Source organism: Solanum dulcamara, chromosome 7 (genome assembly GCF_947179165.1).
Source record: "Solanum dulcamara chromosome 7, daSolDulc1.2, whole genome shotgun sequence".
Classification (NCBI taxonomy): Eukaryota; Viridiplantae; Streptophyta; class Magnoliopsida; order Solanales; family Solanaceae; genus Solanum; species Solanum dulcamara.
The window spans coordinates 67,306,568-67,378,656 of record NC_077243.1 but is presented as its reverse complement, the minus strand read 5'-3'; the positions used below and the strand labels follow the sequence as shown (position 1 = coordinate 67,378,656).

Below are 72,089 nucleotides of genomic sequence, written 5' to 3'. Positions count from 1 at the left end.
ACATCTCCATACCAATCCTCGAGACAATACTCAGCCTTGGCTTGTAGACATGTGAGACCTATGAACTTGGAGCTCTGATACCATTTTATCATGACTCAAAACCGGGTATGAATAGTTAATAAATAAGAAAAAAATGTTTTATGAACAATTAAAATTTAGAAATTAAGGAAGAAGGTAATATTGCCTAATTCACTACCAAATTTCAAATTCTAATAGATACTATTCATCATCTCCGGTCTGTCAGAATGGCCTCATCGCCGTCGATGGAGCTCCCTAGGCCACCGGATCTCAAAATGAATATAGCTCATCAAACATCATCCTCTAATCCTACTAATAATACTTCGAATCTGCAAAAAGATACTTAAAATGCAGTAGCAATTTCAAGTGAAGCTGGATTGACTCAAGTACATTCGATCGGGCAAGACTCCATTATTACAATCGAAACTTCTCAAATGCTTGTCACTGCTGAGGAGCTGCGCATAGCTAAAGAAATAATTTCACTACAAAATTTTAGATTGATTCGTGTTAAACCAGCTATGGGAGATGAATCTCCATCGAAAGTGTCCCATATAGTCAAAAAATTAGACCAAATTACCCAGCCAATAGAGAGATCTCATCACGCGAAGTTCAGCAGAATCAACCATGAATCGCCGGAACAGCACCCTCAAAGTCGAGGGACTTCTGATGGGATTTGAGGTCCAACAACCACTGGTGTTTGTTCAACACCCAGAGGTGCACCTCATAGCCAAATTTCAAGCAATTATGCCAATGGCAAATTTTGAGGTGGCGGCGCCAGAGCTTTGATGAACCAAATAAAACAAGACCAATGCCAAAATGACCACAATAGGGAAGCACACCTTCCTAGTCATATAGGTTGTCTCGAATATTCTCCAATAAGTTCAAATATAAAATGTCATCAACCTGACTGTCAAGGTGAAAAACACAGTGACTTTGGAGTTGCTGCAGTGGTTCTTCCAATGTCTCAGGGACAATTTTAGCAAGATGGGACTGAAATTCAATGCCAAAGAATTTAAACAAATTCTAAAAATGTTTGAGACAATAATGCACACTTTGATCAGGAACTGACTGTAGGGCACAAAGGTAAAGGAATTGATCATAGCCTTCGAAAAATCAGTAATTCAGTCTAAGGATCACATGACACTATGATTCTTGCTTCTATTATGCAGCCTTGAGCTGGAGTCTAGTACTAGTGGTGATGAAAATAAATTGGGATTGATCAATGCTAAGACTAGTGATAATCCTAGTGTTCAGATTGGTCCAGGGAAGAATATTAATAGAAAATATAAGAATAAGATGCACGAGGGACAGAATCAGGCCAAGTTGTATGCCACTACAACTCACAACGATCAATAAACTCTCAAAGAGAATCATCAACCTAAGCAAACTCCTTATATCCCTAATAATCAACCTTTGAAGGTGTAGTAACTTTGATAATGTCAAAGCCAACAATGTAAGAAATGATCTCAATATATCCCAAGAGAGTAGAAACAACCATGTCCCCAACCAAACTAAATATCCTAACACCAACAATCCTACCCCTCTGAATCCTGTGATTCCTTATACTATGGTAACCAAATTGAGAGCTTAGAAGTCCATGAATAACACCATCATTGACATAAGTCCACCTAAGATCACTACTAAACAAGAATTTCCTGCAGTAGTTTTCAAAAAGGAGGATTTTATGGTGAAGCTGGCCACAAGGTGTAAGTATACTCTTATTGGGAAATTCACAAACACTATGCCTAAAATGGAAATTATCAGAAGAGAATTCATATTAAAAACTGAATTTAGAGGTGGAGTGAAGCTCACTCATTTTAACTCTAGATATCTATATATTGACTTGGACAATTATACGAACCTTTGTATGGGTCGTAGAACCTACTGCGGGTCATACATGGATGGTCATGGAAAAAAACTAAGGTGTCCTTCAGGGCTGTAGTTTACGGGGCCTTCTACCCGCCATAGAACCTCTTTCTCTTGCATGCCTTAGTTTTGAGTCTCTTAACATTTCCTACGAGCACCACCTATGGTCCATAGGAACTCCTATGGGCCGTAGAAGCCACTTGTAGAAAGTTGAGAGAAGACTTAAATATTTCTAAGTCTAGGAGTGATCTATGAGCCTTACCTACGACCCGTAGAAGCATCTACGATCTATAGGTACTGATCATGGTTCGCAGGGTTGAGGGGGTTTGCTCACTTTCTTCTAGGTTTGTTTGAAGGGTTCGAGCTAGGATACTTTGGGATGTTACATCTAGATTTCAGATCTTTCTTCCTTTCCCTAGTAGATCAGCAAAGGAATTAAATTCAGACCTTCCTGGTGTTTCTAATGCATTATTAGTTGTACAATCTACTAGATTATTTCCTTTTTTGTATACATGGTTTATTTGAACTTTACAATACTATGATGAGTATTATATATCTTGAACTATGATTGCTATATTCTAAGGTACTTTCCATACTTTTATAAGTACCTTTATGAACTCTAGAGATTCTATTTCCAAGAAAATCTGTGTTATCCCCATAATGACATTGTGAGCCAATGCTTTGTTTATAGCTATGGCTTCAACCTCGATGTCTTTTCCCTCATGTTTCTTGTCTCATTAAGAATATATTAGATTACCATCTTGATTTCTTTGACAAAAGCCATAAGAACACCTTCCAAAATTTCCCCGGGATGCTTCATCCATGTTGCAATTTACCATGGTTCCATCAGGTGGCTTCCACTTTTTAGGAATGTAATAGAGAGGTAGTATGTAGTCTTCCATGAATTCTACTATTTTAACCCATCCAATTGAATTTTTTTCAAATTAGGATATGTAATTCTCCCTAATTTCCAAATAGTCACCATTCACTTTGCAGAACAAACTATAGTAAGAGAATTGACCACCATGTTTCAAGCTATTTCTTCTTTTCCACAAATTCCATATGATAATGAATGGTACAACTCTCATAAGTGGTCTCAACTTTGTGCTACACCATGTGGTCCACCATTTTAAGATGACTTGTGAGAGTTGCATGCCTTCTCCCACCTAAATTTCTGCAAGATTAGTAAACTGTGTCTACAACTTTGTAGCTGTGGAGGATGTTACAAAAAAATGACACATAGTCTCTAATTTAGTTTGTGCACAACATCAGTACCTTAAAGACATATTTATACATATATGGTTCAAATCATCATCCACATACACCCTGAACTTTTAAGTTGTCCACAAGAAAAATAACATTTTGAAAGGAACCTTTTTCCCCATATGAATTAAAAAATGTCATATTTTCTTCCCTTTGTCATATGTAATTCTAGGAGCTTTTAATAGTGAAACTACCATTCTATTCTAACATCCATATTGCTTTGTCAATACATTTGTTGGGGGTTAGGAGGGGGAACATTCCTTAACATGTATTGAACATATTCTTTTGATAATTTATTTTCTAGTTTGTGCTAAATCCAACCTTTTTGAGTTAGAAAATTGACTCTCATCCTCTTCCTCTTCCTCTGCTTCTTACAATAAGTGATATATTGTACGTATAATTGTCCAATTATCATACCCAAAATTAGAGTTCCTTGTCTTAATCTACCATCCTATTTGATGTTCAATGAGTTCTCTAAGCTTGATTAATTTCTTCCATACTGGTAAAGCTCCCCTACTTTGGCAATAACAGGGTGTAGCTTTTTGTTATTTATATGAAATCTCCCCAAGGTAAGGGTGTAACTCTCAAATTCTACCACAACTTATAAACAAAGCAATAGAAACATCAAAGATATATCTAATACCTACTCTCCTTGTAAGACCCTGAAAGTCAGAAGGTTGAATCAAAAGGAAAACTCAAGAAAAGTTGATTTTCCTCAAGTCTACGACTCACTCTATATTTCATAGTCCTTCTTATGACTCATGGGAATGAATCATAAAGTCGACCTCTGAGTCTGAAATGAAGATGCCTCCGAAATGAACCTACGACTCATCAGGACGAGTTGTAGGCACAAGGATTAGTCATAATGTGGAGTCATATCATAACTTCAAAGACCAATATTTTTGCAGGTTTTCAAGACCTGTAGGATGAATGGGTCTACAATCCATAGAGACTTTGACGAGTTGTAATCATGACTCGTAGGAAAAGATCAGACCCTAAAATTAGGTTCTTCTCAGAACTGGAAGGATGACTCGTGACGACGGGTTGTAGGACTCATTACAATTCAAATAACCCTACTCGTACATCCAAAATTTGGAATTAATGAGGGGTAGTATGGGCTTTTCCCAAAGTTTGGTTTAATATATGTAGACACTTTTATGGTCAAGTTCAAAGCCTATAAACATCCATCCCTTCAAATTTCCCTCCTATTCTATTCATTCTTCAAAATTTACCCAAGGCAAGACTAAGCAAATCCTCTTAAGGTTCCACTACAATTTTAAGTTAGGGTTTCAAGTTCATCAAGTTTCTTCTTCAATTTCGGGGTAAATTCCCAAAGTATGTGGGGATTGATCCATGGGTTCCTTTCACCCATGGAGTCCAAAGGTTTCCTCAAAATATCTCTTGAATTTCAATTACTTTCTAACCCTAGTTTTGATGAATTACACTGGGCTGTTTCAATTTCATTTTTGATTGTTATCAATGATTATTACAAGCTTGATTCTACATTAATTGCATGATCTGAAGTTGAATTATGAATTCCCATGCAATAAACTATTTCAATCATGATTATGAAGTTCAAACATAAGTTTACATGAATTTTAATTATGAACTTCTATGATTTTCAAAGAAAAGCTTTTATGAATAAAGTTGACATTTATGATTTAGTGATGAAAATTATAATGATGATCAATGATGATCCAAAATGCTATTATGGTGTGATAAGGACAATTCTCACGTAAACCCTGTTAAAGATGGTGTTAAGGACAATTCTCTCTAAATTTATGGATTCTTATGAATCAACAAGTTAACGAGCTACTCTAATGATTATTTTTATGATGAAGTTAATGATGATGCTTCTATATTTTAATGAATTCCATTGGAATATTGACTAAGCACCGAGAGGACTTTAGAAGGGCTTCGATCCAGTAACGTAGTTAGTTACCTAAGAAAATCCTAGTAGCAACCTAAAGTCCCAAACTACATTTCCCCCATAGGTTGCCTTATGACTTAACTAGTGGTTCCACATATATCTCACTAAGTTAATGTTGTTCTCACGAAGTCTACCTTGGCAAGTAGTCTCTCTCTTCTCGATATGGGAGTTACATCGGATTCCATATTATAGCTTGCATGGTCTTAGATATCAGTTAAAGGTCTTATCCCACACAAGTTGTATGCAAGGATGTAAGTTGTACTATAAAGTTTTATTATGCATTGACCATAAGGTTTAATATATTTTAAAATGATTTTAAGCTTCCTGTTCATTATGATTGGTCATGCATCCTATGCCATATTATTGATGTACTATTACTTGTTCATGCCTAACTCAGATGTGATGGGGTTGCTGTTACACCCCAGAAAACATTTGTCTTACTATGGCTATAGATGGCTTAACCGTGAGCTGAGGTGGAGCCCACATAATGGAATTTTTATAAAAATAACATATGATAATTTATATAGATAATATATGTGGAGTTAAACACAACTCAAGGAGGACCCTTTAGCCAAATCCAAGTGTAAGCCCTCCAAAAAGATATTTTTAAGTTACATTTTTGGGCAATCTAACTTGGGGAGACCATAACGCTATAATGGTTTGGTAATTTAGGTAACCATATAAAATAAAAGTTGTAGATAATTGGATTATCTTTCCAATCATAGGTTGTGGGAATTTATTCGATAACAGTATCAAGAGATATGACTGTTTTACTGAATAAAAGTATTGGCTACGAATTTTTAATTCCGAATTTTAAAATGGCTCGACCTTTTTGCAAATTTCCATCAGTATAGAAATATTAGTCGAGAATAGGGATTAATTAACCATGGTTGGATTATTAACTGGGAATTTGAGATTAATTAAAATGAATTAAGCTAATAGTGGGATAAAAAGTGGCCACATTGCCACATGGCCAATTTTGATTGGCCTATGTGTTAGTAGGGGACAAGTAGGCTTATTGGGCAGCCACTTGGTCTCCTTGTGGATTAAAAAATCTGCAGCATATGTCTTCTTATTGACCAAAAGATCATCCAAAAATAACTTCCAATTCTAGAAGATTCAAGAAAGAGAGAAAAGCTCTCATCTTCTCCAAACTTCCTAAGCTTTTGAGAGAGAAAGAGGCTCGACCATGGAGGATCATGGAGAATCTCAAAGATTGGTAATTATTCAAGGCCATGGCAGCAAGGATGGAGTCCTAGGGCAGCAAGAAAGCCTAACGTTTCATCCCTCAAATTTCAGCAAATTAAGGAGCCAACTTGTCAAGGTAAGAGTGGATCATTTTCTATACGTTTTTGGGTGGGTTTGGACGTTTAGTGACTCTATAAATGTATAAAATTATATGTGTTGATGCTAAAGTGTTGGTGAAACGTTGGGGGCTATTTTGGTATGAAAATGATAAATTAATTTAATTTAGTATTTAATTATTATAGATATGAAGTAAGTGAAGAGAATAAAGGAAAGTAAATGGTTAAAGTTGAGGTTGAATTTGTTGTGGGCTATTTTGGGTGTGTTGTTGTTCTTGTTGATTGGAAGGATAAGGAGTTAAAATTTGTATTTTATTAATTGAAACTAATGGGCTGCCTTAATTCGAAAATGATGGAATTAGTTATAACTATTGTTGATGTTATTATTGTGGTTGATTATATAACGGAGATGGAAGAATTTGATATTTTGAGTTGGAGTAGTAATTGGTTGTGGGCTGTTGTAGGAGTTAAATTATGTTAATGTACTTTTCTTGTACATAAGAAGGTGATGTTGTTAACATGTAGCTGCTGCTATGGCTCACAAAAATTGGAAGAAAAGTTAATACGACATAAGGTATAAAATCGTATGTAGTCTCCTTGGTGTGTTCACAAGTCGTCGCAAGGTTTTGAGTCTCCTTATGTTGTTAATTAGGGGCTGTTTTGACATGTTATTGTTGTTCATGTTGATCTTGGAAGATTAATGATAATTAAGGTTTTATGTTGCATTATATGTTGGTTGAGCTGTTTTAGGATTGTTTCAATAAAACGTCAAGACTACGGATTATTAAGGATAATTGGAAGATGTAATAGTTGTATGTGGATTGGAATTGTTGTTGAGTGTTATGAATGTGGGATACCGTAACTTACCAATAATGCTATAATGAAGATATTAACTTGTGTTAAATGAAATTGGAAGCAAGAAAACCCCATGATTAGTGTTGGTATTAAAATGGATAGATTTGGAGTTGTTTGAATTAGATTGGGTTGATTGTCGTGTCGCTATTATTGTCATGAATTGTGTGTTAAAAGTGAAGGGATTGTATATGTTAATGTTTGGGACATATTGGGGCTATTCTAAACTAAAAATAATGGATGAACATCGAGTAATGTGGTGGTCGTTATTGTTGCTTATTACAAAACAAAAATGAAAGCATATGACATGTCAAGTTGAAGTTGTAATTCATTTAAGGGCGGCTTATAATGTGTGATTGCTTGTGTTAAATTGAAGTTATGATTATGCATTGCATGGTTGATTGTTGGGCTGTTATAGATAATTTTAATAAGGTGTGATGGCTGCAACTTATTAGAAGTAATTTGATGGCATAGTAGTCGTCATGTTGGTAATAAATGGAAGTTAAATGTTATGTGGGTTGTTTGGAGTATTTTTGAATATCGTCTTGGATTGCCTTGACATGGAATTTGAATGTGTGATTATTGATATTTTTTGGTGATTGTATGGCTGATTTGAGAAGTGGGGAAAGTGAGCAGTTTAAACGAGTTGCTGCCTAGAAATTTGTGTTTTGCAAACCCTTTTTTGGATGGGACTGCTGTTAGTAAGTTTAGCATAACTCCTTGTGTAAAGCTCCATTTTTAGTGATTAAAGATGTTTTGGAAACTTATTTCATAGATATAAAACTTTCATTTAGGCTCTAAAACCCAGTTTTGCTTTTATATACTCTAAAAATGCTGATGAAGTTCAGGGGAGGCGCTGTCCAAATTTTCAGAAATAACCTACTAACGACGAAGTACGTTGTATGCCTTTCCATAGCCTAATCATAGTTCTTAATGTATTAATATAGGTTGAGATCCTATGGGACAGCATATACATGTTGTGTGCATATAAATTCTAAAGGTATGTAAAGCCTATACCTTCTTTCTTTTGGCATGATCCATATGAAATCAACAGACGACGAATGTATAAATTCCAAAGAAACTCCTATTCTTAGAGACACTAGGATGGCTATTGTTCTTAATTTTAGAAATTATATCATTATGTTTTGATACATGTATATGATTTCAGCCGTCCTATTTTTGTATAATTCATATTTTGAGATAATTCATGCTTTGTATAATTCCTAATGGCAATCGAAGGTTACTTAAAAAAACTATTGTCTTGATTTTTAATTGATGGTTCATTTTAATTATTCTTTTGAGTCCCAAATGATGATTTAAATGCATATGGTTTCTCACTACTGTGCTCGTGCATGCCTTAATGTATTTTTCACTGAGTCTCGAGCCGAGTATGTATTCGTGCACAGTTTCACTGCATTATTCACCGAGTTCCTCACTAGAAAGTCGGGTACAGTATATACATATATGATGATATGATATGATGACATGGTGATATAATGATGGTGCCGAGACCCATGATGATTTGAATATGATATACATATATATGACAGTTTCACTGAGTCCATAATGGGCCGGATATGATATATGATATGATCATGCATGATTTTATTTCATAAGGCATAGGTACAGTGATTTCTTAATTATCGGTATTATACTTGTCTCCTGATTGCCTATTTCAAATGTGATCTCCTTTATGGTATTTTATGCTTTATATACTCAGTACATATATCGTACTGACCCCCTCTCTTCGGGGGGCTGCATTTCATTCCCGCAGGTACAAATATTAATTTCGAGAATCCGCCAGCTTAGGATTTCTACTCAGCTATTTTGGAAGTGATCCATTGTCCCAAAGCCTAGAATTTCGATATAGATATTTTAATGTATATATTTTTTTATCCATGGATATGACGGGGTTCTGTCCCGTTATATGTTACTATTGATATTCTTAGAGGTCTGTAGACATATATGTGGGTTGTATATAGATGTTTTCCAGTTGTACTAGTATGACTTATATTTTGGAACGTTCCTATTCAAAGTGGCAACCTTATCGGCTTGCATATATACATGTATATTTTGGAATGGGATGTGTAGTGGCAGCCTTGTCGGCTTATGTATTATGTTATCATTTGATGATTGTGACTTCCCAGGAGACAGGTGGTTTTCATATATATATATATATATATATATATGTATGACAGTTTTGAGGCGATGTTCTGCCCGTATAAGTACCCTATCAAGTTTAGTTGCTGATTGATTATAGATGACAGGTGTATGTATGAGTGTCCAGTTTGGGCACTAGTCACAGCCCACAGGGTTGGTCGTGATAGAAGTGGTATTAGAGCAGTTCATCCTCAGAGTGTCTACAGACCGTGTCTAGTAGAGTCTTGATTATCGGTGTGTTGTGCACCACATCTATAAACAGGAGGCTACATGACATTTAGGATGTTGCCTTTCTTTCATATCTAATATCGTGCGATAGAGCCCAATCATAGGACATGAAACTCATTTTCTAACCTTTGGTTTCAGCTGAAAGATGACATCGATAGAAGAAAGCGACTGATGATATTGGAAGCTATATAGTATACAGGTAAGTAATGATACGAAAGAGGCATGCTGGATAAGGTAAGAATATTGAAATATGATTGAAATGTAAAGTTGAAAATTGAAAGGACAAGTAGACATGAAAGTGTAACAGGTGATATTCGAGTTGGACATACGAGGTATGTCCATTATTTTATATTATTATTGATATTGGGCGCCCTGTGTGGCTGTGATATGATATAATATGAATATATATGTTGGCCCTGTAAGGTATTGTTGGTATTTCCTGCGTGCAGGTTTTGAGATAGTAAGAAATACAGAGGAAACTCTGCCCAAATTTTCCCAAAAATAAAAAAATAAAATAAAGAGAAAGTAGGATATAAGTTCATAATATGTCTTGGAAGTTGATACCAATAGGGTAAATTTATTATGTTGGGCTAAATCTTTAAGAGATACCGTCCATGTTATCCGTGAGGGGCACCATTTTTACTTGGAAAATGATATTTGAAAAGCCTATATGAGCCGCAAAGTTTAGAATTCATTTGAACGGACCAAGATACGTCCCAACCACAAATTTTCTTAGAAAAAGAACCTTATGTTGAAGGGCAAAAATGTCTGATAATTAAGTTTCACTTTTGTTGAAAATACAAAGCATGCAACAAGCAATTGATGAATTAGATATTTTTTTCATGACTCAGGAATAAACCTAGAGGTAAACCATGTAAATCAAGTACTAAGAAGTCTCATGGTGCTTATCGGATTCTAGTTTCCTTCAGGTGCTGGTTGGAAAATATCTTATTATAACAATTTATTAGTTCTTAACCAACTAATTAGAGATGGAACTTGTGAATGGAAAACATAAACTGGTGGGCTATTCAGGATCATGTATTTCATATGTTGATGATGCAATTCTAGGATGATTCGGAAAAGCTTGTAATACTAAGGGATGATTTAGAAAAAGGTTAAGTCTGCTTACTCCACCGAATATAATCAACCCATAGTAAAAACCATGAATAAGGTTAAAAAGTGTTACACTATGGGATTGAATAGGGACATGATATAATGCGAATATAATGAGAATCGTTATGAAAATAAGTAAAGTCTAGTGGGGAAGTGACTAAAGGATATGATGTAATTTGTGGGAAATAGAAAAGACAATAGAGAATGAATAAGAAAGACTTACAAAGATTTATAGGAAAAGTTCAGAATAAAAAGGCAAGTGGTAACGAAAGTGAAGGTGAGCTACAAGACAGAATGAATACCAGAAATTACTAGTATGATAAGAACAAAAAGAGGTGAACAGAATATGTTTTAAAAACGAGAAAGGGGATTATATAAAAATAGTGTTTTCCGAAGGATATAGGAGTAACATTCCTCGTGCACAAAAAAAAATAGACATAGACTGGAGAAATGAAAGAAATACTAAAGGAAGCACTCAAGATAGACGTAATTAATTAAGTATGAGTATGAGACAAAAAGGGATATAAATAGCTACGAACTGAAGGCGTAGTACGATAAAAAGGTGATAAGAAAAGACCGCTATTAAACTGAATTTGATATGATTTTGAGTAAGATTAGAAGTTAGCATTGGATACACGACAAGGGCGAAAGCACATGAAGCATAAATGAGTATTATATATATGACTTCACCTTAGAAAAATAGTGAGATTCTTAAAGAACAAAGATTGTAGATTTACGAAACAACTGATGCATTGTGAACCTATTAGAGTAACAAGTGATATCTGTTGGAATAAAGATAGTGTTATAAGAAAGCTTGAAACACTTATCACTAGAATATAAATGTTACCAAATGGAGAATTTGAAATGAGTATAAGCACTAGCTAATTATGGATTGGAATGAATGGAATGTGGTTTTGGATAAATTGCTATGTTAATTATATTACTCGAGTACCAATCATCAGACAAGATATGCATCGGGAGTTGTCATCACCTCGTGATTGTGTTAAGGTTTCATACATGGATAATCTAAATTGGTGATATAAAGAAAGACATGCATATGGTGTAGTGTACCAAATATATTAGAAAAGAATCATATGAATTTGAAATGAAAGCATAGAGTAGAATATAAACAGTTAATCATGTGGGTACACCCTAAAGGGGGGAAGCAAATGAGAAAAATACAAGCGAAAGATGAAATCAACTGACACTACAACACATTAATGTGAACACTTAAACTTCAAGTGAGATCCCATGATAGAATGAGTTATCAAGATCTAAAAGCCAGCAATAAACGGATAAAAGCCAAGATGATATCTAAGACAGTGCTGAGAATTATTGGTAAAGACCTTGAACAGTATGACATCAAAGGATATGTGCATATAAAAAGGGATTAATACGACAAGAGAATAGTAATGAGTAACTTAAAGATATTGTAATGGATAGCAAGGCTATACTGGATTAGAGGTTAAGATATTGGCAACCGAGTTATTTTCTAATGATATTGTGACATACAAGTAACAAAGGAGAAAGGATAGGAAATCTCTCCTATGGTAGAATATGAGAAAATTTAATGGTAAGTAAAAGAAGGGAAATAACTATGAAAAAATAGACACCAAGTGAGTGTTAGTACAATAAGAAATGTAGAGCTGAATAAGCCAAGAGAAGGAAAGACTATGATTAGAATTGAATGCAGTTTGAACAAATTCTACAAGAATGGTTATGCAACCTACGAGCATTGGTATGCTAAGGATGAGATCAAGTGATTACTTGCTAAAAAGAATAAGAATTCAGCAACAATAATATGGTTGCAATACTTCAGATACATCAAAGAAAAGTATAAGATGGTTTGAGACAAAACTACAAGAATATTGGAGTACAAAAATGTTACCCCCTATGAAATTTCGTTTTACTCGTAGAATCTGGAATGCGTTATAATGAACTAAAGTGAATATACAAATGGAGGAGGTATGTGAAGGGCATAATTAACTATGAGAACACTTGAGAAAATATTGGGAATTTAGAATTAATTTAATATTTGTGGACGAATGTTTCAAAGGGGGGAAGGATGTTACACCCCAGAAAATATTTGTCTTACTATGGCTATAGATGGCTTAACCGTGAGTTGAGGTAGAGCCCACATAATAGAATTTTTATAAAATGATAATTTATATGGATAATATATATGAAGTTAAACACAGCTCAAGGAGGACCCTTGAGCCAAATCCAAGTGTAAGCCCTCCAAAAAGATATTTTTAAGTTACGTTTTTGGGCAATCTAACTTGGGGAGACCATAACGCCATAATGGTTCAGGAATTTGGGAAATCGTATAAAATAAACATTGTAGATAATTGGATTATATTTCCAACCATAGGTCGTGGAAATTTATTCGATATCAGTATCAAGAGATATGACTGTTTTACTGAACAAAGGTGTTGGTTGTGAATTTTTAATTTTGAATTTTAAAATGGCTCGACCTGTTTGCAAATTTCCATCAGTATAGAAATATTAATCGAGATTAGGAATTAATTAACCATAGTTGGATTATTAAGTAGAAATTTGGGATTAATTAAGATGAATTAAGCTAATAGTGGGATAAAAAGTGGCCACATTGCCACATGGCCAATTTTGATTGGCCTATGTGTTAGTAGGGGACAAGTAGGCTTATTGGGAAGCCATTTGGTCTCCTTGTGGATTAAAAAATCTGCAGCATATGTCTTCTTATTGACCAAAAGATCAGCCAAAAATAATTTCTAATTCTAGAAGATTCAAGAAAGAGAGAAAAGCTCTCATCTTCTCCAAACTTCCTAAGCTTTTGAGAGAGAAAGAGGCTCGACCATGGAGGATCATGGAGAAGCTCTAAGATTGGTAATTATTCAAGGCCATGGCAGCAAGGATGGAGTCCTTAGGGAAGCAAGAAAGCCTAACGTTTCATCCCTCAAATTTCCGCAAATTAAGGAGCCAACTTGTCAAGGTAAGAATGGATCATTTTCTATACGTTTTTGGGTGGGTTTGGACGTTTAGTGACTCTATAAATGTATAAAATCATATGTGTTGATGCTAAAGTGTTGGTGAAACGTTGGGGGCTATTTTGGTATGAAAATGATAAATTAATTTTATTTATTATTTAATTGTTATAGATATGAAGTAAGTGATGAGAATAAAGGAAAGTAAATGGTTAAAGTTGAGGTTGCATTTGTTGTGGGCTATTTTGGGTGTGTTATTGTTCTTGTTGATTGGAAGGATAAGGAGTTAAAATTTGTATTGTGTTGATTGAAACTAATGGGCTGCCTTAATCTGAAAATGATGGAATTAGTTATAACTATTGTTGATGTTATTGTTGTGGTTGATTATATAATGGAGATGGAAGAATTTGATATTTTGAGTTGGAGTAGTAATTTGTTGTTGGCTGTTGTAGAAATTAAATGATGTTAATGTACTTTTCTTGCACATAAGAAGGTGATGTTGTTAACATGTGGTTGCTGCTATGGCTCACAAAAATTGGAAGAAAAGTTAATACGTCATAAGGTGTAAAATCGTATGTAGTCTCCTTGGTGTGTTCACAAGTCGTCGCAAGGTTTTGAGTCTCCTTACGTTGTTAATTAGGAGATGTTTTGACATGTTATTATTGTTCATGTTGATCTTGGAAGATTAATGATAATTAAGGTTTTATGTTGCATTATATGTTGGTTGAGCTGTTTTAGGATTGTTTCAATAAAACGTCAAGACTACGGATCATTAAGGATAATTGGAAGATGTAATAGTTGTATGTGGATTGGAATTGTTGTTGAGTGTTATGAATGTGGGATACCGTAACTTACCAATAATGCTATAATGAAGATATTAACTTATGTTAAATGAAATTGGAAGCAAGAAAACCCCATGATTAGTGTTGGTATTAAAATGGACAGATTTGGAGTTGTTTGAATTAGATTGGGTTAATTGTCGTGTCGCTATTATTGTCATGAATTGTGTGTTAAAAGTGAAGGGATTGTATATGTTAATATTTGGGACATATTGGGGCTGTTTTAAACTAAAAATAATGGATGAACATCGAGTAATGTGGTGGTCGTTATTGTCAAGTTGAAGTTGTAATTCATTTAAGGGCGGCTTATAATGTGTGATTGCTTGTGTTAAATTGAAGTTATGATTATGCATTGCATGGTTGATTGTTGGGCTGTTATAGATAATTTTAATAAGGTGTGATGGCTGCAACTTATTAGAAGTAATTTGATGGCATAGTAGTCGTCATGTTGGTAATAAATGGAAGTTAAATGTTATGTGGGTTGTTTGGAGTATTTTTGAATATCGTCTTGGATTGCCTTGACATGGAATTTGAATGTGTGATTATTGATATTTTTTGGTGATTGTATGGCTGATTTGAGAAGTGGGGAAAGTGAGCAGTTTAAACGAGTTGCTGCCTAGAAATTTGTGTTTTGCAAACCCTTTTTTGGATGGGACTGCTGTTAGTAAGTTTAGCATAACTCCTTGTGTAAAGCTCCATTTTTAGTGATTAAAGATGTTTTGGAAACTTATTTCATAGATATAAAACTTTCATTTAGGCTCTAAAACCCAGTTTTGCTTTTATATACTCTAAAAATGCTGATGAAGTTCAGGGGAGGCGCTGTCCAAATTTTCAGAAATAACCTACTAACGACGAAGTACGTTGTATGCCTTTCCATAGCCTAATCATAGTTCTTAATGTATTAATATAGGTTGAGATCCTATGGGACAGCATATACATGTTGTGTGCATATAAATTCTAAAGGTATGTAAAGCCTATACCTTCTTTCTTTTGGCATGATCCATATGAAATCAACAGACGACGAATGTATAAATTCCAAAGAAACTCCTATTCTTAGAGACACTAGGATGGCTATTGTTCTTAATTTTAGAAATTATATCATTATGTTTTGATACATGTATATGATTTCAGCCGTCCTATTTTTGTATAATTCATATTTTGAGATAATTCATGCTTTGTATAATTCCTAATGGCAATCGAAGGTTACTTAAAAAAACTATTGTCTTGATTTTTAATTGATGGTTCATTTTAATTATTCTTTTGAGTCCCAAATGATGATTTAAATACATATGGTTTCTCACTACTTTGCTCGTGCATGCCTTAATGTAATTTTCACCGAGTCTCGAGTCGGGTATGTATTCGTGCACAGTTTCACTACATTATTCACCGAGTCCCTCACTAGAGGGCCGGGTACGGTATATATATATGATGATATGATATGATGACATGGTGATATGATGATAGTGCCGAGACCCATAATGGGATAAATATGATATACATGTATATAACAGATTCATCGAGTCCATAATGGGTCGGATATGATATATAATATGATCATGCATGATTTTATTTCATAAGGCACAAGTACAGTGATTTCTTGATTATCGGTATTATACTTGTCTCCTAATTGCCTATTTGAAATGTGATCTCCTTTATGGTATTTTATGCTTTATATACTCAATAAATATGTCGTACTGACTCCTTCTCTTCGGGGGGCTGCGTTTCATGCCCGCAGGTACAAATATTAATTTTGGTGATCTGCCAGCTTAGGATTTCCACTCAGTTATTTTAGAAGTGCTCCATTGTCCCGAAGCCTAGAATTTCGATATAAATATTTTGATGTATATATTTATTTATCTATGGGTATGATGGGGTTCTGTCCCGTTATATATTACTATTGATATTCTTAGAGGTCTGTAGATATATATGTGGGTGGTATATAAATGTTTTCCAGTTGCACTAATATTACTTATATTTTGGAACGTTCCTATTCATAGTGGCAGCCTTGTCGGCTTGCATATATATATATATGTATATTTTGGAATGTGATGTGCAGTGGCAGCCTTGTCGGCTTATGTACTATGTTATCATTTGTTGATTGTGACTTCCCAGGAGACAGGTGGATTTTATATATATATATATATATATATATATATATATGACAGTTTTGAGGCGATGTTCTGCCCGTATAAGTCCCCTATCAAGTTTTGTTGCTGATTGATTATATATGACAGGTGTATGTATGAGTGTCCAGTTTGGGCACTAGTCACAGCCCAAGGGGTGGGTCATGACAGTTGCATCAAGGATCAGCTCTTAGTACATTTTTATTTACTTTGGTGATGGATGGATTGACGCGATAAATTCAAGGTGAGATGCCATGTTGTATGCTTTTTGCAAATGACATAGTCTTGATCGATGAGACTCATAGCGGAGTTAACGCTAAGTTGGAGGATTTGAGACATACCTTAGAGTCTAAATGATTTAAGTTGAGTAGGACCAAGACAGAGTATTTAGAGTGCAAGCTCAGTGAGACACCTCAGGAGGTTGGCATGGAAGTTAGGCTTGGTGCCCAAGCCATCCAAAAGAAAAGTAGTTTCAAGTATCTTAGGTTTATCATACAAGGCAGCGGGGAGATTGACGATGATGTCACGCATCGTGTTAGGGCAGGGTAGATGAAATGGACGCTCGCTTCCAGAGTGATATGTGACAAGAAGGTGCCACCACAACTTAAGGGCAAATTCTACAAAGTGGTGGTTAGACTGGCTATGTTATATGGGGTGGAGTGTTGGACAGTTAAGATCCTTCACATTCAAAAGATAAAAGTTTCTGAGATGAGAATATTGAGATAGATGTGTGGGCACACTATAAGCGATAGGATTAGAAATAAGGCTATTCGAGACAAGGTGGGAGTGTTCTCGGTGGAAGACAAGATGCACGAAATGTGACTGAGATGGTTTGGATATGTGAAGAGGAGAGACACAGATGACCCAGTACGGAGGTTGGCCATGGATGGTTTTAGAAGAGGTGGGGGTAGGCCAAAGAAATATTAGAGAGAGGTAATTAAACAGGACATGACGCAGTTATAGCTTACCGAGGACATGACCGTAGATAGGAGAGTGTGGAGGACCCATATTAGGATAGAAGGCTAGTACCTACTCTCATTATTCTTCCCTATTAGTAGGCGCTTTAGAACATTATGATTTCTTGTGCTCTAATTTATGTTATTATCTATTAATTTCGGTAGTATACTCTAATTACTCTATTTTATCAGTAAAGCTTTCATTATTTGTTTTCCAAATTTCTTTGAATTTCTTAGCCTTATCTGACCACTTTTTATCCTTTTATTGAGCCGAGGGTCTTTCGAAAACAGTCGTCTTACCTTGGTAGAAGTAAGGTCTGCGTATACTTTACCCTCCCTAGACCCCATATTATAGGATTTTACTAAGTTATTGTTGTTGTTATATTATCTCATAATGTAGGGGCCGGTGACCACGTTCATCCTACTCGTGGCTAGAGTTGACTTAGAACTCTTAAGTTGTCATTGGTAAGTCCTCATTTATCAAGGATGAGACTTTCTTTTATGTTGATTACCTTGACTTTCTTATATGCTATTTTGGACATTAAGTTGAGTTTACTTTCTCTTTTGACATCTATGTTGAGTTGCTTCTTCCATGTATTTTATTATGTTTAATTGTCTTATATATGCTATGTATGCTAAGACAGCATATTTGGAATCCTTTGGGTTTTCGATCGCCGTGTCACGTGTAGACCCTAGGCTCAAGTTGTGACAAACTTATTATCAAAGTACAAGGTTTAGGAGTGTCCTAGAGAGTCCAACATACTACGTAAAGTAGAGTCTTATTCATCGATGTGAAGCGATCCATATCTATGAATAGGAGGCTGTGAAGCGTCTTAGGAAAATCTCACTTTTTTCATGATCTATGTTGTGCATATACTCTAAGTTTTTCTCTCTAACACTTGTTCTTTGTGAATTTAAAAATATGCCTCCACGAAGATACCCTACTTGAAGGAATGTGGTTAAAGAGGGGCAACAAGCTACGAACAATCCCTTGAATGACCAAGTGACTAATGCCGAGCTCTGAGTCGCCTTGTAAGTACTTGCTCAAGCTGTGATGGCATAAGCCAATCGTAAGGTAGTTTCTCCTTTGAACTCAAGTGTGAGTATGATGGTAACAAGGGTTCATGACTTCATAAGGATGAATCCTCCAGAGTTTTGGGGTTCTAAGATGGAAGATGATCCAAAATAGTTTGTTGATAGAATTCAAAAAATTGTGGAGATCATGGGGATTAGCCCGGTAGAGAGAGTGGAATTGGATACTTACCAATTGAAGGGTGTTGCCCGTATTTGGTTTGATCAATAGAAGAGTGAGAGTCCTAGAGAGGCGGATCTTGTGACTTGGGAAGAATTCAAATGAGTGTTTCTTGATTGCTTTTTCTCATTAGAGTTGAGGGATGCCAAGATACAAGAGTTTATCAATCTTAAGCAAGGTGGTATGAGTGTGAGGGAGTATGCCCTCAAGTTTACTTAATTGTCAAAATATGCTCCATTCATGGTTGTCGACCCAAGAGCCCGTATGAGCAAGTTCTTGTCAGGTCTGTTGGATTTTTTTTCTAAGGAATGTAAGATCGATTTATTGATTCGGGAAATGTACATATCTAGACTTATGACCCATGTGGAGCAAAAGGAAGGTGAGAAGCTGAGGGAGCAAACTAGGGAGTCCAAGAGGGCAAGGATCGATGGTGGTGATTCCTCTCATGTTGTGTTTGGAAGTTGTGGGGTCCTAATTTTCACCAAAGGTATTCCAATCAAGGTTCTTCAAATTCTACTACTCTAAGGTTTGATAAAGATATGGTGCCCTGCCCTAAGCCTCAAGGAGGTTCTCCTATTGGCCAAGTTACCCCTGCATGCAATAAATGTGGAAAGAACTACAATGGAGAGTGTCTAGTGGGTTTGAACGTGTGCTATCATTGGTGTAAGCCGGGTCATCATGATAAGGAGTGTAGGTTTAAATATGGTCATCCTCAAGGCCAAGTTGCTCATGGATTCCAAGTGAAACAATGTACCTAAGCTCAACCAAAGGATGGTCAACACAACAATCAGTTTTATGCTCTTCATGAAAGGCAAGAGGTGGAAGAGACTCCCAATATTATTACTGGTATGTTATGGGTCTTCCACTATGATGTTTATACCTTACTTGATCCGAGTTCAATTTTTTTTGTTACTCTTTATGTGGCCATGAGATATGTTAGCCTGAAACATTGTTAGAGACTTTTTCCATTTATACTTCCATAGGTGAGTCGATTGTGGCTAAGATGGTCCATAGAAATTGTTCGATTTTGGTGTTCCATAAAGTTACCTTATGTGATCTAGTTGAGCTTGATATGACTGATTTTGATGTTATCCTTGGTATGAATTAGCTATATGCATATTTTCCTACTATTGATTGTAGAACTTGAGTGGTTAAGTTTCAATTTCAAAATGAGCCAGTCCTAGAATGGAAGGGTAAAAATTCCATGTTTAAAGGTCAATTCATTTTATTCCTTAAAGCTTGGAAAATGATTTTCAAGGGTTGCATCTACCATCTTGCGAGGGTTAGGGATACTAATTCTGAAGCCCTCACTCTAGATTCAGTTCTATTGTTAATGAGTTTCCAAAAGTGTTTCCTCATGATCTACCCGATGTTCCTCCCAAAAGGGAAATTGACTTTGGCATAAACCTTCTTTGCGGTACTCAACCTGTTTCCATTCCTCCTTACTGAATGGCTCTGGAGGAACTAAAAGAGTTAAAGGATCAATTGAAAGACTTGTTAGACATGGGGTTTCATTAGACCAAGTATATCCCCATGGTGTGTTCCCATTTTATTTGTTAGAAAGAAGATGGTTCACTTCGTATGTGTATTGACTACTGGTAATTGAAAAAAGTAACCATTAAGAATAAATATCCAATTCCAAGGATAGATGATTTGTTTGACCAATTGCAAGGGGCGAGTTATTTATGTAAGATTGATCTCCATTCCAGTTATCACTAACTAAGGGTGAGGGAGTGTGATATTGTCAAGAAGGCATTTTGAACAAGGTATAGCCATTATGAGTTCTTAATTATGTCGTTTGGATTGACAAATTACCCCATGACATTCATGGACTTGATGAATAGGGTATTCAAACAATATTTGGACATGTTTGTAATTGTGTTTATGGATGACATCTTTGTTTACTCTCAGAATAAGAAGGAGCATGCCAATCATTTGTGGATTATATTGCAAACTGTAAGGGACAAGCAATTATTTGTCAAGTTCAATAAGTGTGAGTTTTGGCTAAGGGAGGTTGCTTTCCTTGGTCACATTGTGTCCGATGAAGCGATTCTGGTTGATTATAAGAAAACTGAGGTGGTTAATAATTGGCCTAGACCGTTATCCCCTTTGAATATTAGGAGTTTCTTGGGATTAGCCGAAGATTATAGCAGATTTATGGAAGGGTTTTCCTTTATTTCAACACACTTGACTAAGTTGACTCAAAAGAATGTGAAGTTTTAATGGTCGGAAGATTGTGAGAATATTTTCCAAGAGGTTAAAGATTGTCTTACTAACGCTCCTATTTTGACCTTACCAAAAGAGTCCGATAGTTTGTTGTGTATTGTTATGCTTCAAGGGTTGGTCTTGGTAGTGTCTTGATGCAATATTGTAAAGTGATAGCCTATACTTCTAGGCCATTTAAGGAGCATGAAAGGAATTATACGACTCATTACTTGGAACTAGCGGCGGTTGTATTTGCTTTGAAGATTTGGAGACATTATTTATGGTGTCCATGTGAATATGTTCACCGATCAGTAGAGTTTACAATATGTGTTTAAGAAAAATGACTTAAATCTTCGGCAAAGTAGATGTGTTGAATTGTTGAAAGACTATGATATGAATATGTTGTACCATCCAAGCAAAGCTAATGTGGTTGTCAATGCACTAAGTAGATTATACATGAATAGCGTTGCACATGTTGAGGAAGGTAAGAAGGAATTGGTTAAAAATGTGCATAGATTGGCTTGTTTAGGATTTCATTTGGTTGATTCCAATGATGGATGTATTCTTGTTCAAAATTATTCGGAATTGTCTCTCACCAATTAGATTGGCTTGTAGCGGATGTAAAGGCTAAGAAAGATAATGATTCGATGTTAGTTTAGTTGAAGAATTTGGTTACCGAAAAAGCCATTGAGGCTTTCTCCCAAGGGGATATGGTGTGATTCATTATCGAGGCCGATTATGTGTGCCTAATGCTGATGGTTTGATGAAGTTAATATTAAATGAGGCCCATAGTTCTTGGTATTCAATTTATCCAGGATCCACCAAGATATATTGTGATTTGAGGGAAGTGTATTGGTGTAATGGTATTTAGAAGGATATAGCCGAGTTCATGGCTAGGTGTCCTAATTTTCAACATGTTAAAGTTGAGCATAAACAATCGAGAGGTTTAGCTCAAGACATTGAAATTCCTTCTTGGAAGTGGGAAGATGTGAACATGGACTTTTTGACGGGTTTACCTTGTACTAAGAGATAGCATGATTCTATTTGGGTTGTCATGGATCGAATGACTAAGTTAGCTCATTTCCTATCGGTTAAGATTTCTTATGTTGTCAAATATTATGCTAAGTTGTATATTTGTGAATTGGTCAAGCTTCATGGTCTTCCATTGTCTATTATATCGTATCGAGATACTCAATTTACTTTGCACTTTTGGAAGTCGTTTCAAAAAGGTCTTGGTATGAAAGTTACGCTCAGTACCATCTTCCATCCTCAAACCAATGGTCAAGCCGAAAGGACGATCCAAACTTTAGAGGATATTTTGAGGGCATGTGTGACTAATTTTAAAGGAAGTTGGGATGAACATCTACCATTGATTGAGTTTGCCTACAATAGTATTTATCACTCTAGCATCCGTATTATTGCTTTTGAAGAATTGCATGGGAGAAGATGTTGGTCCATGGTAGGATGGTTTGAAGTAGGTGGGATGGCCTTGATTGTTCCTAATTTAGTGATAAATGCTATGGAAAAGGTAAGACTTATAAGGGAGAGATTGAAGACGACTCAAAGTCTTCAAAATTCATATTTAGGTGTTAGGAAAAGGGAGCTTGAATTTGAGGTGGATGTTGGGTCTATTTGAAGGTTTCACCCATGAAGGGTGTAATGCATTCTGGTATGAAAGGGAAATTAACTCCAAAGTATGTTGGACCTTATAATATATTGAGATGTATTGACAAGGTGGCTTATGAATTAGATTTTCCATTTGAGTTAACCATGGTTCACCCGGTGTTTCATGTATCTATGTTGAGAAAGTTTGTGGGGGATCCAAATTCCATCTCACCATTGGAAGATATGGGTGTTGAAGAAAATTTGACTTATGCGGAGGTTCCAATGAAAATCTTAGATCGACAAAGGAAGAAGCTAAGAAACAGAGAGATTGTGTTCGTCCAAGTATTATGGAGAAATCAACAAGCAGAGAATGCTACTGTAACACCCCGTGTTATTTTATCCTTGATTAAATTTTAGAACCTGGCGCAGGACTATACCAGTTGATATATGTCAACCTATGATTTGTAGAAGATTCTACGGATAAAAGGATGGACTCATGGTGTTGGGACTAAGAAGGAAGAATTTGATCAAGTGTGAAGAGGAATTATGAGTCACCTTACAACGCATAAGGATGTTGACGACTCGTAGAGAGTTCTTGCTTAAGTTCTGAAATCACAAGTCTCAGTACTTTGGCTATGAGTCATCAGGACGGATCGTAAAGGTTCCTACAAGTCTTAGAAAAGACTCATAGAAACACCTGACACTTAGCCAAATTTAACACCCTAAATGTCACTTCTACGAGTCAAGTTGACGACACGTCAAAGAGTCTACGAGTCATAATAATGACTCATATGAAAAGTTCAGAGACTTAGTTTTCTCTAATTTTTTGAGGACCTGCAGGATTAGTTGAGTCTATGACTTTTCAAGTCATTGATGACTCAAAGACACGAGTCATAAACCCTAACATTTTCCAGCCTAATTCCACGATTGAAGATGATAACCATAGATGTTTCTACGAGTCGTAATGATGACTCATAGGCGACAAACTTCAGGATTTAAATGAGGATGAATTGGTCTTTTCCCACCCCTCTTAGAATAAAACCCTGACGTTTTAGGATTATATTAAGTCCCTTAATAGTACCATGGATGTATAACCCTCTTATTAACTCTTAGATTATTTGAGAGCGATGCATTTACAAGTGTTAGATATCCTCAACAGGCGCATCATTGACAATCACTTCTACTCTCATAGTTGGTGAGTCCTCCTTGCATCTGAAGGCACTCTGGATTAGTTATCTTTGAAGTATTTCTTTTAGGGTAGCGATGGAATTTTCATTGGCACCTTTTGGATAGTATTAGAGGATTCATAGATTGATAGATGATACTGTCGAGTAAATGTTTTGGTTTCCAAAACTATCCTTATCATATGGAGTTGATTTGAGATTTATTTTAAATATATTATTCTTATTGAAATGTTGATTTGGTTAGCCGACTTAAATGTATTTTAAATTGATGTTGAGTCTTTCTTTGAGTGATTGGATGTGTGATAGGACCAAGTGGTTCACTTTGGGAACAACAATGGTATTCGAGTGACTGCCACGCCTAGGGTACCCTCTCGAGGCGTGAGAAACTTGGTTTTAGAGCATAGAGTTCAAGAGTGATAGGGAGTCTATGAAGTCGTGTCTAGTAGAGTCTTGCTTATGGGTGTGTTGTGCACTATATTTATTATCAGGAGGCTATAGGATATTAGGAATTGTTTCACTTCTTCATATTCTGAGTTCATGCGAAAGAGTTTAACTCTAAAAGTCCCTTCCTAATCCGTGCGTTACACGATTGAAAATAATGCCTCCAAAACATACCGCCAGTCTGAGGAACACCGCCCGTACTGAGATCCCTCAGTCTGAGATTCCCCCACCTCCTAGAGTGAGAACTAGGGGTCGACCTGCTTGATCTTCAGAGGAAACCCAAGTGCCTACTACTCAGTCTGCACCGACTTCAGAGGCCAATTTCCCAGGAGCGATTGCTATGCTCACTCAACTAGTAGCTACCCGAAATGGTATCCAGAGTTCACCAGCTCCTAGCTCTAGTTCCCAAAAGTCATATGATACCATGAGGATTAGAGACTTATTGAGAATGAACCCACTAGTTTTCACGGGTTCTTAGGCTGAGGAGGACCCCCAAAACTTTATTGAAGAGATGTGGAAAATACCGAAAGCAATGCATTATACTGAGATTGAGGGGGTTGAGTTGGTTTTTTATTTGCTCAAAAATGTTGCTAATGTATGGTATAACTAGTAGGAGGAGAGTCATGGTGATGATGCTTAGCCTGCTACTTGAGATGAGTTTGAGGGAGCATTCCTTGTTTATTTCTTTCCTAGAGAATTGAGGAAAGAAAAAGTAGAAGAGTTTGTGAATTTGAAACAAGAGGGTATGATATTTAAAGAGTTAGTCTGAAGTTCATCGAGCTGCCCAAATATGCTCCGGAGATGATCCCAGATATGAGATAAAAGATGAGGAAGTTTGTCTCCGGCCTGGGGAAGCATGTGAAGAAAGAGTGTAAGGCATCATTACTGATTTCTGATATGGATATTTCTAGGTTGATGAAGTTTGCCCAGCAGGTTGAGGATGATAAGATAAAAGATAGAGAAGAGCACTTGAGTAAGAAGGCCAAATCAACTGGGCATGAAAATGAGCAGAGACAAGGTAAGGGCAACACGTCCTTCTTCCAGAAGAGGTCTTCTAATTATGCTCGGTCGACAGCAAGTGCACCTTCCCCCAGCCATAGGTATGGCTAAAAGGCACAGAGCCACCAGAACTTTAGAGCCCAGGGTTCTCAATCCCAAGTTAGTGTGGCTTTAGGTTCGAAGGGAAATTCACCTTGTAGTAAATGTGGAAAACTCCACTTGGGAAAATGCTGAGATAGAAGTAATAGTTGCTACAAATGTGGTAAGATAGGCCATTTTTAGTGGAAATGTTCGATATAGGGCGACAGAGCCCAATTCTCTACTACAGCACTCCCGACTTGAGGTAATCATAGAGTACAACTATAGGTACGAATGGAGGTTGAAACCTTCTATATTCTATGGCTAATCGCCAGGATTAGGAGAATTTATCGGATGTTGTCACTAGTATGCTTCGAGTCTTGTCTATCAATTGTTATGCTTTACTTGACTCGGGTGCCACCTTGTCATTCGTGACCCCTTATGTAGCTAATAAGTTTAATAGAATCTCTGAGTTCCTTCTTGAGCCTTTCAGTGTGTCTACCTATCACGACCCAACCCCGTAGGCCGTGACTGGTGCCCAAGTTGGGCACCCATATACATACCTATCAGCTGTAGTCAAATCCAACTATAAACAAAGTGATACTACTCATAAATATCCCAATGAATTAAAACTTTTTTGTGTACATATGGCCTCTTTCATTCGTATCATATCCTAAAAGGGCACGCAAGCCGACAAGGCTGCCATAACATAATAATGTGTATAACATGACATACTCACAGATAACCCACATACACATATCTGCAGGCCTCTAAGAGTAATAATTATATCATATGGCGGGAGAGGGCCCCCGCCATACCCCTGAATAAATAAATATGTACATCAAATAACTAGTATCAAAAGTTAGGCTCCGGAACAGTGGAGCACTTCCAACATAGCTGAGTGGAAACCCTAAGCTGGTGGATCTCCAAAATGAACATCTGTACCTGCAGGCATGAAACGCAGCGCCCCAAAGAAAGGGGGTCAGTACGGAAAATATACCGAGTATGTAAAACATGGACTGTAATAAGTAAAGTTATTACCATAGCAGAATGTGCAAAAATGAGCAAAGTATCCATATATATCAAAATGCTTATCATAACCACAGATAAGGTATGCAGAAAAACATATGCCATATCCGAACCTATTATGGGACTCGATGAACAAATCATGGTCACCGCCCCATCACCGGCGCCACAGCACATCATAATTCCACAGTAGGGAATATGTCTGTAATAGATCATATCATATCAGATGGTCATATCAGATCATATCATATCATATATGTACATAGCACATCATACCTCCATAAATCCCATGTTCAAGTTGTGCCTGCCCCCTCACGTCGGGGCATGGAGAACAATGTAAAATATTATGTATGATAACGAATCATGGCCCAGGTTCAGTGAAGGAAGCATTGAGGCATCCACGAGTGGAGTAGTGAGAAACTATATGCAATTTAAATCATATTTGAGACTCGATGGAATAATCAAAATGAGCTATCATTCAAAATCAAGACAAGAGTCATATCAAGTACCTTTTGAAAGTTACCATGGGTTATATCGAAATAGAACTTTTGGGAATCATATAGACATATCAAGGGATAGAAAATATCTTTTGGAAAATCAAGAAGTTGTCCATCCTAGCGGCTCTAAGAATAGGAACTTCCTTGGAATCATATAAAAGTCATATACTTGCTTCATAAAAATCATGTCAACAAGGAAGATTAGCTTTACATATTTGTGCCCAAAACATGCCAAGGGATAGAATAACCTTAATACACTTATGCCGAAGACATGCCAAAAGAAGGAAATGTTAGCTTTACACAACTCTTACGGATTACTCTTAATATGTTCGCCTCGTCATCTCTTGAACCTATTTAACATAAAAGTAATTCTAAGGTTAGTGACCTTCGACTTCCCAGCTTGTAATTCTACCACCCCTTACCTATAGGAACCAATCCCTTATCCATTTCCTTAGCCTAGTTCATTACTAGTTCCTTAGTTAGTTAAGGAGTTAACGGAAATCGAGCAGCACCTCCCCTATAACATGCCCTATACAAATTTCCAATTAGATCCCTAATCACTAAAGACAACCAACAAAAGCAACCTTCATCTCATATATAACTAAAAATTGGCAATGTTACAAAACATAAGCTCCAAACAACTTGCTGAAAATTACGATACCAAAATAGGGTTTCTAGTCTTTATTTCGTAAAACCTTTAATTATACAAAACGAAGGGTCATGTGGATGCAACCAGAATACCCCCCACCTATTTTAGAATACTTTTAGGCCCTGTAACACACCACCACACACCTGAAGAAGCACAACATAAGCACAATACCTTGCTTCGACTACAATTTAACTATAGCGACTCCAATTTAGCTTTCTTCGAACGTTAAGCATTTCTATAATATTTTTACACTTAAAGCATCATAAAAGGTGTGTAATACACCCTAGAACAACACCATAAACTTCTAATTGGAATAAAATACCTTACCTTACCCGAAATTATCCCAAACTCGCCAAATCGCGCCTCGGAAACTCTTCAAACTTGCTGAAATCGCACGGACTGCTTGTTATCCATTTGGTGCTTCTCCAAGCCATGAATTTACATTATTAAAAACTTTATATCATGTCCAAACCCTTACCAAAACGTGTGAGAATATAACCAATACATACCTTAACAAACGGCTTCCCAAACTTGCTGAAAATTAACTTCGGAAACTCCTTAACATGCTGAAAGTTGTGGATTGTTCGTGTCCCTTATTTGCTGCCCCAAATAGTAATTTTACATTTTTAACCCCTTCATGTAGCCATGGGATACCTTAAATAATTAATTCACGAAATGAAATCGGAGGGCTTACCTTAAATTGGAGCAACCCGTGGCTGCCTTTCTCTTGTTCTCACGTTTTTGCTCTCCATTTTTGGCTAAGTACAAAGCTGAAAATGACTCCTTAGTTATCCATACATATATATATGCATCCTTAGGAGGTTCCACGTGTCAGGTCCCTAGAGGTGACACATGGAATCCCCCTAGGGTGCCACCTCAATCATGCCTCCAATCATTGGCTGCACATGACAGCGTGGGGTCCACCCAAGCTGCTGCATTAAGATATTGAATAAGCACCAAGAGGACTTGTAGGTGGGGTTCGGTCTGATAACGTAGTTAGTTACCCAAGATAATCCTAGTAGCAACCTAAATGCCCAAACTATGTTGCCCCTATAAGTTGCCTTATGACTTAACTAGTGGATCCACATATAGCTCACCAAGTTAAAGTTGTTCTCACAGAGTCTACCTTGGCAAGTAGCCTATCTCTTCTCTATGTGGGATTTACATCAGATTCCATATTATAGCTTGCATGATCTTAGATGTCGGTTAAAGGTTTAATCCCACACAAGTTGTATGCAAAGATATAAGTTGTACTATGAAGTTTTATGAAGCATTGACCATAAGTTTTCATATGTTTTCAAATGCTTTTAAACTTATTTAATGTTCATTATGATTTTTCATGCATCCTATGCTATATTTTTTATGTCCTATGATGTACCTTAGATTTATGGTACTTTTAAAACTTTAAACTAGAGAATTTGTATGTCTTATAAGTGTTTGTTAGTATATTTGATGTTAGTTGTGCTTAATTTGTTGGAGTTTACGTATCTTTCATACGAGTCATAGTAACTTCTACGGGTCACAGGGATCAATCGTAAAAATAGAAAGGAGGAATAAAGGTAAAATGAAGATTATGAGGCTAGCCTACGACTCGTTCACAAGTCTACGAGTCATTATTTTTAGTCATCAAAATTATGGTGAAGAAATGAAGCAGAGTTGAAGTTATGAGTCATATATATGACTCGTTCATACTCCTATGAGTAGTAAAAGACCCTCGTAGAAGAGATTTGCAGAAGCTGAACCAGGACTTGATCTACAACTCAAGATTATGGGTCGTCTTGGAAGTTATGAGTTGTAGAAGGATGTCGTGAAGAATAAGAGTTTATAAGTGCAAGGAGATGGATTACAAGTTAGATCTACGACTCGTCAACCTAATGATGATTCATAGAAATGAGTTGTGGAACCCAACTGACTTAAAGTTTCCTGATTTTTTCTAAATTCATATTTATTTAGGATTAGCTGTTTATAAATATTCTCTTTAGGTTTATTTTTTATATTATGCACATTTTTGGGCTTGAGAATATAGCTTGAACTACTTTTGGGCCTTTATTCTTGAATTCCAATTTTTGTTATGATATTTACGTTCGAATATTATTTGAAGGTTTTTGATTCTCATAATTATTATTGTAAGTTCATGATAACTTTTAACTCAAATATTACCAATTGTGATTACATAGATATGAGTAAATAATTCAACAATTAGAGTTTTGGGAACCATGAAGAATTAACAACGTAGACTTAATAAAAAGTAGTTCTTGAATAGCGTGAATACATGCATTATTTTTTCCTTTGTTTTGATTGCTTTTTAACATTGGCCACTGTTAGAACTCGCCTTATGCTTAATTGCCAGATCAAGGAGGTAACGGATGGGAAAAGGGATTAAACAATGAGATTTGGGGCTAATCAACCTCATCTAATTTGCTTCAACTGATCAAGAGATAGCTAACTCCAAGATCATTGGTAAGGGTTAGTAAAGTATACACTCGTAGACGGATCAAGTTGTGTAGTGAAATTTTCTTATTTTACAGATCAAGGAATTAGTTGAACTTACCGATTCTCCAATGTAACACAATAGAAAAGAATTACCAATAAAAAGGTCTACATAGTTAAGGACTCATGGGAACTTTGTTAATTGATGTTTGTTATTTGATTTGTTAATTAATTTTATAAAAAACAACCTTTCTTTACGGAAGTAAATTGATTACTAAAGAAAATAATAAATGATTAATCTAAGTTTAAACCATATTCTTCATGGGATCGACCCTAACCTTTGTTAGGTTCTACATTTGAGCAATGATCATTTTATACTTCTTTAGGGAGGTGTAATTTGAGCATATCATCCTATTACTTTTTCATGCATAACTCACATACTTAGTACCTTCTATGTACTAATGTATATTTTTCCTACATTGTGTTATAATGTAGGGGCCGATGACCACATTCATCCTACTCATGGTAGAGTTGACTTAGCACTCTCAAATGGTCATTGGCAAGTCCTCATTTATCAATGATGGGACTTTATTTTATGTTGATTAACTTGAATTTATTCTATAATTTGGATGATCTATGAGCTTTTCTTAAGCCCCCATCAAGTAAAGACTTCGTGCCATGTTTAGACGATTAATGGGATGTAGTCTATTTTGGACATTGAGTTGAGTTTACTTCCTCTTTTGACATCTATGTTGAGTTACTTCTTCCGTGTATTTTCTTATGTTTAATTGCCTTATGTATGCTGTGTAATCTAAAATGGCTTGGTTGGAATCCTTTGAGTTTCTGATCACCATCTCACTAGGCTCGGGTCGTGACACCCCTTTTGCTTTAGGTAAGCATAGACTGTCCAAATTCAACCAATATCTACTCTTTTTCTTTGTATTGTTATTCAAGAAGAACTTTGCAAACATGTTATGTATCTTCTGAATAACACTAATAGAAGGACTAATAGATGATTACAAAAGAATAGGAATACATTGAACGATATGATTAATAACCACAAATCTACCTCTATATGATAGGATTCTTCCCCGCCGTCCTTGAATCTTATTTCCTATCTTCTTGATTAAAGAATCATAATGGAAGATTTTGTTCCTCCCACAATAAAATAGGACAACCGAGGTAGATGAATGAAAAAGTACCTTGTCTAATTTGAATCATGTTCCTAATTCTTGCTACAATAGTAGGAGGCACATTCTCATGCACATATAAAGCACTCTTGTTTACCCTTCAAATTCCCCCCATGATATACCATGGACTTATGGTACTTGTAATGCTTTAAACTTAAGGTTTTGCATGCATTTTAAGCATTTATTAGTAGATTTGATTATGTTTTATCTTTGATATGCATGAAAATAGGTTTCGACAGCGGGGAAGGAAAATGATAGTGTTGTAGTTGAGAGTTGGCCTTCTACGAGCCAACCTACAAGCCATACAAACTTCTACGAGATGTAGGTGGCATTCATAGATGGAATGGTAATTTCTTAGGACAAGTCTGGAGCTATGAGGGATGTCTATGAGCCGTAGAAAGTTCTACGAGTCATAGGTCGAGCTGTAGAAGATAAGTAGAGCTGAAGCCTTAGTACTTGGCCTACTAGTGAATAGGACAGATTGTGAATTGGTCTACAAACTATCGGTACCATCTCCAGAAAAGACATTAAAGATTGACTTGAAGCTATTTCCACGAAGGAACTATATGACCCGGCCAAACAGCTATGATTCGTAGTTCACGAGTTGTAGATGCTTGTCAACTTACTTTTCCTACTTTTCCCTGATTTTGTTTATTTAGGATTAGATGTCTATAAATATAATTTTTGGTTTTTTTATTAGTTACACACGTTTCTGAGTTTAGGAATTACGCATAAACTACTTTTGGCTTTAATCCTTGAATTCGTGGAATTATATCATTGACTTAGACTTTGAAATTCAGTTGAAACTTTTGGATTTTCATACTCATTATTGTAAGTGCATGATTTATCTTAAACAAATTATTATGAATTGTGATCACCTAAATATGAGTAGCTATTTCCACAACTAGGGTTGTGGGAACCATAAAAATTTAATGACGTAGATCTAATAAATACTAATTCTTGAATAGTGTGCATGCATGTATTATTTTCCATTTGCTTTGATTTCTTTTTTATGAGTGCATGCATTAGAACTCGCCTTATTCTTACTTGCCGAATCAAGGAGATAACGAATGGAAAAAGAAATTATACAAAGGATATTTGAGGCTATCAACTCTTATCTAATAGCTTGAATGGTCGAAGGGAAAATTTATATGGGATCACTGGTAAGGGTTGGTAAAGCATACACCTGTAGAAGAACCAAGTTGCTTGGTGATAATCACTTATTTAAGGGACCAACCACTTAAGTGAAATTAACTTACCGATCTTGCATGTTACACACTATACAAGGATTACTAATATAAAGTTCTCTTGAGTTAAGGATTCGTAAGGAACACATATACCCTAGTTTCATCTTTTATTGATTTCAAACATGTTAACTTATTACTTTGATACTTGTTACTTGCGAACAGTACGATTAATACGGAAATAATACAACTACGAATACAAATAATAAATGATTAACTTAAGTCTAAACCTCATTCCTTGTGGGATAGACCCTAATCTCTATTAGGTTCTTTATTTAAACAACGACCGCTTTATACTTTTTTTGTAGGTGTAATTTGGGCGTATCAAATTTTGGCACTGTTTTCACGGAATAAGGATTTTAGATTAGATTAATTTGTTTTTTACTAGTAGTTATTTTTCATGATTTATGTTTTCTTTTGTTTTTGTTTGTGCTTAAACACTTTGAGTTCTAGTCCATGTCAAATACATGGAGTCAAGGCAGACTCCTGATTCTATTTAATTCTGAAATGCAAGGATCTCCAAGGATAATGGTCAATAACAGTGGTCATGAAATGGAAGTAGAAGTCATAGAACGACTTAGAATGGAAGATAGGATGCTCACAAAAATCTTTCTGAACATCCACCATGGAATGTTCTAACAACCAACCGATAGCGAGAGACCATCATCCACCCAGACAGAGACATGAGTTCGATATTTGGAAAAACTATGGGGTCAATCATGATGGCATTGGGACTACTCATGTCATTGTGTTACCTCCATTGCCTCCTGGAGCAAAGTTCCATTTTTCTAGTGGTTGATTCAAATGCTCCATAGTTGAGGATTGTTTACAGGCTTGCCATCTGAAGATCCATAGACTTATCTGAATAATGTGGTGTATGTCTACAAGAGCAGTGATGGTAGCCTAGATTTGACTATAGAAGTCATTGAATTACACATGTTCCCTTTATCATTTATAGGCGAAGAAACTACTTGGTTGATGGAGCTTCTATACAACTCCATCACAACATGGGAACAATTACATGGGGCTTTCCTAGAAAAATAGTTCCCATTATCGAAAAATTGAAGATGAAAATCATAATTCTTACAACTATCGGGAGAGTGAATTAGTGCTGCGTTGGAAAGGTTTACAAAGTATTTGAGGAGTTTACCAAATCACGAAATTATTGATGAGTGACTTCTTGAGATATTTTGTAGTGCATTAGAGGAAAATGGGAAAGCAGTTGCCGACACCATCACTAGATGAACATTTATGGAAAACACTTTTGGGGAAGATGGTGAGTGACTTGATCGTGTTGCTAAAACAAATAGAGCATGAAGTAATAGGGACACCAAAACAACAAGGAGTGCCTTTGCATTTGGAACTAACCAGCACTCAAGACTTGCAAATGAGGAACTACTCCTAGAAATAGCATAATAAAGAACTGAGTTCAAGTTGGCATTCAAAAACATGGGTTCAGAGAAAGTCAATGTAATAGACCAACATGGTAGAATGCAAACACATTATGATTTTGGATACAAAAAAGATGCATACTATATAAATGAGAAGATGGGGGGTTTTCGACTAACGCCCAAGCTTCCAATTTGGATACTTGGCACTAAGGTCAAGATAATCAAGGTCGGAACTATAACAACTTCAATAGAGAAGACCAATACAATCACGACAATAACTATAATCAAGAGGGAAACTACAACCGTGATAATAACTACAACTGAAATGGATATAATAATCAAAATTATGGCCAAGACAAAGAAGTCAATGGGAAAGGAGAGATACTAACAAAAAAATGAGTGGTGCAAATATCCCACCAAGAAATAGAGATAAAGGATTAGGAATTGCAAGGATTGAAGACATGATGGCCAAGATGATGAAAAAATACAACTCTATGGAGGAAAATCTCAAGGGGATATGCATTAATCTGCCAAGTATGTATTAAAAAGTAGAGTCGCATGCGACATCCATCAAACATATTGAGAAATATAGGGGACAAATTTCCTCATCCTTGAATCCATGCCAAAAAGGAACACTCCCAAGAAATACAATCCAAAATCCTAAGAATGATGGACAATGCATGGCAGTAACAAGACGAAGGGTGTTCAAACAACGAATCCACTAATACAAGAAGATGCAGATGATGCAAATGAGTTTGATTTTAGTGGGGACGAAAGATCTACCAAATAAGATGAGAAAGTTGAGGGCGAGAAGTTGAGAATCAAAATACCTCAAAAGTGGAATAAAAAGCTCAATGTGGTGGTTGACAAAGAGAAAGAGGCCACTCCAATTCCAATTCCCATGCCGCGACCTCCTCCACCTTTACCATAGAGATTGCCTCCACCTTTCCCATGAAGATTGCAAAAGAAAGTTGAGAATGAAAAATATCACAAGTTTATCTTCACATTGAAACTAATATCAGTTAATTTCCCTCTGATTGATGCGTTGGAGCAAATATGTCATGACCCAAACTAGAGAGTAGATATGACACGGTGATAGGGATACATAATAAGTATATCATAATCATACATAAGGTAAACAATAAGCGGAAACTCATAAAAGTCCAAAAGACAAAGCATAACTAGAGAATCAAGACAACATAGACTCCTTATACATATGCCCAACATTCTTTTACATGACTACATAGGCGGGGACTAGGACATATTCCTAGCTCACCCTCAAAGAAATAATGACACAACATAGAATAGTTTTTAAACATCATCATTGTCTAAAATCAACAATAAAGGAAAGAATAACTCGGGTTTCCCTTGAAGCATAAGGACTCACCACACTAATCTTCAATGGAACACCAACTAGCCACGAGAAGAGGATGGATAGTCCGTCTCTATATTGTGATATAATGTAGGTAAAAAATATATGTTAGTACATTTGTATGTACTAAGTCTGTAGGTGGTGCAATGCATAATTAAAACCATGGTGTGCAATGATTATTTTAAATAGCATGATGGAATGGTTAGAAAAATCATAAGTAAACATGAGAAAGATCAAAAAACTTTAAACCATAGGAATATCATATAAAAGTAAAGGATATAAGTAATCTTTAAAAACATCATAAGGACCATACATATGTAGGAGATAACCGTAACCGATATTAAGACTATGCGAGCTGTTACATGGAATTCAATGATCCCCACATCAAAAAAGGGGAGGCTATTTACCAAGGTAGACTTCGTCCAACATTATCATAATCATGTGCTATATGTGGATCCACTAGTTAGGTCAAATTGGCAAACCTACGGTGGTAAGGTAGTTTAAGGGACTAGAGGTTGCTACTAAGGGTTAGGTCGATCCCCCACCTCAAAGTTCTCTCAGTGCTAAGTCAACATCCCATGAATTATGTTACACCCCACACTTTTGAACCTTCAAACGTGTCCTTAATCTTCTTGGAAGTAGCCACAAGACCCCTACTATCCAAACACATTAAACAACTCGAAGGAAAGAAGAATGTGGTACCTCGTGAGAGGGAAGGTTGGAAATAGAGTCGTGAGAATCTGGAAAGAGTTGGAGGCTAAAAAATATGAGTAGTAGGACTCGATTTACCTACATAAGCTACTAAGTTAAAAGTATTATACACTTGAGATACTTAATGATATATCAAGCTTACGTAATACGGATTACATCAACTCTTAAAATAAGATGAGATTACGAACCCACAGGGGAGAGGAAGAGGCGACACGTGGCAGCAAAAGGAGGTGCCACATGGAAGCCTAGGGAAGTGCCACATGTCATCAGGTGACCCACCTTCTTGGGGTCAAGTAGGTGACCCACCTACTTGGAGGTGGGCCCCACCAAGGACACGTGGCAGTCTTGGAGGCTAAGGGTGGATCCGTGGCCCAATAAAGGCTTGACATGTGTCACCCTTAGGGGCTGACACGTGTCACTTGCTAAGGGACCATATATATGTATGTTAATGACTCTTGAGTCATTTGGAACTCAAAAATCAGCCCAAAACATAGAGAGAAAAACGTGAGAAAAAGAAGAGAAAGGGGCATCCATGGTTTCTAAGAAATTAAGGTAAGTTCTTCAATTTTCCTCCGTGAATTAATTATCTATGATGTTACTCAACCCTGTAGAGGTGTATATATGTATCTTACAATGTCTACGGAATTAATTATTCAGCTTGGAACTTGAGAGAAAGTTGAAAGAACAAAGAGGGAAAACGTTAAAAACTAGTTAACAAACCCATTTTTGGAGGGGATAGTTGTTAGTAATATTGGTATAACTTCTTGTGTATAGCTTCGTTTCGGGTAATTCAATATGTTTTGGAAAGGTATTTCATAGGTATATAAATATAATTTAGACTTTAAAATCCATTTTTGCTTTTAGTTTCTCATAAAAGGGTGATGAAGTGTAGAGGAGGTACTGCCCAGATTTTGGTTTTAGAAATCTTACACGGACTGCTGTTGGTGTTTTTGGCATATCTTTTTGTACTGAACTGATGTAGGGGTGATTCGAAATTGTATGCGACCGTAAGACACATGTATAAAACTTTCATGAAGTACGTAAATCTTTTTTCCCTCCATTACCCCTTCAAAACGAAGCGACAAGGTAAAATAGTAAGCTGTCCAGAATTCACGTTTTGATATTTTGAGTGAGTTATTGCTGCAGGGGTGTAATGTATTGTTGCAGGGCCTAAATGCATTCTAAAAGGGATGTGTATGCTGCTGGTTGCATCCACACGACCCCTCGTTTCGTATAATGAAAGGCGTTATAGAATAAAGACTAGACGCCCTATTTGATATCATCTTTTTGAATGAGTCATTTGGAGTTTATATTGTATATTGTTGGTATGAATTGCTGTAGGTTGTTGTTGTTGGATGTAGGTATTAGGGACCTAATTGTAAATTTTGATAGGGCACATTATAGGGGAGGTGCTGCCCAATTTTTGGCGACGCCTTGGCAAATAACAGAACTAGTCAGCGAAACGACTAAGGAAATAGATTCCATTAATACTAAGGTGTAACCTAGGGTGATGGAAAGTTAAGAGGGGTTAATATTCATATTACTTTCATGTTGAATAGGTTCAAAGGAGCTAGGCAAACACGATAAGGAATAATTCAGACAAGGTATGTGAAGCTTCTCTTGGTATGTTTTTGGTATAGGCATGTAAAGCCTATCTTTTCTCTTTTGGCATGTCTGAGATATAAGCGGGATATGATATGAGCTTTGGGGGTAATTCCATTCCCAGGTTTTGAATATGACTTCAGGACCCTCACTCACTTTTGAATGTTAAAGTTTAAAGTAGTAAGCTGCTATCTTCGAGTCTTCTATATGACTGTATAACAATTGATTCGACTAAGCTCTTGTTTGTAAAAAAGAAAGGCTCTGAGATAACCAATGATCGGACTGCTATAAGACATTTCACATTGGTATATGTCTAAGATTTCCAAAAACTCCTTTTTACATAGTCCTTAGTAACAGTTAGAGATTATACGTCAGATACCTTCTACCCTGATCCCCAGGTGATGGCTCACTTGATGACTTCATTGAGTCTCACATAATGGTTTAAACTATGTTTTGTTTCTCACTTCTCTACTCATGTATACTATAACACTTCTTCTCCTAGTCCCGGGCCAGTTATCAGATTTGTGCAATTCACTGCATTGTTCGTCGAGTCCCTCACTAGGGGGCCGGCATCCGTATGTATATATATGATGTGTTGTAATAAGGTGACGATGGCCTAGGGCCTGATAGTGATACTATGATGATGTGTTATAATAAGGTGGCGATGGCACGGGGCCTGATACTGATACTACATATATGATTCACCAGACCCCTGACGGGGCCGGCTATATTGAAAATTTGAGCATGCATGTTTTTGTGATTCACAAAGTACTGGTACATGTTTCTGATTTGATAATTGGTTCCCCTGCTTCTCTATTTTGGATATACCTCCAGTTTTACTATGTTCTGTTTTACATACTCAGTACATATGCCGTACTGACCCCTTTTCTCGGGGGCTGCATTCATGCCCGCAGGTACAAACACAGGTTTTGGGAATCCGTCAGCTTAGGATTCCATGCAGCTCAGCTGGAAGAGGCTCCATTATATCGGGGCCTAGTTTTTGATACTGTCCACTGATGTATAACATTGTTTTGTCCATTCGGGGGTACGGCGGGGGCCCTGTCCTGCCATATGTTGTCATTTATATTTTTAGAGGTCTGTAGACATGTATATGTGGGTTGTGTATGTTAGTTTGATTCAACTGGGTCTACCTGATATATGATATATGTGATTATGTTATGCCAGCCTTGTCGGTTTGCGTGCCCTGTCATGTTGTGATACAAATAAAAAGGGCTATAGGTTTATGAAAATGTTTTCGCCCAGTGGGGCTCTGTTACACGATATTGTCTTATTTACAATTTAATGTGACCACAGCTAATAGATATGTATACGGGGGTCCAGGTCGGACCCCAGTCGCGGCCTACGGGGTTGGGTCATGACAGAAGTGGTATTAGAGCAGTTCGTCCTCGGATTATCTACACAACGTGTCTAGTAAAGTCTTGATTATCGATGTGTTGCGCGCCACATGTATAAACAGGAAGCTACAGGATATTTAGGATGTTACTTTTCTTCTACATCTGAGATCGTGCTATAGATCCAATTCATAGGAAAATTCCTTATACTAACCTTGGATCTTAACAGAAGGACAACACTAACAGAAGGAAGTAATTGATGACATGGAAAGTTACGAAGCATGCAGGTAAGTAAAGTAAAGCCACGAAAGATATCCGTCGGGTAAGGTATTGAAGTACTATTGAAATGTAAAGTTGAAACCTGAAAGGAAAGAAGACAGGAAGTGCAACAGATGCAGTTTGAAGTTGGACATATGAGGTAAGTCCAGTATTTTTATATTATTATTGACGTTGAAAGCCCTGTGTGGCTGTAATATGAGATGACATTAAAAGCCCTGTGCGGTTGTGATATGATATGTGTATATATATATTGGCCCTGTGAGGCATTGTTGGTATTTTCTGCGTGCAGGTTTTGGGATATTAAGAAGTGTAGAGGAAACTCTGCCGAAATTTTCCCAATACAAGAAGAAGGGAATAAAACATAGTTTATAACATGTCTTGGAAATTAGTACCAAGTACCCCTACTATGTTAAACTAAAGCTATAAAAGGTACCCTTCAGGTCGTCAATAAGGGACACCCTTTTTACTCGGGGAAGTTTATTTTGGAAGAACAAAAGTCTGTCCAAGCAGTACAGTTTAGACCGCAGTATTTCCAGCCATAATTGTGCTGTAAGAACAAAAAAGAGAAGCTCAGGTTGAAGGGTAAGATGTCCGGTAATTGAGTTTCACTCTTTTTGAAAAAAATACCAAGCCCTCAACTCCTAATTGTAAATTAGATGAATTGTTCATAGATCGAGGATAAACTCAGAAGGAGACCAGGTAGGTCAAGTACTAAAAGAAGTACTGTGATGTTTAAGAGGTTTTGATTTCTTCCAACAATGGTTGGAAAATGATTTATGATAACAGTTTATAGTTCTCCACTGACTAATTGGGGATAGAAATTCTAACAGAAGCACCTCAAAGAGATGTCAGGAACCGAATATATGTACGAACTAAAAGGGGGATATTTAAATATGAATTGAACAGTGTGATACGAGGATGCATGGAAAAAATGGGACCACTAGTAAGGCGCACTTAGTATGCGTTGACTAAGTTAAAAGCCTGCGTTGAGAACATAGTGAGAGCATGGAGCTCAAGATACAAAAAATGACACGTGTGCACAACATCGCCCCGAGAATAGTGGAACCTGTCAAGGACGAGGACAATTTAGGAAATAGATGGTGCAACCCACCTTCACTCCAAGAAACAAAGGATACAGGTTGGGACAAAGCTACTACTTCGAGAAAACGTGGAATAGTTATTGTCAGAATACTAGCACTGCCTAATTAAAATTGGAATGACTATAAGTACAAACAGAGGAAAGTACGAGTACCCTCTAAAGGGGGAAAGTTAATGAGAAAATGGCAAAAGTAGGAGGAGGCAATTGATATGGCAATATATTTGAGATGGATGTCTAAACTTCAATAACATATCTTGCCGGACCAAGTTAGAAAGGTCTAGAAGTCGCCAATAATTGAATAGAAGCTAGAACGCTATATAAAGCAGCGTTAAGAAGTTTGTGACAAGACCCTGAACAATATAACAGTAGAAGGCGGCTGCGTATAAAAATAGAAGAGTGTAACCATGAAAAGATATCAACCAACTTAAGAGACATTACGAAGGATAATGACAGCATGATAGACCAAAAGCCAAAACATTGGTTATAGAGTTAGTTGCAAATGATGTTGCGATAGATAAATAACCAAAGAAAAAGGAATAGAAAGCCTCCTATGGTAGAAAATGAGGAGAACACAAAGTGAATAGAGGATAGTGGAGCTAAAGGTCTACGCCGATACTGGATGCAAGATAACAGACGAAAGGACAGGGCAAAACATAAAGACTCGCGAGACAATGCTAAGGTAAATCTGGAGCTAAATTGAGTGCCCTACATATTATGTCAAGGATTACAATGAAACGCGACATGAAGACTTCCTAGGGAGGTCACCCATCCCAGTATTAGTCTCGCCCCAGCACGCTTAACCTTAAAATTCTGATGGAACTTAATGTGTTAGTGCTGGTATGATCACGCGAGATGGAAGAATCGGAACTAGCGGTGGAGGAACGACATGAGATTATGTTCCTGGAATACTATACGTTACGTTAAGGGTATTGTAAAAAGGATTTAGCAAGACAAGAAGGATTAGCTAACTGCTAACTGACGATGCACTCAAATGCCACAGCTCTTCAACATAGAACCAGTTAATGAGAGGAAAACTACAGAATAACTATATGGGCTAGTGGGCGAGGGAATTTTGACACCACTCGGCAGCCAACTCTGAGGGTGAAAAAGAAAAACCCAAAAGGTAAGGGTACCAGCTGATGTAATTTATGAATGACAGGAAGCAATACCCAAGGTCAAAAATTCCATAATATGACCAGGACTACAAGACTCATTTCGCACTCCAGCGCCAGATGAATCTGGAGGGAATGTTACTTGTGGATTAACGATGTTAGTCCCTTATCCTTCGATCAAAGGTTACCTACTCCACCGAGAAGGTGTAAAATTGTAGAGTAAAAGAGTGGTAGGACCTTATGGAGTCCCCACAGCTATTGTTCTAGGCAAGGGAGCCCAAGTTGTAATTGACTATCGAGAGATACAAAGATAGGTTAAGCCAAATTACTGAGATGGAATTAGCGCTACGGGTGGAGTAAGACGTGGCCACGAGTGGACCAAAGATCTACCCTGACATCGAGTGTAGGATAAGGGGGAAAAAGGCAGGGTAAAATATGAGAACTAGCGAGGTAACGCTAGGATACTTCTTGTACCCTCTCATAATCTTGTAAAGGTAAAGAATGAAACAAGATAATGGGTCTAGAGGGTTACAAGCGGAGGTAAGGGAAATGGTGAAAGAGTTTAAGTAAAACTGACTAAACTAGTTAGTTACTATAGGATAGCGAGCTTCTATGCCAAAACCCTTTCGGAATTATATCAGATTATGCTGGACAAAGCAAAGAACGACTACGAGAGCCATTATATGAGGGGAGTGCAGCATTATTCAGTAGCCAACCCTAAGGATTGGAAAAAAGGGGAAGAAGGACCCAAAAGATCGAATGCCAGCTAAAGTTCTGAAAAGAGTCAAGAAAGACTATACGAGGCTAACGGTTCCTAAATTATCAACATCGTTATGAACCTATTTTGTACTCTGTAAGAGTAGGGTGCTATATGGGTTATTGTGAGTAGGCTAATAAATTAGCCCATTTGCTTCCAATCAAGAGCACCTATGCAGCTAATATTAGGTGGAGTTATACAACATGGAGGTAGTAAGGTTCGGTGAGGTTTCCCCAGCTAATATCTTAGATGGAAGAACTTCAATTAAGATTAACATTTGGACATCAGTCCAAGAAGAGATCGAGAACACAAGTAGGTCTTAGTACCCCAGTTTTTCCCTCGAGCTACTAAATAGACTGAGCATACTATCAGACGTTAGAAGATATATTGTGGACTAATATGGTTGGCTTTAAGAGTAACTGAGACGATCGCCCACCACTTATTGAATTTGCCTACGAGAAGGGCTACCATTCCAGCATTCAGATGACCCCCTACAAGATGTTGTAAGGCAAAGTGTATAAGTCCCCCTATTGGGGAAAAAGACTAAGTTGGTAGGCCAAACAGGAGTAAGCAAACTACTGAGTAACAACCCAGAGTCGGCTGAAGTGATGTACAGATAATCAATATCACCATTCAGAGTTCAAATTGATGATTGAATGTTCATAACGGAGTCCCCCAGAAAAGGAAACTTGAACCAAAATATATTAGACTGTATCAAGTTACTCATAAGGTGGGCAACGTGGCTGGTAAGTTGAGCTTACCACCTTATTTAGAAACTATACACCCACTCCATCAAATAGGAATGCTTCACAAGGATACTGATAAGCCACCTTGGGTATATTCCATAGATGAGGTCCAGGAGATAGAATCCTGCAAGGAAAAAAAAACCTATCACCATCTTAGATCGGCAAACTAGAAGATTGTAGACTGAAGATGTGCCTTCCGTCAAGATACTGTGGCAAAATCAAAACCAGAAAGGGGGATTACCTGAGAAATTGAAGAGGACAGGAAACACAAGTATTCGTACCTATTTCCTGATGTCTACAGGTAACCCCAACTCCTGAAACCTGTATATTAATCACTTAGGTGGGAGTATGCATTATAACAACAACAAAGAACCTCCCAATACTCTGTATAAAGTTCTAAGGGAGATTTTGTTTAACATTCGGGGATGAATGTTCTAAAGGGGGGAAGGATGTTACACCCCACACTTTTGAACCTTGAAACGTATCCCTAATCTTCTTGAAAGTAGCCATGATACCCCTACTATCCACACATATTAAACAACTCGAAGGAAAGAAGAATGTGGTACCTCGTGAGAGGGAAGGTTAGAAATAGAGTCGTGAGAATCCGGAAAGAGTTGGAGGCTAAAAAAAATGAGTCATAGGACTCGATTTACCTATGCAAGCTATTAATTTAAAAGTCTTATACACTTGAGCTACTTAAGGATATATCAAGCTTACGTAGTACGGATTACATCGACTCTTAAAACAAGACGAGATTACGAACCCACGGGGGAGAGGAGGAGGCGCCACATGGCAGCCTAGGGAAGTTCCATGTGGCATCAGGTGACCCACCTGCTTGGGGTCAAGTATGTGACCCACCTACTTGGGGGTGGGCCCCATCAAGAACACGTGGCAGCCTTGGAGGCTAAGGGTGGATTTGTGGCCTAATAAGGGCTTGACACGTGTGACCCTTAGGGGCTGACATGTGTCACTTCCTAAGGGACCATATATATGTATGTTAGTGACTCTTGAGTAATTCGTAACTCAAAATTCAGCCCAAAACATAGAGAGAAAAACGTGAGAAGAAGACGAGAAAGGGGCAGCCATGGTTTCTAAGAAATTAAGGTAAGTTCTTTAATTTTCCTCCGTGAATTAATTATGTATGATGTTACTCAACCCCGTGGAGGTGTATATATGTATCTTAAAATGTCTACGGAATTAATTATTCAGCTTGGAACTTGAGAGAAAGTTGAAAGAATAAAGAGGGAAAACGTTAAAAACTAGTTAACAAACCTGTTTTTGGAGGGGATAGTTGTTAGTAATATTGGTATAACTTCTTGTGTATAGCTTCGTTTCGGGTGATTCAATATATTTTGGAAAGGTATTTCATAGGTATATAACTTTAATTTATACTTTAAAATCCATTTTTGCTTTTAGTTTCTCGTAAAAGGGTGATGAAGTGTAGAGGAGGTACTGCCCAGATTTTGGTTTTGGAAATCTTACACGGATTGCTGTTGGTGTTTTGGGCATATCCTTTTGTAATGAATTGATGTAGGGGTGATTCGAAATTGTATGCGACCGTAAGACACATGTATAAAACTTTCATGAAGTACGTAAATCTTGTTTCCCTCCATTACCCCTTCAAAACGAAGCGACAAGGTAAAATAGTAAGTTGTCCAGAATTCACGTTTTGATATTTTGAGTGAGTTATTGCTGCAGGGGTGTAATGTATTGTTGCAGGGCCTAAATGCATTCTAAAAGGGATGTGTATGCTGCTGGTTGCATCCACACGACCCCTGATTTCGTATAATGAAAGGCGTTATAGAATAAAGACTAGACGCCCTATTTGATATCATCTTTTTGAATGAGCCATTTGGAGTTTATATTGTATATTGTTGGTATGAATTGCTGCAGGTTACTGTTGTTGGTTGGATGTAGGTCTTAGGGACCTAATTGTAAATTTGGATAGGGCACATTATAGGGGAGGTGCTGCCCAATATTCGGCGACGCCTTGGCAAATAACAGAACTAGTCGGGGAAATGACTAAGGAAAAAGATTCCATTAATACTAAGTTGTAATCTAGGGTGCTAGAAAGTTAAGAGGGGTTGATATTCATATTACTTTCATGTTGAATAGGTTCAAAGGACGGTGAAGCAAACACAATAAGGAATAATTCAGATAAGGTATGCGAAGCTTCTCTTGGTATGTTTTTGGTATAGGCATGTAAAGCCTATCTTTTCTCTTTTGGCATGTCTTAGATGTAAGCGAGATATGATATGAGCTTTGGGGGTAATTCTATTCCAAGGTTATGAATATGACTTCAGGACTCTCACTCACTTTTGAATGTTAAACTTTAAAGTAATAAGATGCTATCTTCGAGTCTTCTATATGACTGTATAACAATTGATTCGACTAAGCTCTTGTTTGTAAAAAAGAAAGGCTCTGAGATAACCAATGATCGGACTGCTATAAGATATTTCACATTGGTATATGTCTAAGATTTCCAAAAACCCCTTTTTACATAGTCCTTAGTGACAGTTAGAGAGTATATGTCAGATACCTTCTGCCCTGATCCCCAGGTGATGGCTCACTTGATAACTTAATTGAGTCTCAGATAATGGTTTAAATTGTGTTTTGTTTCTCACTACTCTACTCGTGTATACTGTAACACTTCTTCTCCGAGTCCCGGGCCAGTTATCAGATTTGTGCAATTTACTATATTATTTGCCGAGTCCCTCGCTAGGGGGCCGGCATCCGTATGTATATATATGATGTGTTGTAATAAGGTGACGATGGCCTGGGGTCTGATAGTGATACTATGATGATGTTTTGTAATAAGGTGGTGATGGTACGGGGCCTGATACTGATACTACATATATGATTCACCGGACCCCTTACGGGGTCGGCTATATTGAAAATTTGAGCATGCATGTTTTTGTGATTCATAGAGTACTGATACATGTTTCTGATTTGATAATTGGTTCCCCTGCTTCTATATTTTGGATATACCTCCAGTTGTACTATGTTACGTTTTACATAGTCAGTACATATGCCATACTGACCCCCTTTCTTGGGGGGTTGCGTTCATGCCTGCAGGTACAAACACAGGTTTTGGGAGTCCGTCAGCTTAGGATTCCATGCAGCTCAGCTAGAAGAGGCTCAATTGTATCAGGGCCTAGTTTTGGATACTTTCCACTGATGTATAACATTTTTTTGTCCATTCGGGGGTACGGCGGAGGCCCTGTCCCGCCATATGTTGTCATTTATATTTTTAGAGGTCTGTAGACATGTATATGTGGGTTGTGTATGTCAGTTTGATTCAACTGGGTCTACCTGATATATGATATATGTGATTATATTATGGCAGCCTTGTCGGCTTGCGTGCCCTGTCATGTTGTGATACAAACGAAAAGGGCTACAGGTTTATGAAAATGTTATCACCCAGTGGGGATCTGTTACACGATATTGTCTTATTTACAATTCAATGTGACCACAACTAATAGATATGTATACGAAGGGTCCAGGTCGGACCCCAGTCGTGGCCTACGGGGTTGGGTCGTGAAAAATATATATATCATAACATAATAATAAGTCATACCTTTCATAAATGATAAGCCTTTCATAATCATACTTCATAAACTTGTCCATAGGAACAACTCATTATCGTGTGATTCATGTAATGTGGGTGTAGGACTTCTATCATTATGAATCCTTTTAGGGTCTTGAGTCACCCTCATTCATAAAACTTGCTTACATAGTTGAAAGTCATGATCATAAGTTATGCTTGAAATTAGGGTATAAATATGAATACATGATCAATTGACTTGGAAATCATAAAATTGACTTGAAAACATGCATATCATATACTTTATATCAACCAATACATAATTCATAAAAATAACATCAATTGGAAGTATAATTGCAAATACCTATAATCCATATCATGAAGCCTAGAGATCAATGTAGTAAAATTCATAGAAAACCTCTTCAACTCCATGCAATAATCATCAATTTATATTGAAATATGATTATAATCATAATTAAAATCATAATTCATGCAATTGGAATGAAGATCATAAAACCCATAAAAATACATTCTTTAATTGATTGAAAAAGTAGAGAATTTTTTAGGCTCCATGAATGAAAGTATCCTAGGATCAATTACCCACATACCTTGAATGAGAAGACCAAAGAATTTGGAAGAATTTGAGAGTTTTGATGGAACGATTGAGTGAATTTCTTGGAGGTCTTCAATGGAATCCTTGAGAGCTTATGTAGAAGGAGAAATATTTGAATAGGTGAATTGTAGAAGAATGAATGGAATGAGTAGTATAGGTTAGTTTATAGAGATGAATTAGACCCTAAAATGTCAAGATTCATTTAATTACAATTAGGAAAATGTCTAAAGTGTCCTCACTTAAAACGGAATTCAGACAGAAACTTCATGCCAAGTCCGCAACGTGGGCCTACTCCCACATAGGCCAATTTTGCACAAATGATAATTTGGCCATATTTTGACTTGGAGAAATATTACACTGAGTGGGAACAAGTAGGAGACGTTGAGCTTCCGCTCACCTCACTATTTTGTGCAATTTGTTGTAAAATTTATCTTTTGATATACGGGTCCTAAAAATCCACCAATGCTATTTTCCTGCAAGTTTTGACCCCCTAATCGATATTCCAGATTCGGATTTGCCAAAAAGGATAAGGTAATGAGTTATTAAAGCGACCTATTTCCAAGTATTTTTAAGGCCCTTGGGAGTATTTTTGAGCAAGGTTACACTATCTCCCCCTAGGGAACATTCATCTTCAAATGTGGAAAGACTAGCTTGAGTAGAGAGGTTATAACTACTAACCCAACCATGAATGCAATAATGCAACTTCTAAACATCAACATCATTTTAAAAAAAATAATTTTCATGGTATGCATGCATATATCATGACATGGAGAAGTCGAAACGTAGGAGTTTAGAGGATTTGAGTATAGATGTCTTACCTTAGGATGGATCGGAATGAAAGAGATAGGGATATTATTTTTTCATGTCCTCTTTTGCTTTCCATATAGCGCTCTCAACTTCTTGATTCCTCCATAAGACCTTAATGGATGCAACTTCATTATTCCTCAAACTTTTCACTTGGCGGTCTAGAATATCAACTGAAACCTCCTCATAATTTAAATTTTCTTCAACACTCATATTACCCAAAGTCATAATAGCATTGGGATCACCAACACATTTCCTCAACATTGATATATGGAATATCGGATGAACCGAGGCTAATTCTATTAGCAAATCAAGTTCATAGGCCAACCTACCAATACGTCTTAGGATCGTATATGGGCCTAGATATCGGGGACTAAGTTTCACTTTTTTTTTTGAAATGCATTACTCCTTTCCTAGGAGAAATCTTCAAGTAAACCCAATCTTCAACATCGAATTCAAGATCTCTTCTTCTAACATTCGAGTAGGAATTTGGATGACTTTGGGCTAACCTTAACCTTTCTTGAATAATTGACCTACTCCAAGGCTCAAATACTAACTCGGGTACTAACAAGGCACCCTCTCCCACTTCAAACTATCCAATGGGTGATCATCATACAATACAAGCCTTCAAATGGTGCCATTCCGATACTTGAATGGTAACTATTGTTGTATGTAAATTTGACTAACGGTAGGTGATCATCCCAACTTCATTTGAAACAAAGCACTCATGCCCTTAACATATCTTCTAGAGTTTGGATTGTCCTTTCGGCTTGCACAACTGTTTGAGGGTGAAATATGATGCTTAGCTTTACTTGGGTACCAAGACCCATTTGGAAGGACTTACAAAAGTGAGAAGTTAATTGAGTAGCACAATTTGAAATGATAGACAAAGGAACACCATGTAACTTCAATAATTCCCGAATGTATATCTTGGAATAATCTTTGGCACTATGAGAAGTCTTAACTGGTTGGAAATGGGCTGATTTGTTAATTCTATCTACTACCACCCAAATCTAATCATGTTGCTTTTGGGTACGAGGCAAACTGGTTATGAATTCCATGTTCACATCCTCCTACTTCCAAGTAGGAATTTCGATATCTTGAACTAGACCACCCAGTCTTTGATGTTCAACCTTCACTTTTTGGCAATTTGGACATTCCACCACAAACTTTTCTATGTTCCTTTTCATACCATCCCACCAATAAACATCCTTCAAATCTGTATTTAGTTTGGTGGATCACCAATGTATAGAATATGTAGAGTTATGGACTTTACTCAATATCAATCCTCTTAGGCCATCAACGCTTGGAACACATAACTGACGTTGATAAGGAAGTACTCCATCTCCCCCTTGTGAGAAAACCTCAATCTTTTTATCAACCACCAATTTCTTCAGCTCAACTAAAGTTGGATCCATGTCTTCCTTTGCCTTTACATCCGTTACCAATGATTATTCCGAACCATTTTGAACAATAATACCACCCTTATTAAAATCACTCAATCTTACCGCCAAATGGGCCAATCAGTGCACATCTTTAATGAACTCCTTATTGTTATCTTCCACATAAGCAACATTATCCATGGATAACCAACTAAGAGCATCGACAACACAATTGCTTTACCCAAATGGTATATGTAAGATTCCGGAAATATGAAAGGACCTAAATCAAGGAACCAAGGATGTATTCTTAGAAAGATGCTAAAACTGACACCAAGAGCTGACCATGGAAACCATCATGGGCTATGGTAACAATCACCAACCATGATTAATGGACCATGGTAGATACTTAGAGACTTAGACATGTAGAGAAGGGACCACAATGAGGACCACGAACCATGGTGATAATCACGGAAACCCTAGGGAAATTTCCCAAGGCAAGGTCCATGGATGACCACCACGGATCATGAAACCCTCCACGGATGGTAGTGCATCCCCTTGGTAGTCACTATGAAGGCTTCCTACCAAACCTGCGCCACGACCAACTTTCACGGCCGGTCATGTCCTTCATGAATAGTAAAAGTGTTACACCCCACACTCTTGAGCTCGGAATGTCTCTTAAGCTTCTTAGAAGTTATCAAGTGAGTCAGATAACCTACGATGCTATCAAACGACTCTAAGGAAGAGAGATTGTGATACCCCATAGTAGAGAAGATTGCAAATATGGTTATAAGAATTCAGAAGAAGTTAGAGGCCAAGTAATGAGTCGTAGGACTTGATTTACCTATGTAAGCTACTAACTTAAGAAGCTTGGAATACTTAATCCACTTGATTACATACCAAGCTTACGTAGTAAGGATTACACGGGTTCTTAAAATAAGATGAGATTATGAACCCACGAGAAAGAGGAGAAGATGACACATGGCAGCAAGAGGAGGTGCCATGTGGCAGCCTAGGAAAGTTCCAGGTGGCAGCAGGTGACCCACCTGCTTGGGGTCAAGTAGTGACCCACCTACTTAGGGTGGGACCCACCAAGGACATGTGGCAGCCCCTAATTGATTGCATAGTTACGTTTGTCCAATAAGGGTTGGACACGTGTCACCCTATGAGGATGACACATGTCACCTCCTAAGGCAACATATATATATGTATATTGTGACTAAGGACTTCATTATCTATCCAAAACAGCAGCCAAAGGAGATGAAAAAACGTAGAGAACAAAAAATAAAGGCAGCCACGGTGTGGAAGAATTAAAGGTAAGTTCTTCAATTTTTCCTCCGTAAATTAATTATCTATGGTGTTACTCAACCACGTGGAGATGTTTATATGTATATTAAGATGCCTACATTACCATATCTTCAGCTTTACACTTGGAACAAACAAGAGAAAGTTGAAGGAAAACTTCGAAAGCCAAAGAGAGAGGGCTACGGGTTTGGGGCTGCCAACGTAATCCTCCGACTTTCGTTTTGTGAATTAATTATTTGAGGTGTCCCACGGTGATATAATGATTTTTAATAAAAATAAATTTCAATTTGGGACAGCGAAGGAGCGATACAAACAGTCCGCTACAGTTTCAGCACAACAAGAAACTTCCGAAGCTAGTTTGGCGAGTTTTGGCCAATTTCGGGTAAGATAAGACCTTTGCTTTCAATTTGGATTTTATGGTGTTGGTATGAAGTGTATTATATTTTGTTTAAGTGGCTGTAAATGTGAAAATATCATAGAGATGCTTGACGTTGGAAACAATCTAAAATTGAAGTCGTTATAGTTAAATTATAGTCGAAGCAAGGTGTTGTGCTGCTGCAGGTGTGTGGGGATGTGTTGCAGGTCCTAAAAGTATTCTAAAAGAGGTATGGATTCTTCTGGTTTCATCCACACAACCCCTCATTTCGTATAATTATAGGTTTTGCGAAATAAATACTAGTAACTATATTTTGGTATCGTCATTTTTAGCAAGTTGGTTGGAGTTTACATTGTGTAATGTTGCCATGTTTTACTTGTATATGAGCTGTGGGTTGTTTTTTTGGTCGGATGTAGTGATTAGGGAGCTAATTGAAAATTCGTATAGGGCATGTTATATGGAGGTACTGCCCAATTTCCATTAACTCCTTAAATAATGAGAGAACTAGTAGAGAAGGCGAGCGAGGAAATGAGTTCTATGAATACTCGTATGCAACTTTAGATGCTGAAATGTCAAGGTTGTTGATAGTTGCATTGCTTCCACGTTAAATAGGGTTGGAGGACGACGACGTGAACGTGATTAAGAGAAATCCGTAAGAGGTATGTGAAGCTTTCTCTTGGCATATTTTTGACATAAGTATGTAAACTATCTTCTCTTTTCTTTCGGCATGTTTTAGATATAAGTGGAATGTAATATATGCTTTGAGGGTAATTCTACTAATAAGCTTCGAGTATAACTCGTGACTCATATTTGTTTTTGAATGTTATGGCTCTTAAGGTAGTTGAGCTATCACCTTCGAGCCTTCTATATGTGCGATAGTAATTGGATGTGTAGGCTCCTATTCTTAAGGACTCTACGATGGAAAATATCCTTGATTCCATAAGCTTATTGGCAATTCCTTGATATATGTTTCTGGTTCATCTATGGATGGTAAGACTCTTAAAGGAGTTAAGCTTCTATTCCTCAAGTCCTCTATACGATTTGATAGTGATTGATACGAAAAATTTCCTCTTTTTAAAAGCCTCTGAGATAGCCAATACTCGAACTTCTATAGGTTAGTTCATACCATAGTAACATACGACTATGCCGTTCAGGCTCCATTTGATATAGTCCTTAGTGACGGTTCACTTGATGACTTCATTGAGACTCCGATAATGATTTAAATATTATATGGTTTCTCACTACTCTGCTCGTCCATGCTAATAATATATAAATTCACCGCACCCCATGAAGGGTCGGGCATGATTATTCGCTGCATCCCATAAAGGGCCGGGTATAATAAATTAACCGCGCCCCATGAAGGGCCGAGCATAATTATTCACCACATCCCATGAAGGGTCGGGCATGATAAATTCACCGCATCTCATGAAGGGTCGGGCATGATAAATTCACCGCATCCCATGAAGGGCCGGGCATAATAAATTCACCGCGCCCCATAAAGGGCCGGGCATGATTATTCACCATGCCCCATAAAGGGCCCGGCATGATAAATTTACCGCATCTCATGAATGGCCGGGCATGATAAATGATGAAATGATTATTCACAGTATCCCATGAAGGACCGAGCATGATAAATGACGAAATGATTATTCATCGTATACCATGAAGGGCCACACATACCCAAAAAGGTTTTAACTCATTGGGGTTTTTGTGAGTTACTCAGCGATGTTGGGAGCGCTCCACTGCTCTGGAGCCTAACTTTTGATACTGGTCATGTAATATGTATATATTTATTTGTCCAGGGGTACGGTGGGGGCCCTGTCCCGCCACATGTTGCTATTACTATTATTAGAGGTCTGTAGACATATGTATGTGGGTTTTTTGTGAGTTTGTTTTGGCTGTGCCTATATGTCATATTGTAGATATTTTTATGTTATAACAGCCTTGTCGGCTTGCATGCTCTTTTATGATATGACACGAATGAAAGAGGCCACACATACGCGAAAAAGTTTTAACTCATTGGGGTTTTTGTGAGTAGTATCACTTTGTTCATAGTTCAATTTGACTACAGCTGATAGGTATATATACAGGGGTCCAGGTCAGACCCCAGTCGCGGCCTACGGGGTTGGGTCGTGAAAGAAAGTATTCTGTGGGGAAACTTTCGAGACTTTCCTTGCAGGGTTTTCCAAATATTTTCCAAGTTCCTTATCACAGGACCTCACCACGGTACGTGGTGAGCATAAAAGATGGTGAATGGTCCCCTTGAAGACCTTTTCGGCCATATTTAAAAAAGGGTATTTTAGTCTTTTTCCTATACTTTATTTTTTAAAAAGGGTTATTTTGGAGGCTGAGTTCTTCTATATAAAGACCCTAAAACCTATAAAACCATCATTCTCCATACTTAGACATAAAATACTAAATTTCCCTCCTCTCAAGCTCTCCAAAGAACTTCAAGGCAAAGCAATGGTTTCTATTGAAAGCATTTCAAGTCTCCTTTCCTCCTAAAATTTTCATAGGGATTTTGTGTCCCCAAGGTATGTGGGTTTTATCCATGGATCATTCCACCCATGGAGCCCAAATGATTTCCCACTTGGTATTTAAATTTCCAAATGATGAATTCTCGTGTTTTTTTATACGATGACTCAAAATGTATAAATTATGATATATTTTAAGTTTATTTACATATATTGATGTTTATTGATTCTCAATTTCATGAAATGATTGATTTGTTGAAGTGTCTATATGAAGACTTGGAAGTTTCTTTGAAGTATGTATGGTGGGTTATTTATGATGTGTATTTTGATGCATTTACATCACTCTTATGCATGCAAAAATTCTTTACATGTCTTTGAAGGATTTTATGAAATGAACCCACCTAGTTTCGTTATGTTAAAGTGAAGTTGAAATGAAAGCTTTTGACTCCAAATGAAAGTTATGAACTAAATATTTATGTAAAGGGATTCCTATGATGAAATGATTGTTTGATGAAAGGATTCTTAACCAAAGTAAGGTTTCAAAGTGAAAGGACAATTCTCGCACTGAATCAAATAAAAGGTTTTAATGACCTATTCCACCGAATGATGATTTAATGTCAAATTTATACAAATGCTTATGTTATTATGATGTTTAAACAATATTCGATGGGATTGACCTTAGTATGTAGATGTGGACTCAACTTAAGGGGTCCTTAAGTAATTTCTTATGTTACCTTAACTATGTGCCACCATAGGGGCCCTTGTCAGCTATTTTAGGCTAGTGGATCCAAAAATAGCCCTTAAAGTCAAAGTTAAAGAATGAAGAAAAGATTTAAAGGAGTGTGCCCTGGAAAGGTAACCTCCTTTGTCTCGATGCAGGAGTCATCAGCCTATGCCGATGAGTTATCAACCTGCGCCGATGAGTCATCGAATTCCATATAATAGTTCGCATGGCCTTAAATGTTGGTTATGATCACTTCCCCACAAAATGAATGTTTTAAGGTTTCATATGATAATTTCTCATGCATGCATTACACTATGTTTCATACTATACAAATATTCTAATGTTTCCTTAATGTTCATGCATGCCTACATACTTAGTACATTCAAAGTACTAATATATACTTTTACCTATATAATATCACGATGTAGGAACCATCATTTCTCCACACTCTCCTCCCCATGGATAAGCTGATCATGAAAGCTACCACTTTTGGTGAGTTTTCATGTTCCAGGAACGTCACTCCTAACCTATCTAGCTTATGTTATGTTTAGACTTATGAGATATATTTTGGTGTTTTGGCGTAATCTTGAGGGTGAGCTAGGGATATGTCTTAGCCTCCTCTAAGTCTTAATGTAGAAGGTATTATTAGACATAGTAAAGGATGATATGTTGACTTTGTCTCCTGTTGAACATAAAATTCCTTAGTCCTAATTTCCCTTATATTTCTGCTAGTTTTTTTCATTGCCAATAAAATGCTCGATGAATTCTAAGAGGTTATTGGTGGGGTACCTCCAGTTGCCTTATTTATCGTATCACGTCTAGGCCCTAGTCTACGGTCATGAAAAACTTGGTACAAGAGCATGAGGTTTTAAAATAGTCATCGAAGTCCAACATACCGCATCAAATAGGGTCTTGTTCATAGTTGTGAAGCACGCCACAACTATGAATAGGAGACTATGGGATGTTTGAGAAGTTTTAACCTTTTTTAAATTCATGTCGTGCCTTAGAGTGTCCTAAGACTTTCTATAACTAATGACCCATTTGGTGTTTTCTAGATAATGCCTTGACGAAGAGTACCTCCAAGAGCAAGGGTTGATGATGAGGACCAAGATCCTTCAATTCTCGATGTTCCACATCATGAGGAAGGGGTAACCCATGTAGAGTTTTTCAATATCATCACATTGCTGGCTCAATCCATAGCCAACCAAGAGAATCAATGTGTTCCCCCTTCTCAAGTGCAAAATCCAGCCTCTAGGATTGGAGATTTCAAAAGAATGAATCTGCCCGAGTTTGATGGTTCTAAGATAGATGAGGACCCTATGGATTTCATTGATGAGGTGTATTGAGTTGTGAATATCATGGGTGTGCCACCAAATGAGAAGGCCTAGCTAGTGGCCTATTAACTCAAAGGTATATATCGAGTGTGGTATGAACAATGGGTTGTTCATAGGGATGACAAAATGGGGCCGATAGGATGGGAAGAGTTCAAAGGAGCCTTTTTAGGTCATTTCTTTTTATTGGAGCTAAGAGAGGCCAAAATTGAAGAGTTCATCAACCTTTGTCAAGGGAGTATGAATGTTAGGGAGTATACCCTCAAATTCACTAATTTGTCTAAGTATGCTTCCTTTATGATATCCGACCCCCTAGCAAGGATTAGCAATTTTATTTCCAATGTCTTAAGCTTGGTGTCCAAGGAGTGCAAAACAGCCATGTTGGTCAAGGGGATGGACATTTCTCGGTTAATGACCTATGCCTAACAAATCAAAGAAGAGAAGTTGAGGGAGAGGTATACAAGGTTCAAGAAAGCTAGAGTAGATGGTGGAGGGTTCAACCCTCAATGGTCCAGTTATGGTAACCATGGCAAAAAGACAAGGTGGGCAGTATTTTGTGGGATAAGGTTCCACCAATACTCCTCCTCCCAAGTTCAATAAGGACAAGGGTCCTAATAAAATGATCCCAAAAGATAATGTCGGTGCCCAAGCCTTTCTCCCATGTAAGAAGTGTGGAAGGACCCACAAGAGGGAGTACTCGGCAGACTCAAATGCATGCTTTAAATGTGGAAAGCATGGTTATCATACTCGATATTGTAGAGGTGGTGGTGGTGGTAGGCCTCAAGTCCAATTTTCTCAAGGCCAATATGCTCACGGAGGTGGTCAATGCACCAACTGCTTTTATGCCTTGCCTGGAAGGCAAAAGGTTGAGGAAGAACCAAATATGGTTACTAGTATGTTAGAGTTCTTTAATTTTGATGTATATGCATTGTTGGATCCGGATGCAAACTTGTCATTTATAACTCCATTCCTAGCTAATAGGTCTGAGATATTGCAAAAATGTTAGTAGAGCCTTATTTGATGTCTTACCCCATTAGTGAGTCGGTTGTGGCTAGAAAAGTCTATAAGGGTTGTTCCGTGTCCATCTTGGATAAATTTGTTCCTTGTGATCTCATAGCGCTTGACATTGTAGATTTCAATGTTATACTTGGGATGGATTGGTTATATGCATTTTATGCTTCCATATACCTAGGTCTAAGCTTGCACCACCTCCCAAATCTCATCACGTCTTTCATGGGCAATACACGGAGGAATACTCTGTCACCAATGACAAATCTCAATGGACAATGCCTATGATCTGAATAAATCTGGTGTCTACTCTGAACTGTCCTGAGCCTATCCTAAATCCCCTTCACATGATCTAAGGCCTCCTGCATCAAGTCTATACCGTGCGACCTGGGCTCCGTAGACTCAAACTAACCAATCAGAGAGCGACAATGCCTACCATACAAGGCCTCAAACAGGGCCATCTGAATACTGGAGTGGTAGCTATTCTTGTATGCAAACTCTGACTAGGATAAAAATTGACCCACAAAATCCATAACGCAAGCCTGCAATATGTCCTCGAGAACCTGTATAGTGCACTTCAATAGGCCATTAGTCTGCGGGTGGAAAGTTATGCAGAGGTCGACACGGGTACCCAACTTCTCCTATAAATTCCTCTAAAATCTGGATGTGAACTATGAGCCCCGGTATATGATGATAGAAATTGGCACACCATGAAGGCGAATCACCTCCCGAATATAGATCTGGGCTAACTTCTTAGCACTATAGGATGTATGAACGGGAAGGAAGTATGCTAACTTGGTCAATCCATCAACAATGACCCAAATACTATTAATACCATGGGAAGTGCGAGGCAACCCCATAATGAAATCCATAGTGATCCGCTCCCATTTTCACTCGGGAATGAATAACCTCTGAACCTCCCTACTAGGCCTCAAATATTGGGCCTTAACCTGCTGAGAACTCAAACAACACAACACATAATCCGCAATATCTCTTCTCATGCCACTCCACCAGTAGTGCTGCCTCAAGTCATGATAAATCTTAGCGGTGCCCGGATGGATAGAATATATAGAATCATGGGCCTCGCTAAGGATTAACTTAATCAAACCCCCAACTCTTGGAACACAAAAACGACCTCCAAACCTCAAAACCCCATCTAAATCTAAGGTAGCCGGGATGGTGTCACCTCCCAAAACCCTATCTCAAAGTGCAACTAACTTCTCATACTCAAACTGATGGCTGCGAATCTGATCCAACAGAGATGAATAATCTCCCATATGCGAAACTTGAGCTTTTCCCTTCTGAGCGGCCTTTGAATGCTGCACACTATCAAAATTTAAATCACAACATTAATACAGTCATTATGACACTAAAATTATTGAATTCTGAGATGGGCCAATTTTTGAGTCAAAAATCAAAAATTATGGGACCCGCTCCATATCTCACGAAATTGACTCTTATAATAGGCTTCAGCTACTACCCTCATCTCATGTTCCTAAAGGGAACACAATTCACACAACAAAACAAACCCAAACCTAACATGCATAAATGATTAACTTAAAGGCCTAAGAACTTAGTAAAGCAGAGGAAAAAGGGAAATTTTACCTCAAAATAAGCCTCAACTCCTAATTCTGAACACACATTGGGTTCCCTAAAAGATCTACACAATTTACCTTATGAATTGCCCAAATCGTCCAAGAATTGAAGGAGAAAACAAAGTTCGAAATTGGAGAGAGATCTTGAAATTGGGTCTTAAGAATGACCCTCTGATGTCGCTTTAGTAACCCCCTAGTGATCACTTAAGAGACACCTACAAAAAGGCGGGCATCACTTTAGCGAAACCTGGTCTCTTAAGCAACTAGTTGCTACAGTGACCTAGCCATCGCTTAAGAGACACCCGCCCAAGAGGCCTGGTCACTTTAGCGACACTCGCTTTAGCGACTAGGGGTAACTTTAGTAAAGTCACCAGACCCAGCTAGTGCAAAAAAAAGCTTAGCATGTTAAATCCTCTAACGGGGTGCTCGGGATTCCTTCGGAACGTCGTGTGCGCAAATGATATATGCTACCCCTCCAAATTCAATATTTTGGACTCAATGGTTTATTCAAAATTCTCATACAAGGTCATTTTAATAAAATAATGGGTCCCACACATAAGTGTCATTTGATCTCATTTCCACAACGGCCTTCGAAATTAGACCATAAGCCTCAGGAAGCAAATGAAGGGTCATTCTAGACCAAACTCGATATCATGGAGCTAACCGTACTATCAGAATTTTCATCCAAGCGCATTTTTCAGGAATGTTGACCAAAGTCAACTATAGGCCAAAATTCAAAGGCAAAAGCGCCAAATGGTCCTAAACTCGTATCGATTGCCTCGATAAACATGCCGACCATGCTATTAGCCTAATTTGGCCATTCTTAAACTGATGAAATCATCATAATCCCATTCTGAGATTATTTTCTTGAAATTATGATCGAAGTTAACTTTTCATTTATGAAAGCTTTAAAATAGGGACACGGGCCTAAAACACAAACGAATGACTAACCGACCGAACAGTAAGTCCCAGCAAGTCATAAATAACTAAGGGTCACTACATGAATGCTCTAAACAACAGAATGAATGTTTTAATTCAAAAATGACCTGGAGGGTCATTACATATAGCTTCTAAAAAATATTCATAGTTGTGATCGTTTTCATTTCACAACTATAGGAATTTATTTTTTTATAATATTTATTCCGAATAAAGTTTATCCATTCTGATCTTGTAGTTCTAAATTTCCATCAAAGTTTGATAAATAAAATCTTTGAGACATTATATAGAGTATGAATCCCAAATCACATGTAGTACATATATTAGTGATCAATACAACTTTTCTTTCATATGATATCAAATTTTCTTTCCATCTCTACAGTTTGATTATCTTTAACCCTTTTAATTAAGTAATTATAATAGATTTTCTTCTTTATAGCATGAAAAATTGGACACCCCATACATGGGAATTTTCCCCTAGAAAATAAGTTATCTTCTCCATACTATATAAATAATCCTTAAGAACTCAAAATTTGATGAACTATTTAATTTTTAAAAATTTTGGTAGCATTTTGTTTATAAATGGGTCTAGCCATAATTTCAACCTTTCCAATTCCAATTATAACCCTCTAAACACCTATTTTAAAAATTAAAAAATATTTGTGACCTCACAGAACCGCTTACATGTCATGTAAATATCAAATATAACACATTTGCACATATATTTGAGCCACACATAACTTTTTAAAACTCTCAAAGTTTCACATCTTCTGTCTTAAATAAATGAGGTATCTCTTCTTCATTTCATCTTCAATAATACTTTATTATTGAAACAAAAGAGTTTTTTTTTGCTTTATGCCATCCTATGGCTCATATGAAGCTTCCATAAGGTCATACTCTCCATCACCTCCATTGATTGAGATTTTGTTTTGCTATTTAAATTTGTAACTCTTACTATTTTATTTTTTATTTTAAATCTTCTCACCACTTTATTTCTTTTACGAATTTTCTCTTTAAAAACGTCAGCATGGACTTGATGTAACAATCTATTTCTATCATTATGGATAAATAAATGGCAAAGAAATTTGAGCCAAAAAACTTCTGAGTAGTAACTTGAAAATTTTGAGCCTAAGCCAGACTTGGATAAAATTTAAGTCAGGTGAGATCTAGATTAATTCAGTAATGGATTGGGTTTAATTTTTGAGTTTGATAGTTTGAGTTGATAGCCAAGACATTAAGGAGCTTGTACGGCTTTAGAGAATCGAATTCGGGTGAGTAAAACTCTCGGAATTGATCTTGGTGCAAAAGGGTTGTTTTGGAACTTCAAGGTTTTAGATTGTGTTGTTAAATGAGGGTTTGAGACACAATTTCCAAGTTTATGTCTTCACGCAACCCGCTATAACGGAAATAATCTCGTTATTGTGTGGGCCGCTATGGCGGGATGGTCCCATTACGATGGGCCAAACGCGAGTTTAAATGAGGAAAAGTCCCCAAAAATGTCATTAACTAATGTGACTTCATTTTTGAGAGCTAAAGGGTAAGTTAGAGTTGTTCTTTCCATTTTTCCACCAATCTCTTCAGTAAAGGAAAGTAATTCTTTCCTCTAACATTTAATTCAATTCTTAGTCATTAGAATCTATAGGAATTCACTTGGGGGAAGGGTTTGACCTATAATTAATGGTGAAAAAACCTAATTGGGAAAGATGATCATGAAATTGGACAAGGGTTAGGATTTTGTTATAATCTGAGTAAATTAGGTCATTTGTTCAATAAATCCTTCTACTCTTTATTTGCTTTAGACTAAAAATAAGACACTTCAAAAACAAAAAACTCCAGCTCTTTAGAGTTTCCAAGGCTTGTTTCGGGGTAGGTGATCTTAGGCGTATTTATACACCAAATAGCCAAGTGGAACCCATATTTTAGCTAATTTCAAGAGAAAATCCCATGTTGTTGATAGTATAATAGTTATATTTATGTGTTTGGACTAACCAATGAAATTAGATTCTTGTAGGTTGAAAAGCATGCAAAATGAATACAAAAAGGGCAAAATGGAAGTTGAGATTAAGAGGGAGCTAAAATATTAAGAATGGAGCGTTGATTTTGTGAAGAACCCAATTCTGTAGTGGCTCCGCATCGCGGAGCTTGAAATGGAATTTGGCACGAAAAAAAATTTGAAACAGTGAAGTCTGTGGTGTGTCCGTGTCGTAAAAAAGGGTCTTTTAGAAAAACCTGAAGAAATAAAATACCTTTGTGTCGCGGACCTGCGATGTGAATTTTGTTCGAGTTTTTCCAACTCTATAAATAGAAAAGTTTTTATTATTTTTATTTGGTTCTTTTTATAATTCAATGGAGAGACGATTTGAACAAATTTTTGTCAAGTATATTAGGGTTTATTTCTACTCTTTCCATATTTCGAATTCTTGGATGATTATTGAATTTGTTGTTATGAATTGAATTATGAGTAGCTTAATTCCCTTATTCTAAGATTGTGTCTGCGAGTGATGGCTTAATATAACTTTCATTGGATGAAGATGGGTAATTAATTGAAGTTATTCTTGTATTCTTTCTTTTACTATTTTAATGTCTGATCAACATTACAATACATTTCTTGAACATTCAAAGAGCATAAGAATTGACAATGTTTGATTGCTTTTAATTTTAGAGAATGATAACTAACTACTACTAATGACAATTCACTAATTTAAATGGGAATTAATCAGGTTATAATAAATTCCAGGGTTGTAGCATAAATAGAGGTCAAGTATAATATTCCTTACTTTGGTATCTGATGGGTTATTTAATTACTAGTTTACATGGTTGATATTACAATAATGGTCTTCCAACCTTTAATTGTCTATATTTATTGACAGCCTAACTACAACGTTGAGCGGGAATAGGCATGAACCAATAAAAATGTATTAAACTATCTTTCTGTCTCTAAACCAAACATGGTGCATAGATATGTGTCACGGGCATCCTACATACGAATCATTCTAAGTAACCCTAAAATGAACATGATCCCTACATTCCTTATTCTATCCCCCATTCATCTTTTGAGTTCAAGGTAGACAACAATTATATCCTAACGCTGGCCAAACATTAGAATAGTAAAATTAAAATATAGGAGTAATTAGAGATAATAACCCATTTTCAACCACCTTCGAAAATATTATACCATAACTTCATAGCTACAACCCAATAGTAGGGAAACTTAGCCAGATATTATTCGAATTAAAAAAGAAATAGATTCGATGAATATTCAAAGAGTAAAAATTAACGAAGAAAGTTAGAGAAAGTAACCCTAATAAATGTTATCTGTTGTTCCCTTCGCGTTTTCCTAAATAAACGCTGAATAATAATGAATTAACACAACTGACCTATTTATAGAGTCTAAAAAATTTGACGAGGCCAAATTTGAAGTCCCAGGTCCGTAATGTGGAAATTCTCCCTTGCTGGAGGTGCGAAAATTCTTGGCCTTCTCCACCACGCTGCGTCAACGCGGACTCTTCTATTTCATAAAGTGTCTATACTGATTTTAGCTCTCCAGGTACGTGACGCGAACCTTCTTTAAGATTCCTTCCTTTACTTTGGCTTTAGCCTTCTGACCAGTTTCTAGCGCCCTTCTTAATCCGCCTTTTACTTTGCTCCTTTTTTAGCTTTTTTTTTATCCAATTGTATCCTACAAAACCTCTAATCACATTTGTTAGCCCATATTACAAAACAATACCAAAAACTTAACAATAACTAGGACTTTGCTCTAAAACTTAGTTCAAATTATAGGTTAAGAATGGTAATTGGATGTATAAATACGCCCAAGATCACCACCCCATGCTTAAAACCTTGTTTTCCCTTAAGCAAAATCATATCTCACTCCCCAAAGACACATCAAACCTACTATACAACACAAGGTAATACAAGCTATGCTACCACAAATAGCATGACAGGCAAACCACTTATAAGCATGTTATCACATTCCTGCACAAATGACTTATTCAAAACATTCTAACCACAAGTATTGACTCCCCACTTTAGAAAACTCATAGATACTACTAGTGCAAGACATCATGTAAGTCACCAAACCTTTATTGAATATGTGTCGCGCACCACAAATGAATTACCCACAAGCACTCACACATAACACTTTTAGCATAAGTGGGTATACAAATACAATTTCGCTCACTCTCTCAAATGATTTCACATGCAACATAAGATTTGTCATAGGCTTGCCCTTAGTGTTTTGCTCCACTAATACAAGGATGTGATAGTTTTAGGATCAAATAGAACTTCATGGGTTGTAATGTAAGCTGTGGGACGGAGAGGAACTAATATTTGGCTATAATAGTGACTAATTTTCCCAAGCGCTTTAATAAATCACGTGTCTCATTAAGCTCAACTTCAATCACCATGTTAACTTTACGCCTTCTTGTTGTTTACCCCTTATCTCTAAGATACTTACCCATTTTATGATAGGGAGTCACTTTTATCCATTTTTTTGTAATTTTTTTCACAAGTTGTATGTCTATTTCAAGCACTTGTACTTCTACTTCACACGGCTTCATACTCGCTTATTCCTTTTCTTTCATGTTCTCTTCCTGCCACATAAAGTGCTTAGGATTTTTGGGATCAAATTAATAGGCTATAGAAGGAATGGGAATAGTCTACATATGAGGCTACCAAAGAAAAATCTCAAAGCTCAAAGGGGTTGTATAGGGATTAAGGATTAAGGTTAGGCGAAATAGGGGGAAAACAAAACAAAGTTGTCAAAGAAACACCTACATCATTTCCTAAACTTCACACTCTTCATTTCTTTTTAATACAAACCTGGAAAGTTCTACCTCTCAACATGTATGCATAGAATACAACAAAGCCTCATGCACATGGCACATATTCAAGTCAAGTTGGCTTCCTATAGATTTGCAATCCCGTAATAGCACAAGTTCATATTTATACAAATCTCACTAATTAAGATAATTGAGATTGGGTGTTTGAAACAACTCACTTTCATCATGCTTTTAACATTCAAACCATGTCCATGCACTTGTATATCCTAACAAGACACCTTTCACAAAACACAATGAGGAGTTTTCCCTTAAGATGGTCGTCATACATCCATCATTGGGCAGCGTCACTTGACTACAGTTTGACTCAATCCTATACTTAGACTCTTTTTTTATACGGTTCAAGGGGACTATCCTTGGCCAAAGAACCAAAAACAACTACCAAGGATCCAAAATAAAAACACTAACTTAAAAAGAAAATTACGTTATTTACACATACACAAGCATGCCTCCCACCCCACACTTAAAAGCTTTGCATTGTGCCAATGCTACACAATCATATAAGTAAAGTAAAGGTAGGGTAGGAAACTTCATTGTTCAGTGGCCATCTCATCCTCGCCCCTACCTTCGAGGCTTTCAATCAGCAGTATTAGGTCCTCTTCTTCTTCTTTTAAATCTGAGTCAGTGACCGACCCAGCACACTGTTTGTCCTCATCTATTGTGATATCATCATCAGTGGACTCGCAGAAAGCTATTCCCAATCTCTGAATCACCTCAGCATGCTCATTAATTAGGTACTACCTCTCAACCTCTCTAAGATACTCATTTATGGAGGCTCGATAACCATTTTTATGGCGGATCATTTCAAGCCCAAATATTTGGGCCGTCATGATATCATCTTTGTGGTGCCGCTCTGCCATAGAGAGAGTGGGGCGATGTAGTGTATCTAGGCCCTTGGTTTTAGTTACATCTACTGGAACTATGCAAAAGGGGTCTATATAGTCTAGGGGTTCCACTGGCACCCCTGTATTCTAGCATAACAAGGTAATTAAGCCTCTGAAAGCATACATCCTACCATGGTGGACTTTGTCCTTTCACATTGCTGATTTTAACATTGCACCCACATTAATTTTCATGCATTGCATAAGCGCATAGACCAACCACACCCAATACCTTGTAACATCAGTGAAATGTAGCCCAGAAATTAAGCAATTCATCACAATCTTTAGCCACACCCTAGTTTCCCAGTTCATGTGGGCATAAGGGAATGTTTGGTGATAGCCCATATTCCCGTGACGTGTTCATTTAGCCGTGGAACTTGGACCACACTGTGCGTGCTTGATATCTTGATAGGGCCAGTGGATTTTCAACTTAGTTAGAACGGTCGATGCTCATTTAGCCGTCCCAAGAAGTGTATTGATTATCATGGGATTGAATTACACCTCACTCCACGCACCATCACAAAGTGGGAGCATGCATCATGCAGCCAGTTGGCATAGAATTCCCTCACTAAATATAGATTACATCGCTTTGGGTTAGCAAATATGAAATCCATGTAAAGTTCCATGAGTCGCCTCCAGATTTAGGAGAATTTCCTTTATAATTGCTCATCCTCAATTCACACGTCCAAAAAATACTTGGCTTTAGTGTGCTTTTTGTACCAAGTTTTTTTGGCTATACTCACAGCTCCAAGACATATTATCATGTCTTCCCATGTGTTACTATAGGTTTTGGAGGTACAGATGCCCACCCCATACTCATTTGTGATTGTTAATGGAGGTCAAAACTAGTTCTTTTCCAATCCTATGATTTTTGACATTGTTTATCTGTATACAAACACCATTTAAAACAGTTAGTAAGTATCAAATTTTGAGGACCCACTGCACACTTAGGCCTTAGCCATCATTGGAATCAAAAAGGGTACTCATACTTCCCCTATTTTAATGAAAATTAGTTCACATTCAAAACCACAACCACCTTCAGTTTATCTCTCTTTTTAATTTAAATTATACTCAAGAATTCGAGTCTAAAACTTTGAAATCATTCAACTGCCCATTGAAATTCCATGTATTACTAAAACATTCACACAACCTATTCTATTCATGTCCATAACAAACCTTCCCCACTCTTCAAACTCACCCAAATCACTCTATACGTAATTTACATTCATAGGTACCACAAATTTAGGTTTAAGAGCTTAATCTCTTCCCCCATGAACATATAATATGTAATAATCAATTTTAATGAATTTAAAACCTACCCTCAACATCACCCATAAGAAATAACTCCAAAAATGTTACACCCCGTACTTTTGTACCTTGGAAGGTTCTTAAGCTTCTTAAGTATCTTGAAAGGTTCTTAATTTTTGGAAGGATTCTTAAGTTTCTTAAAGCTTCTCAAACTTCTTAGAAGTTACCATGGGAGACGGATAGTCCATAACTCTATCAAATAACTCTAAGGAAGGGAGAATGTGACACTTCATGATAGGGAAGATAGGAAATAGCATTGTAAGAATTCGGAAGAAGTTAGAGACCAAAGAATGAGTCGTAGGACTCGACTTACTTACGTAAGCTACCAACTTGTAAATCTTATATACTTAAGCTACTTGAGTACATACCAAGCTTACGTAGCAAGGATTACATAAGTTCGTAAAGTAAGACTAGATTACGAACTCACGAGGAGGAAAAGAGAAAGACACGTGGAAGCATGAGAGAGTGTCATGTGGCAGCAAAGGAGAGTGCCACATGGCAGAAGTGGGGGTAAGAGGTGGACCCCACCTGCAGCCTATGGTAGGAGGAAGGGATGTGTTGGCCCAATGAGGGCTTGACACGTGTCACCACTTAGGGCTTGACATGTGTCACCACTTAGGGGTTGACATGTGTAACCCCCCTAAAGTAGCCTATATATATGTTATGACTCATTATTATCTACAATAAATTCATTTATATTCCTAGTTCAAGAGACTTCTAGAGAAAGAAAGAAGAGAAGAAAAATCTAGAATTAGAGAGAGAGTAGGTTCGGCCAAGGAGAAAGAAAGGTAAGCCTCCGATTTCATTCCATGAATTAATTATATAGGGTATACCATGATGTTATGAATATGTTAGTAATGTAAATTTATGGTTTGGAGCAGCACCAAAACATTAGCAAGAAGCCACAAAGTTTTAGTCGCGCTAAAAGAACTTCCGAGGCAAGTTTTGGCAAGTTTGACGAGTTTTGGGCAAGGTAAGGTTTTTCATTTCAAATTAGAGTTTTATGATGATGTTATAAGGTATATTATATGTATTAAATCAGGTTGGAAGAGGAAAAATTGCATAAGGATGCTTGAGGTTAGAAACAAACTAAATTGAAGTTGTCATAGCTAAATCGAAGTCGCGTAGGGTGTTGTGATTGTGGGCTGCGGTTGTAGCTGGTGTGTTTGTGTGTTTAAAGGATGTAAAGGGTTCTAAAAAGGGTGTTAGTGCTTCTAGTTTCAGCCACATGACCCCCCATTTAGTATGGTTAAAGTATTTACGAAATAAAGGTTAAAAACTCTATTTTGGTATCGTAGTTTTGAGCTAGTTATTTGGAGTAGTATTGGGTAATGTTGAAGTGATTTATTTATGTATATGCTGCTGGTTATTTTTGTTAGTATGGTTGTTGATATTTTGGACGAGTGAAATCTCGGGGATGTTGAAGTTATAGGGGAGATGCTGCCCGATTTTTGGTAACTTTGGAACTAATAACAAACTAGTCGAGGGTATTGGATAAGGAAATGATTCCTATGGGTACTTCGTTGTAGAGTTGGAAATCGGAAAGCGAAAGTTCATTAACCTCAGTATTACTCTCATGTTATTAGGTCAAGGAGGTAACGAGGAGAGCTGAATTACAGTTAATCCACTAAAGGTATGTGTTACACCCCACACTCTCGAGCTCGGAATGTCTCTTAAGTTCTTTAGACATTATCGTGTGAGTCGGATAAGATAAGATACTATCAAACGACTCCAAGGAAAGGATACTGTGATACCCTATAGTAGAGAAGGTTGGAAATAGAGTCATAAGAATCCGGAAGGGATTGGAGGCCAAGTAATGAGTCGTAGGACTCGATTTACCTACGTAAGCTACTAATTTAGAAGTCTTATACACTTGAGTTGCTTAAGGACATACCAAGCTTATGTAGCATGAATTACATAGGCTCCTAAAATAAGACGAGATTATGAACCCACAGAAGAAGGGGAAAAGACGATATGTGGCAGCCAATGGAGGAGCGATACGTGGCAGCACCTCAAGCAAGCAGGTGATGCACCTACTTAGGGTCAAGTAGGTGATGCAGTTGCTTGGGGGAGGTCGGCCCTACTGCCACGTGGCATCCCCTCCTTCATAGCATTGATCTGTGGCCCAGGGGCTGGACATGTGTCACCCTATGGGGATGACACGTGTAACCTCCTAAGCCAGCATATACATGTATGTATTATGACTATTAACTTGTTCATTATCCAAAAACAAATCAGCCAAGAACTTAGAAAAACTCTTAGAGAGGAAAAAGGAGACCTACGACAACTAAGGAAGAAAAAGGGTAAGTCCTCCAATTTTTCCCCATGAATTAATTATCTACGGTGTTCCTCAACCACGTAGAGATGTATATATGTATCCTACGATGTATACGAAACCATATCTTCAGCGTGACACTCGAAACAAGCAAGAGAGGGTTGAAGGAAAAACTTGAAGAACAAATAAGGAGGGTTACAGTTTGAGCAAGAAAAGAGCGAAGAAGTGTCAAAAACAGTCCACTCCATTTCAGCACGGCAAGAGATTTTTGAAGCAAGTTTTGACGAGTTTTGGCCAATTTCGGATAAGGTAAGCTTTCTCCTTTAAATATTGACTTTATGGGGTTTTTAAGGAGTGTATTATGTACCTTGTATACTGCTGAAAGTATGAAAAAAATCGTGGGGATGCTCAGCGAAAGAAACAATCTAAATGGAAGTCGTTGTAGTTAAATTGTAGTCGAAGTGAGGCGTGGTGTGTTTGGACACTGCTGCTGGTTGTGTGGGGTGTATTTCAGGGTCTAAATGTGTGCTAAAATAGGTGTGGGAGCTGCTGGTTGCAGCCACACGATTCCACGCTTCGTACGATTAAAGGTTTCGCAAAATAGAAACTAGAAACCCAATTTTGGATATCGTAATTTCGAGCGAGTCGTTCGGAGGTTGTAATGTATAATGTTGCAAATTTTTCTATATATACGAGCTGCTGGTTATGTTTTTGGTTGGCTGTAGATATTAGGGACATGATTGGGAATTCGGATAGGGCACATTATAGGGGAGGTGTTGTCCGATTTTCATTAACGCCATAACTAGTTAAGGAACTAGTCGAGAAGGCGAGCGAGGGATTGGGGTTTATGAATACTCTTAAGTAATGTAAGACACTGAAAGGTCTAAAGAGGTTGATGTTTGTATTGATTTCATGTTGCCTAGGTTCACGGGACGACAAGGTGATCGGGACAAAGACTAACCCATAACAGGTATGTAGAGTTATTCTTCTTTTCTTTTGGCATGTCTTAAGTATAAGTTATGAATGGTTTGTATACGAAATGTGGAGATAATTCCACTCGTGAAACTCCAAGTGTAATTCATAAACTCTATTCACTTTGTAATGTTAAGACTTCGCTAATAGTTGAGTTATTGCCTTTCCAGGCTACTAGATCATGAACAGTAGTATATGTAAAGCCTGTTTGTTCTTCCTTATGGAATATATTAGGTATAAATATAATAGCATATGATATGAGGTGGAGGTAGTTCCAGTTATAAGCTCCAAGTATAACTTGTGACTTTTATTTACTACCTGGTATTAGAATTCTTAAAATAGTTGAACTACCCTCGAGTCTCCTATCTACTGAATAATACTTGAACGTGTCAGCTCTTATTCCTAAAGTCTCTGCGACGACAAATGTCTCTACTTCCATAAGTTGTTTAACCTTGTCTCGATACACGTCTACAATTCCTGAAACTCCAGTTGATATGCTCCGTAATGATGTTTAGAAGATACTTAAGACGATCACTACTCTGATCTTCAGGTGACGATTCACTTGACTGTTTCATTGAGTCTCAAATGATGACTTACTTGCATATAGTTTCTCACTACTCTACTCGAGCACACTGTAACCCATCTTCCTCTGAGTCCCATAAGGGGGCCGGGAAAGCGGTCGTGCCTAGTTTTACTATTCGTTCACCGAGTCTCGGGCTCTCTATATATATATGTATGAAGTATACGAGGATGAAATGCCATATACGATGAAGTGATGCATACGATGACGCCGTATGTGATGATGCTCGTCACCGCGTCCCGGGCCGGATATATATATGATGATATAATAGAAAATGTGGATTGAGCCGTATGTTCTTCGGCATTGTTTCAAAATTACGGATCGGGCCAAACGTTCCTCGGCGTATTTTACTGTATGATGATGGTACGCTATAGACGTACACTACTCTTTCACCGAGTCCCTCACTAAAGGGCTGAATACTTTATGTAGGCATGCATATGAAAATATAGGGATACATTTGTGACCCCGAGCCCTGAGTGGACTGGATATACTGTGATGACATACGAGATGATGTCGTATACGATGATATGAAGTCGTATATGACGATATGATAAAATGATATACATGATGATATGACAACACATGATTATGATAAAACGATTATGATACCGAGTTTACTAGAGGGCTGGGTACAGGGTATGATAAGGTATATGACTGCATGTCCTAAGTTGCATGTACAGTAATCTGTTAACTGTTATACATATCTTCTGTATCCCCATTTCAGTTGTTGTTTCAGTTATGATATGTTATGCTTATATACTTAGTACATATGTCGTACTAACCCCCCGTTCTCCGAGGGGCTGCGTTTCATGCCCGCAGGTACAGATGTTCATTTTGGAGATCGGTCAGCTTAGAAGTTCCTCTCAGCTATGTCGGAAGTGCTTCACTGTCCTAGAGCCTAATTTTTGATATTGGTCATTTAATATACATATTTATTTATTCAGGGGTACGGCGGGGGCCGTGTCCCGCCATATGATGCAGTTATTACTCTTAGAGGTCTGTAGACATGTATATGTGGGTTATTTGTAAGTTTGTTTCAGTTGTGCTCATACGACGTATTGCAAATGTTTTCGTGGTATGGCCGCATCGTTGGCTCGCATGCCCTTTCCTGTTATGATATAGGTGAATAAGGCTACAGGTTCCTGAAAAAAAAGTTTTGACCCTTTGGGGTTTGTATACAGCATCAGGGTAGCTGATAGATACGCATAAGGGGGTCCAAGTCGAACCCTAGTCGCGGCCTACGGGGTTGGGTCGTGACAGAAGTGGTATCAGAGCAGTTCATCCTTGGAATGTCTATAAACCGTGTCTAGTAGAGTCTATGTATAGTCATTCCAGGTCCACACATGTTGAGTCTATCGGTGTGTTGTGCACCACATCTATAGACAAGAGGCTATAGGACATTTAGAATGTTACTTTCTTTCATATCTAAGATTGTGCGATAGAGCCGAGTCATAAGGAATGAAATTCCTCATACTAATCGGTGGTTTTAGCAGGAGGACCACATCGATAGAAGCAAGCAACTAACGATATCGGAAGTTACACAGCACGCAGGTAAGCCAAGGCATGAAAGACATATATCAGGTAAGGTATTGAAATGCGATTGACATATACAATTGAAAAGTGAAAGGAAAGGTAAACAGGAAAGTGTAACAGGTGCAGCTTGAGTGGACATAATAGGTAAGTCCATTTCCATACTTTTAATTGTGAGTTCCCTGTGTGGCTGCGAGATGAGATGATATGACTATATATGTGTGCCCTATGTGGCTGTAATCTGATATGATCTGAGTATATACATGTGTGCCCTGTCAGGCATTGTTGGTATTTTCTACGTGTAGGTATTGAGATAGTAAGAAATACAGAGGAAACTCTGCCCAAATTTTCGTAGAAATAAAAAGAGAATGAGATACAGGGTTGTAGTATGTCTTGAAAGGTTGTGCTCACAACAATGATGAGATTTGACTAAACAAGTATGGCTGACCTCGAGAAATAAGTTAATTGCGAAATTAATAGCAATAGAAACTAGGAGGTTAATACCGGTATAGTATAACGAAGTTGGAAAGGACCTATAAGCCAACGAAGCTGACTTAGGAAAGACTAATAGATCTGAATAGAACGATATATTAAGGCACCGACTGAACTTGCACATAAGGATAAACTATGACAAGTTATAGATAAAAGAAGTAACAATATGATGAAGACGAGAGTACAAGGGACAAAGGATGGTGACGGATGTGAGGTATTAATAAGACAGCTTGTTAGACGTTAAGGATAAGACTAACTAAGAAGGGTAAGTAACCCATAGTAAGAATT

General features: G+C 37.3%; 1 protein-coding gene and 1 pseudogene across 1 annotated transcript; one reads left to right on the top strand and one right to left on the bottom strand.

Moving 5' to 3' along the window:
* The first annotated feature begins 25,127 nt into the window (after positions 1-25,127).
* LOC129894827 (uncharacterized) lies at positions 25,128-56,392 on the top strand. Its single transcript, XM_055970455.1, has 2 exons — positions 25,128-25,402; positions 56,146-56,392. The coding sequence occupies exons 1-2, from the start codon at positions 25,128-25,130 to the stop codon at positions 56,390-56,392; spliced, it is 522 nt and encodes a 173-aa protein (XP_055826430.1).
* Positions 40,953-41,072, bottom strand: LOC129898016 (5S ribosomal RNA; annotated as a pseudogene).
* Positions 56,393-72,089: the final 15,697 nt, after the last annotated feature.

Coding starts and splice junctions, on each gene's coding strand:
- LOC129894827 (XM_055970455.1), top strand. CDS start 25,128: ATGAGGAAGTTTGTCTCCGGCCTGGGGAAGCATGTGAAGAAAGAGTGT. Junction 25,403..56,145: donor GCACCTTCCCCCAGCCATAG/GTATGGCTAAAA, acceptor TCGATATTGTAG/AGGTGGTGGTGGTGGTAGGC.